The following is a 72,089-nucleotide window of genomic DNA, read 5'->3' as shown; positions in this document are numbered from 1 at the left end:
AGCAAGTTTCTCTCTGTACCTGGCTGAGGACAATCTGCATTTACTGAGGAACAGGCCATCTGCCTTATATCTTATTTTTGACATCTTGATCAGCTAGATTGCCTCATCATCTGTACTGTATTCTTATGCTCATGGTAGATTGTTTATTCTTTATTCATAACCTTCTATTATATGCTACACACAGAAAGCTTATTACCATCTCCCTTGATCGCAAGATGAAGGAACTCAGACCAAACTGAGAGAAAAAATTTTTTTAGATCACTACCTTGTCCATAGCCTATTTTTCTTGCTGCTACAAATTCATGTTTGAGATGAATGAATGCTTTTTTGTTCTCCTTTCTCTAACGTATGCAGCTTTTGCCATTCTCTGAGGAAAGGGCACATTCTATTCTTGATTCTAACTTTAACATTTCTGTCAACCATCCTAAGTTCCCCAAATCATTTATATCAGGATAACTTTCTAAAACTACTTAAATCAATCAGGAATTCCATAAAATCATAAATTCATCCAAACAGCATTATCTCAAGAACTTTAATCTTTATGTTGATCTGCAGGAAAGTTGCCCAACACAGTGGGAAGTAATCACACCAGGTTATAAGCAGTGAGGGTCTTCTGGTATCTACTCACACCAAGCCAAACAAATAAAGAATGAGACAATGACACACATGAGAAAGTACAGTCACAAGAAGCAATCCTGGAAGGAAGTTCCTGGGGCCATGCGTTCCAGAATACACTCACCATAGCTGAGCAAGACAGTTGGCTGTCTTTAGGTGATTCACTTGCCTCCTGTAGGGCTTCCTGAATGGAGCCCGAAATACAGTCTTGAGGGTAACCATCTTAGGTTTTGAATACTGTGATAAAAACCACTATGACCAAATCAACTTTGGAAGGAAAGAGTTTATTTCATTTAAAATTTTCAGTTCACAGTCCTTCACACAGATCTGTCAGGGCAAAAACCTGGAGACAGGAATTAAAACAGAAGACATGGAATAATACGACTCAGGACCTTGCTTGCTCCCCATGACTTTCTCAGTCTGCTCTTCCATATATCCCAGGACCATATGCCCAGGGTTAGCAACAACCATAATGGGATAGCCCTATTCACAAAATCACTAAGAAAATGTAGTGTAGATTTGCCTAATGTTCATCTTGCTAAGGCATAGTTTTGGTTATATTTCTTCTTCCAAGTGACTCAAGTTTGTGTCAAGTTAACATAAAAACAACCACATAATAACCATGAATTTATGGCAGAAAGAAATAGGGACATAACCTTCCAGAGTTCCAACCCACTGAGATGTATACTTCTGTGGGTTTCAGAATCTGAGATAAAAGGACCCCGGTCACAGAGTCTGTTCCTACCAATTCACTACAGAAGACATAGAGAAGACACCCTTACATAGGACACTATAAATTTTTTAGAATCTGAGAGCTAGAATTTTCACTTGAACAAGGCCATAGTGTGATAAAATTAGCTTATTCATTTCCCAGGGGAAAGTCCATTGCAGATAATTCATTTTGCATAGGTTAGTGGTCAAGTGTATATCACACAGACAAATGTCATTTCAATTGTTCGAAGATCTTGGGATTACAACTTGCTCACTTGATACAAACATTGTATACCTTTGCACAGTCATTTCTTTTCCCTTTACCCTGCAGGAGAAAAGAGCAGATTTCTGGGCCCTTGCTGCATTCATGACTTTATCAGACAACAGTACTAGTGATTCCTCTTCTGATTCTATGTACCCATCAGGCAGCAGTCGCATAGATCTTCTGATCTAGTAGATATAAGGCTCTTCTCATCTCTCTCTAGGGAACTCCAAGGCATGCAAGCTTATCATGCTCACACTTCCAATTCATTCTGCTCTCTCATCCTAAAAAGTTTAACCTCGAGGGGTAGAAAAAGCTGAGGCTGACTGTTGGAAAAAAATACCTAATCCTTCTGCCATATGGGATCAATAGAAATATCAAGCAAGAAATTTCCATCTGCCTACATCTCAAAATATTTTCCTCACATACTTATTCAAATTTGTCTTTTCTGCTGCAGCAAAGATATATTTTTCTTCACGTAGCTATCTATGCCTATGGGAGACAAATATGTCACAGAAATTGGGAACATTGAAATCTCCTTAGAATCCAGGTGCTTTTAAAATTCTGGGTATCTTAGAACACAAGTAAAATGCATGGTACAGTTTCTAAAAGGCAACAAATGTTCATCACCTGAATCTTGTCCTACTTTGTTATTACTATAGAATATTGGGATTACAATTAATTTGAGTAGTATTTTCCTCCTGAGGAATGAAACCTTCAATCCCTACTTGGCCTGGTCTACTTATTTACTAAAGTACTCTATCTCCAAAGTCACCTTCCAATTTTTCCAATTTCCTTGGTTGTATTTTATTCCCTTACTCTTTTATTTATATAATCATTCATGCAAGCATTATTCAGCTAGATAGGAGACACTTTGTTAAAGAAAGGGAGTAAAATAATGAGCTTATTAACTGAGATCTGCCCACACAGAACTACAGTCTAATGATAGACATAGATATTAGCCAAGTAATTACCCAAATGTGAAACTGTTATCATTTCATGATGGAAGGGAAAATTACCAGCAGATACACTGCTCAGAAAGGTGACGAATGGATATATCATTTAATATGAAATATGTAGATGACTCAGCCTCCTAGTTTAGGAAGAAGACAGATGAGAAGGGATAAAATAATGCTGTAGTATACTAATATGTGCAGAGCCCCTGGAATGGAATAAAACATGAGATAATCAATGGCCTGTAAAAACATGCCAAAAAAAAAAAAAAGGCAAGGAAGGAACACGACAGAAGATGAACAGCGACAGGAGGATTTAGGTGAGGCTCCCACAAGTTTACCAGGGAGTTTAGTCTGAGAAGAATAGTACTATTCAGAAATAAGCATGAGGAGTATTGTGGGCAGGATAGAAAAGGGCCTGGCGAGGGCTTTGTGGAATTGTATTGACCTGGTTTGAAATGTTTTGGTTGTAATTTGACATTTTAAAGGTCTGTGATGTGGAATTGTGAATGAAATAGAATGAGGGAGATGGTTCAGTACGGCAATATTTAGAAAGTGAAGTCAAGATCACTGGTAATAGTTTATATGTAAGAGATTCCATGGAAGAAAGATGTTAAGGATGACTAATCTGAAATCTGATATAGGTGGGGAATAACTATTTTAAAATAAAAGATTAATATAGGATATGCTGTTCCATTTGGTGCATGCCCTGTTCATGTTAGAAAAGTCACTCCCACTCTGATAGATGGTGGGGATGTGGAGGTCAACCTTGAGAAGGAAAAAGGGGGATGGAGAGAGTCTCCTGTATAAGGCATTAGACCTAAGATGGCTCCAAGAATACTACTGATACAGTAAAAAGGAACTGAAGCCATGGTGCTAGCTGACTCTTTCTCCATCCTCATGATAGTCCTAACAGGTGATGATGCTTCCCTCTTCCTCTATCCCTTTCCCCTCTCCCCCAGATCGTTCTAAGTAACCTCACTAGGCTGGGCTTTCATTGGTGCATGAAGATGGTGTGGTGAGATATGATTAATCTAGACTTTAAGGCCTTGGATAGACTCAAAACACTATAAGCTTATGCACCTGTTCATGAACTCAGATCTGCACCCTGATGCTGGTCTCTAAAGCCTGATTTTCAGGATTCATCACAGAACTCTGTCACCTCTCACACCTCCATCCTCAGTTTTATTCACACAATAGATTTCCATGATTCTTTAAATATTTGAATCAAGCCTCTGATAGAAAAAGCACATGCTTGCTTTAATTTGGTGTCTTTTCTCCAATGCACATGATTGTATTACTGTCAAAGTGAAGTACAACATATATTCAGCAAAGACGCATAATGATAGCAGCTTAATGTGTCTGTGGAAATTTGCTATATTTTAGAAGAAAATCAAAATAATTATATATTTAAAACCAATCTTTACTACAACTTAAATGTCGTTTCCTTGGCTAAGTATATTTGTAAGAGACCTATCAGTGCTTCTGTGGAACAGTAGTCAACTATGATGGTGAGAGTAGAAATTCACCATTTACTTCTGAAAACAAAATGTTCATGCATATGCCGCTAATCTTGTCTTTATGGGTTGAATTTATATCAGTATATTATTATAACTCATAAAGGAGCACACCTAATTGTATGCTAGTGGTTCATTCCAAGTCACAGCAGATCCTGAATTAAGGTTGACCATAGCTCATACCCAACATCATAATTTATTTCAGATACATATTTCAAAACCAGAAAGTTGTATTTTCTTAGGAAATGGTGAGCATTAGTAATTCCTTCAAAATATATGAACATAAATAGTTAATGGTGCTTTGAAGATTCATAGATGTGCATTCTGTGCATATGCTCTACAGCAGTAGCTGAGATGTCTACGTACCAGCAAGCATTCTTCCTTCCTTTATGGCCAGTGTCTAAATTATAACACTATCATTTTCATTATGGACATCTGACATTTATAGGTTGTTGTGAAAACAAATTGTGTAATTTTGCTGCTTTAAAAAAGACAAACTCACTATTAGAACCGTATGCTCTCTGCTTTCAAAGCAGGTCAGTTTCTGTTTCAAATGTGAATAAAATGAAAGACCACGCACTTCCTCAAAGTTTTAGAAATAATGTATACGAAGTGTCTGTTCCTTAATTATTTTTTCTTGCTAAGACAGAATACCATGACCAAAGGAATGTATAAAAGAAAGGTTTTATTGGGTTAGTGTTTTATAGGCTTAGAATCTATAATGGCAGAACAGTGAACATCTGATAACTTACATCTTGATTCAGAAAGAAAGAAAGACAAGGGAATCCTGTAAGAATTTTGAACCCTCAAAACCTGTTATCAGTGACATAGTTCCTCCAACACTGGCAAAACATCATCTAATACTTCCTGTTCCCACGACTGGAATGCTAGGCTGTTGTGACATCTCCTCTTCCAAAGAAATTAGTCAATTACTCTTCGATTTAGTCTCAGGCAAATTCTTAGGACAAGACTAGAAAGCAGCCACATTCATACAAATGTACAAAATATTACACGAGTGGTCAATAGACCAATTGATGGTACTAACTCCTCCGAAACCTCTTGAGCCAAGTCTCCATAGTCTAGATTTTTCTCAGTAGTACTGTCTTCTAAACTTCTACTAGAGTGGCTCACTAAATCTTGCTTAGAGCATTCAACCACTCTCCTATTCCAAAGTCCAATAGTCTTCCACATTCCTTCAAAAACATGTGGTCAAATTTGTCACAGTGATACTCCATTCTCTGATATTAACATTTGTCTTAATTATGTTTCTATTACTCCAACAAAACACCATTACCAAAGCAACTTATAAAAGAAAGCACTTAAGTAGGTTTACTATTTGAGAGGGTTAAAGTTCATTATATTGGAACAAAGTAACAGCTGAGAGATCACAGCTTAATACACGACTACAAGGCAGAGAGCAACACTGGGAATTATACTAGTACTTTGAAGTCCCAAAGCTTGATGCTTCCTGCCTCCAATTATATACCTCCCCTAAATGATATAGCTCTCCATCCTTACAAAAAAGTTCTGTCTACTGGGACTCAAATTTTCATATATGTGAGTATATAGTGATCATTCTCATTAACAAAAAAAGCACTAGAAAAACACAAATTAAAACACAACAACAGTGTCTTCCAGACACAACAGGACTCACATACAGATGACCTCAGTGTCTGAGGCAGCTTGCATAAAGCTGGCATCAGGTTGAAGCCAGATGGGGCTCCAAAGCAGAGAAGGAGAAGTGTATGTGATCTTCCATCCCTGACTGAGATGCTATCTCTCATTGACAGATGCTTGCAAAGGAAAATCTGTTTTCTCCAATAAAATTTCACTGGAATTATAAACCACACATTAGGGTAATCCCATGTCCAGCTGTAGATAGCCAATACAAAGAGAAGTTAATGGTGTTTTGTAGAGCTAAACGTATATATGTTTTTAAATCTCATATTACTTTGAGCATTTTTGACTTACTGTCATTTTGTTTATATATTAAATTCTCTGATGTTGTGTTTTTATGGATCGTGTGTGTGTGTGTGTGTGTGTGTGTGTGTGTGTGTGTGTGTGTGCACATAGGCTTGCATGCTTGTCTGTGTATGTGTATATTTCTTGTGGTTTCTTACTTTAACAACAACAACAAAAAACCCTATATTTTGCTTGCCAGTTTGTTTGGTTGTTTGCCTGTTTGCTTTATAAGAAAAGAAACAAGGCATTGTGTTAGATGGGTAGGAAAATCAGGAGGATCTAGGATAAAAAGGGGAAGGGGAACAACGATCAGAATATATTGTATGGATTTACCATAAAAATAAATAAAATAGATAATATAAAAACCTTACACATAAAAGAATTTGGTTTCTAAAATTTCACTGAAAATATAACAATAGTTAATCGCTTTATAGATAATTTTTCAAAAAACAAGACACTTGGCCACCCAAATGGATTAAAATCCAAACAAATCTTATTTTTTTCAGACTATTGTTACAAAGGGGATTCATTTTCTTCATAAGTGTAACTTATGAAGGCTGGAACTATTTTCTGAATTTTCTAATTTAACCAGAATTTCTTTGTATACTTTCAGGTCTATCACAAAGCTGTTATGTACCAAAACAACTGCCTTAGAATGTCAAGAAGACCTATATTTTGACTGGGAAGGCTAAGTCCAGGAAGCCCGTTTGGCAAATCTCTACTTTCGCTTTAGGGAAGAAAGGGATTGAGATACCCAGGAACCTAGGACCCTCTAGTCATAACACATAAGTTACACTACCAGAACAATTGCTAGAAATGCAATCATTGTGTTGTTAGCATTGTTGATTTTAATGGTTAAAAATTATTCTAGAAATCAATGAAGACCTAAATGATATCCTTTGTTCATCAGATGATGTGACTATATATTAAAACATCCCTATTTAATAGTCTCACTTCTAGGTTCCATTTTATAATGAAGAGTTTTAACTAAGAAAATAGAAACAGAATGCTACTTTGAGAAAAAAAAAAGGATTCTTATTTGTACGACAAGATCATTTTGTATGTACTTCTGAATACCAAAATAAATAAGTACTTAGAGCAATAGAGGTGTCATAACATATTACTTATCTATGAAGTCTTGCATTCTCCCCAAAATAGTTTAACAAATTCTGTAGAAATCGTAGATCTTTATGTGTCATTTCATGTCATTCTTTCCCTGGTAGCAAATAAATTTATTAACTCACTTTATATGTGCAAGAAATTGAAACACTTTAAGGTTAGAAGGGAAATGTTCAAACTGTACACAGCATTTTGATTTCCCAAGTACGACCTGTTATTAAATCATTATAAGATTGTTTTCCATGTTATGGAACAAGATAACAATTCCTAAAGAGCCAAGTATGTTTGAGAACGTGTAACAATGTAAATGCCAGAAAAGAGGAAGATGCTTACCTTATCCACAGTCAAACTTCAGAGTATGAAAAATCTTGCCTTTACACAAAATAAACTACTTAAAATCAAAGTGAGAAAACATAGGAGAGAGGTATAAGTGTGTTAACATGGGAAAGGATAAAAAAATCCAAATAAATATTAAAGAACAATGAAAACAATATATTTGATAAATTATAGAAAACATAAAAAGTCAACTAAGAAATAGAATTCTATTAAAGTTCCCCATAAATTTACAAGGAAAGGGACTAGAATGAATAAAAACCTGCCAGTAACATTAGGAAAGGCAAACATTTCTCACAAACATGAATTATAAGATTATAGAGGACATGGGAGTATAGATTAATTTTTTTTCATTTCTGTTAATAATATTTTAAAGTTGTACATAAAATAGGTTAGCTCACTCAAAGCAGAATAAACATGAATAATGTAAGTTACCACAGGAAAAATGTTCATAAACTTTCAGGAACATCCCTATCTTACACACACACACACACACACACACACACACACACACACACACACACGTGTGCGCGCGCATGTATTCACAAACAAATTTTTACCCACATAACCAAAATGAATCATTGACAAAAATACATTTTTTCTGTTTGAGAGCATTTAAAAAATAAATACAGGTAAAATATAAACTTCTAAATCAATTTCAGTTATTGCAAGTAAATATCTAAACTAGATATAGTATAGAGTAGAAATCAATAATTGGATTCAAGTATAAACCAATGTTTATGAACTCTATTAATATAATTTTCCAATAATATATATAATATTAATGATATATACAATTAATTATAAAATTAGTTGTATGTACAACTGTCATAACTAATGTGAGATTGTTGTTCAGAAACATAATGTCAAATACAGAGGCGAATGCCTGCTGCAAACCACTGAACTGAGAACTGGACTCCTGATGGAGGAATCAGAGAAAGGACTCCCATATAGAAAGGGAGGGGGAGGGGTTAGCGAGCTGATGGCCTGGAAACCTGGAAAGGGAATAACATTGAAATGTAAATAAGAAATACCCAATTTAATAAAAATGGAAGAAAAAAAGAAATATAAATTAATTTTTTAAAAACTTACATAGCATGATCAATTAGAGCAATAAAGAATATTATGCTCATAGAGAAGATATAGGCATTACAAATATAATTACAAATGTCATTAGCCTGCTTATAGATTAAGCATAAATAAATAAAAGTAGTACATTAGATTCATATGATGTAAGTTTAAGTGTTTGATGAGAAATAACATTCAAATAATTTAAGGGCAATTTATTTCTGGTGATAAAGTTTTAGAAAAATGAAAAATTTAAATTTTCCTAAGCAAATGTTTTAAACATGCATATTTTGTTTATTGTACAGAACAATCATGATAAACTGAATAGTTTGGGTACCGAGAGATAGGCAAGTAGATCAATGAAATAGAATTGAAGACCCAAAAATGAGCCCACTAACCTAGGGTCACTTGATTTTGACAAAGAAGCTAAAACCATCCAGTGTAAAAAAGACAGCATATTCAAAAATGGTGCTAGTTCTACTGGCAGTCAGCATGTAGAAGAATGCAAATCAAGTCACTCATATTTCCTGTACAAAGCTCAAGTCCAAGTGAATCTTGGACGTCCATGTAAAACCAGATACACTGAATCTAATAGAAAAGAAAGTGGGAAAGAGTCTCGAACACATGGGCACAGGGGAAAATTTCCTGAACAGAACACTGATGGTTTATGCTCTAAGATCAAGAATGGACAAATGGAACCTCATAAAATTGTAAAGTTTCTGTAAGGCAAAGGACAATGTCAATAGGACAAAATGGCAACCAACAGATTGGGAAAAGATCTTTACCAATCCTACATCTGATAGAGGAAGAATATCCAATATATATAAAGAACACAAGAAGTTAGACTCCTAAGAGCCAAAAATATCCTATTAAAAATGGGATACAGAAGATGGCTCAATGCCCCAGTGTAGGGAAATACCAGAGTGGTGTGGTAGGAGTGGGTAGATGGTTGGGGGAGCACCCTCATAGAAACAGGAGGATGGGGGTATGAGGTAAGGCTTTCCAGAGTGAAAGTGGGAAAGGGAAATAAATAATATAGCTAATAAAAATGTTTTAAGATGTTTCGTTTCTAACATTCATAGCATTATTAATATTATTAATAAAAAATAATATAAGATAAGGATAATGATGAAGGGAAGGAGAGGAGAAGGAATAAAAATAAGTGGTGGGAGAAAGATGAGTTAATTTTTAAAGATTTTACCAATAAGTTAATAGTGTGGATTCCACTGAGAAATCAAAAACAGAGGAATGCAGGCTTCATTTAGACAGTATGGAGGAATAGACCAGTAGATATAGTGAATTGCTCATTAAGTATTGATACAAAAATTGTGCAAAAGCTTGAAAAAATAAATCTACGAACACAGATTTTGTGCTAGAATTAATTTCAGATAAATTTAAACTTCAAATATTATGAATAATCTGCAACAATGAAGTAACAGAATTTCAGATTATAAAGAATCTTACTACATAATTGTACTATATTAAAAGTGATAAAATGGTAATTAGAAACCTTGGTTATCTATACTTTACAAGGTCAAAAGCTAAGATTTAATAAGGAAGAAACAAAGCGAATAACAACAGTCACACAGCTATGGAGTACTGTGCACAAAGTGCAACAGAACATAGTCTGTACTAAAAATAGTAAAAATCAATTTTATAAAGGCTGTAGAAGTCAATAAAAGTCAGTTTGTAGATAATAATATAAAAACAAAACCAAAAAGTAATGTACTTCCAACATGAGTGATTTTTGCTTCCCCAAGCACATATTTACCAAATATAAGTAAAATAAAATATAAATTCTATATCGTAAACTGTTCTTAAATAAATCTAAATTCATTAGAAAATAAGAAAGATCTCAAAGAAATAATTATTTACACAATTAGAGACATTTAGTACTTGTGATGGTTAACTTCTCATTTAGACAAGACTAGAATCACACAGGGTGAAGTCTCTAGGAAGACCTCTGAGGGTTTATTTGAATTAGCATTAGTTTAGGTGGGAAGATACATGTTGAATGTGGATGTCAATGTTTGCTGTCCCTGAATCTTGAACTGCATGAAGAAGGTAGCTAACGTGAGCACTCATGTCTCTCTCTCTGCTCCCTGATGTGGTTATGATATGACCAGCGAGCTCTTGTTTCTACCACCATACACCTTCTCCAACTTGAAAAACAAAGTCACCCAGAATTGTAAACCAAATTAATCTGTCCTTCTTTAAATTTCTTTACTTGGATATTTATCATAACAAGACAAGTAGCTTACACAGTTAGTGAATCTTATAGAGAAAGAAAACTACCCAAGTCAGGAATCTAGAGCACTACAAAAAGAGAAGTGTGATTCCTGAATTCTAATTAAAGGATCAGGTAAGCAAAAGAACATGAAGAAGAAAGAGTACCAAGAGCTTTCTGCCATGCTGTTTTTGTGTGCATGATTTCTACCTGGCATTTTGATAAATATAAAGTTCCTTCCCTGTGTGATTTTGGAGCTCTTCAAAAAGCCTGTTGAAACTCATGTCTTAGAGATACAGTTTTATTTAAATTTTAGATTAAAGTAATGCATGGCTAAGGTCTATACAAGAGAAGGCTACAAAAAAAAAAAAGAAAGAAAGGGAGGAAGGAAGGAAGGAAGGAAGGAAGGAAGGAAGGAAGGAAGGAAGGAAGGAAAAGGAAAAAAGAAAAACCAGAGTAACTTTATGATGTGAATCTGATATAAAGTACTAAATATGTAGAGCATAATACTGAGTAAGAAAAGGAAAAGGAATGTTGGATTAGATACAAATTGGGTACAGTTACAGAAATCTTAAATTACTGCAATAGATTACAAATATATTTGACGTTAAAAACTAAGTTGCTCAATATTTGTGAATATGTACATGTGTGATCAAACTCAAAACATCCTGAGTTTATTTGCATAGTCCGAAGAAGGGCAGATATCAAACAAACCTAAAATAGCAATATTTAATAATGAGAGTTGAATATCAACTATTTACAAAGGATCTAAGTAGAATCCGAATGTTAAGATCTAATAAAACAAACCAAAACAAAAACCCCTAATATCTAATCATTGTGTTAAGGAGAGTATAAGAAGAATACAGTTTTTAAAAAGAAGAAAAAATGTATGAAAAAAGACTGAAGACATGTATTAAATGATATTCAAAGTTATGTCAAATGTTAGTGTATTGATCCAGTTAAAAGTCAGTAATGGTAAGAATCAATTAGCAGTCCATTTCTACTACATGCCTCTGTGATTCATTTTATAACACAAGAATTTGAAACTATTACACAGTTTGGGCAGCAGATGCTTGTAATCCCAGCACTTGTGAGTTAGAGATAGGGATTGGGATACCAAAGATTGTATCAGCTATATTGCAAGTGAGAGTCTACCCTGACCTGTAAAATATTGCCTCAAAGAAAAGTCTAAAACTAAAGATACAGGAGCATATTCAGAAAAGCAGCAATTAGAAATGAGACAGTTTATTGATTTAAAACAACATATTATAAAATTATTTGACATAATTTTGTACTTTATATAAACAGTTACAAGTGAACTATTAAAAATATTCTGAATAATAACAAAATTCAAGAATTCACATTCATACAAACACTAATGTAGAAAGAAACAGAAATTAATAAACTTGTGATAAATAGCTATTTAAAAATAATCATTACAAATTTATAAGAATACAGGCTATTACAATGGACTGTTGGGAATGTTATTCTAAAGATCTCATGGAGAATTGTGTTAGCAAAATTAATAAATATTCTTAGCCATAGACAATGTACATATCAATCTTAAACTCACATACTTTCAATAATAAATATTTAACTTCAGACCATATAACATATGACCATATTACATTTAACATAAAAAATAATGACTGAAACGTGACTTTTTCAAAGACAAAAATCTCTTCTTGATGGATTAGTCTTAAATATGAAACATACAACTTTATTGGTTTGAAAGCAAATATGAAATATAATTTATTCATTAACTAACATATTTCTTTAATTAAACCAAATTTGAAAATAATGGAACTCAATATTGACAAATTTTGCATCAGACTAAAAATTCTGCTTATCAAAAGCACCATATTCTAAAACCAAAGTTAGGGAAATAATTAGTAGCAGAGAATGTTACAAAGCATCTTTGATTTTAAATATATGTGTTTATAAATAACCAAAAAATATATAACACAATAGAAAAAATTATAAATTTTAAATGATGTGTATAAATATAAATGATAAAAAGTTAAACCAGCCCAGGCTACTATACCCAGCAAAACTAGCAATCAACATAGATGAATAAACCACAATATTCCAGAATAAAACCAAATTCTAACAGTATCTATCTACCAATCGAGCCCTACAGAGGATCCTAGAAGGAAAACACCAACACAAGGAAGGTACCTACACGAAAGAAAAGACAAGATATTAAGCATCTCACAACAAAGCCAAAAGGAGAGAACCACAAGATCATAAAGCCACCTCCAAAATCGAATATAACAGCAACCCAATGTCATCTGTCTTTAATATCTCTCAATGTTAATGGACTTGACTCACCTATAAAAAGAGATAAATTAACAGACTGGATATTTAAACAATATCCAGTATTTTGCTGCATACAAGAAACACACCTCAACAAAGACAGACACTATTTCAGGATGGAAAAAAATGGAAAGGTCTTCTAAGCAGATGGTGCCAAGAACCAAGATTGAGTTGCCATTCTAATATCCAATAAAATAGACTTTGAACCAAAAATTAACAAGCATGATAAGGAAGGACACTTATATTCATCAAAGGGAAAATTCATCAAGAGAAATTCTCAATTCTGAACACCTATGCCCCAAATGCAAGGGCACCAACATCCATAAAAGAAATGTTAGCAAAGCTCAAAACAAACATTGAATCTCACACAAAAATATTGGGAGACTGCAACACCCAACTCTCACCTATGGACAGGTCATTGAAACAGAAACTAAACAGAGACACAGTGAAACTTATAGAGATTATGGACCTAATGGATTTAACAGATATCTACAGAACATTTTACCCTAAAACAAAAGAATATACCTTCTCAGCAATTCATGGTATCTTTTCCAACCATATTATTGGCCACAAAACAACCCTCAACTGGTCCTAGATGATTGAAATAATTCCATGCCTCCTATCAGACCACCATGGCCTAAGGCTGGTCTTCAATAACAGCAAAAACAACAGAAAGTCCACATACATTTGGAAACTGAACAATTTTCCACTCAGTGATAACTTGGTCGGGGAATAGATTAAGAAATTAAAGACTTCCTGGAATTTAATGAAAATGTTGATACATCATACCCAAACTTATGTGACACCATGAAAGCAGTGCTAACAGAAAAATTCATAGCAGTGGTAAAGTGCAGTGGTAAAGAAACTGGAGAGATCGTGCACTAGCAACTTAATAACACACCTGAGAGATCTAGAACAAAAGAATCAAACTCACCCAAGAAGAGTAGAAGGCAGGAAATAGTCAAACTCAGGACTGAAATCGATCAAAGAGAAACGAAGAGACCAATACAAAGATAAGCAAAACCAAAAGCTGGTTCTTTGAGAGAATCAACAAGATAGATAAACCCCTACCCAAACTAACTAAAGGACCCAGAGGCAGTATCCAAACTAACAAAATCAGAAATGAAAAGGGAGACATAACAACAGAAATGGAGGAAGTTTAAAAAGATCATCAGATCCTATTAAAAAAGTGGAAGGGGAAGCCCTATAAGACTGAACCCCCAAACTAGACTGTTGGGGAGAGGGCAGCAATGGGGGGAGGGTTGGGAGGGGACACACCATAAGGAAGGGGGAGGGGGAGGGATGTTTGCCCGGGAAAGGGAATAACATGGAAATGTATATAAGAAATACTCAAGTTAATAATAATAAAATAATAAAATAAAAGAAAAAAAAAAAAAAAAGTCTATAATCAACAAAACTGGAAAATCTGGATGAAATGGAAAATTTTATAGACAGATACCAGGTACCAAAGTTAAAACAGGATCAGATAAATTATCTAAACAGTCCCATAGCTACTAAAAAAATAGAGCTCAGTGGTAGAGCGCTTGCTTAGCAAGCGCAAGGCCTTGGGTTCGGTCCCCAGCTCCGGAAAAAAAAATAGAGCAGTTAATAAAAGTCCCCCCAAAAAATACTGGGCCAGATGGATTTAGTTCAGAATTCTACCAGACCTTCAAAGAAGACCTGATACCAATATTTCTAAACTATTCCATAAAATAGAAACAAAAGGAACAATACCTAATTCATTCTACGAAGCCACAATTACTCTGAAACCTAAACCACACAAGGACTCAACCAAAAAAAGGAATGGCAGATCAATCTCACTTATGAATAGAAATGTAAAATTACACAATAAAATTCTTGTAAACTGAATCAAAGGACACATCAAAAACGTCGTTCACCATGATCAAGTAGGCTTCATTCCAGGGATGCAAGGTTGATTCAATATATGAAAATCCATTAACGCAATCCACTGAAGAAATGCAGGGACAGAAATGGAAAAGAGCCTGAGGAAAAGAAGGTCCAGGGGCAGGACCAAAGCAGGATCCACTCACCAGGAAGGCCCCAACACCTGACACCATTAACTGAGGCTATGGGGCATAAAAATGCAAATGTCATGACTCCTCTCCAAAAGACCCAACAAGTAGCTGAAAGAGTCAGATGCAGATATTTGCACCCCACTGATGAACAAAAACTGCTGACCTCTCTGGGTTAATTGGGGAAAAGATGAAGAACGCTGAGGAGGAGGGCGACCATGTCAGAGGATCAGCAATTTCAAGTAACCTGGACTGCTGAGATCTCTTAGACACTGTGTCACCAACCAGGCAGCATACACCAGCTGATCTGAGGCCCCCAACACAGATACAGCAGAGGACTCCCGGGTCTGGGTTCAGTCAGAGAAGATACACCTAGCCCTCAAGAGACTGGAGGCCCCAGGGAGTTTAGAGATCTGGTGGGGTGGGTGAGGTGGGGACATTCTTGTGAAGACATGTGGGGGAGTGGGGAGGTATGGGATGTGCAACTGTTGGTGGGGTGGACCAGGAGGGGAAAAACATCTGGAGTGTAAAAATAAAAAAGAAGAAGAAGAGGAGGAGGAGGAGGAGGAGCGGGAGCGGGAGCGGGAGCCGGAGAGAAGGAAATTAACGTTCAAACACTTTTATAATTTCCTAACTTAACAAAAAACAACTGACTTTTGTCGCATTCTTTTCTATTGAAGAAAACAATGTTCATTTTACGGCATTAAAAATTTCAAACATTATTTTACACAAATAAATGTATTTTTAAACAGAAAAAGAAAATCAACAATAGTTGGTTCTTTAAGAGAATGAACAAGATAGATAAACCCCTGTCCAAACTAACTAAAGGGCCCAAGGCAGTATCCAAATCATCAAAATCAGAAATGAAAAGGGAGACATAACAACAGAGACGGAGGAAATTAAAAAAAAAAATCATCAAATCCTACTACAAAAGCGTATACTCAACAAAACTGGAAAATCTAGATGAAATGGATGACTTTCTAGACAGATACCACAAACCAAAGTTAAATCAAGAGCAGGTGAACTATCTAAACGCGCCCATATCCCTTAAGGAAATAGATGAAGTCATTAAAAACCTCCCAACCAAAAAAAAAGCCCAGAGCCATATGGATTTAGTTCAGAATTCCACCAAACCTTCAAAGAAGACCTAATACCAATATTCCTCAAATTATTTCATAAAATATAAACAGAAGGAACACTACTTAATTCATTATGAAGCCATAATTATTCTGAACCTAAACCACACATGGACCCAACCAAAAGAAGAGAACATCAGACCAATCTAGCTTATGAATATCTATGTAAAAATATGCAATAAAATTCTTGTAAACTGAATTCAAGAACACATCAAAACCATCATTCACCACGATCAAGTAGGCTTCATTCCAGGGATGCAAAGTTGGATCAATATATAACAAACTCACTATATAAACAAACTCAAAGTTCATGATCATCTCTTTGGATGCAGAAAAAGCATTTGACAAAATACAATACTCATGTTAAAAGCTTTGGAGAGATCAGGAATTGAAGGCCCATATTTAAACATAATAAGAGCAATTTACTGCAAACCAACAGCCAATACAAAATTAAATGGAGAGAAAATTGAGGCAATCCCACTAAAATCAGATGCCCACTCTCCCTATATCTGTTCAATATAGAACTCAAAGTGATAGCTAGAAAAATAAGTCTGGTGGGGTGAGTGTTGTAGGATAATCTTCGTGAAGATGGGGTCAGAGAGGAGGTATGGGATATGGAATAGTCAAAGGGTGGACCGGGAGGGGAATAAAATCTGGAGTGTAAAAAAAAAGAAATAAAAATAAAAATATAATAATGATAATAATAATAACAATAACAGTATAACAGTAGTAGTAGTAGTAGTAGTAGTAGTAGTAGTAGTAGTAATAATAGTAGTAAATAATCACCCAGAAAAAGAATGTACAATTACTAAAAAAAATGAAAAACTAGGAACTCAGTTTAGAAAAAGAGACAGAGATTGGCCAATGTCACAAGTGAGGCCTAGGAAGTTTTGGAGGACACACAGGAGAGGAGAGAGGGAGGGAGGGAGGAGAGGAGGAGGAGGAGAGAGGGAGGAGGGAGAGACTGGTTTGGAGACTTGGCATTTTCTAATTATATGCAAACATACTGAAAAGATTGAATAAAAAATGATTACAAAAACAAGAGATACCCTTATCATATCCATAACTGAGTTCTATAATGTTGAGAGTAAATTAGACATAATTCAAGAGCAAAGGTCACTGAAGAAAATGATATTATTAACAAATAAAAAAAAAGTGCATGTGGAATTTGATTAAAGGTCAACTATAATTGTTGAAGTTTTACCATTGGTGAGAAATGATCTGTGCATCAATTATGTGAGGCATATTTAATTAAATTACTAAGAAATTCATTCTCATTTGTTTAAAAACCAACTATACTATGACAAACAGGAAAATTAATCCTTCATGATGTACTTAGAACAAGACAAACAATTTTCCTTGTACCATGAAAATTTGTTCTTTTGAGTTCAGTTATTATTAAAAGTGGCATTACAATGATTTTGTTTTATAAAAAAGACTTGCCAGACTCTGTAAAGTAATGATAATTAAAAAATAACAAATTTGCAAGTATTAAAAGTTGTGTGTTTGAACAATATACAACAAAAAATTCAGATTATGGGGATGCCTTAATGGAGAATCTATATTTATACATATACAGTTTTAAGTCTATAAATTCTTTCCAAATTATACAGAGCCTGTCCAAATAAATATTTCTATACAATTAGCAGTGTGTTACTTAGAACACCTAATGCTATCAGAGAGATTAAAGTTCTGTCAAATTTCAAAGATGCTACAGTCTAAATATTCTAGCATAGAAAATAAGCTATATATCTTTAAAAGCATGTGATTTAATTCATTTAAGGAATGTTTTAGGTGGATTTTGCCTTTTATCTAAATATATCTTCATCTTAGGAATTTCAATAGCATTTTTCTGATACGTACCTTCTAGCTGCATTTAATTTATTCCAATTATATACTGCATATGTAGGAAACAGGTGTTGAATCACCTGACACTTATCTCCCCTTCACTTGCTATCTTTATTTGCAAATGACCACTGCTCAGTTTCCTCATTTTGATTTATATTTAGGGAAGAATATCTTATTGACTAAAAGTTAGAACTATGAAATTTAACGGGCAAAGCTGTAACTAAAGACTTAAGACAACTTATTTTCTTTTCATGTGGCAGAAACGTTAATTTCCTGTTTAATGCTGTTTTTCTGTGTTCCATAGTAATAGACTCCTTGCCTGTATACTATTACCACTTTGATGTTTAATAAACAACTCATTTCATACTGGCTATTTCTAGAAGGGAAATCGGTTTCAATATTTAGGTGGTATGCAAATAAAATGTGCATTTATTCCTTAGTTTCTGACCTGCCAAGGAAAGCACACACGCATAAGGTTACTTGTGCATTATTTGAAGTTACAACTACTGGACCTGGACATGGTATTATCTTTCTTCCTTTTTTTCTTCCTTATTTTTTGTCTTAGTATCATTTCTTATTGCACAATAAAACTACTAGTGTTGGAATATAGAGGAGAGGGATTTTATTTTAGATCACACTCCATTACTGAAGGAAAGTTACAATTAGTAATACTCATTGTCAGGAGCAAAGAGACAGTTAATGCATACTCCCCTGCCTAGGGAATGGTTCCACCATTAGTGGGAAAGTCTTTCCAATTCAATAAATATGATCAAGATAATCCCCTACCGACAAATATAAAGGCTAACTTGATCTAAATAACCCACTCCTCAATGAGAGTTCCTTCACAGGTGATTCTAGATGCTTGTCAAGTTAATAAAAAGGAAATATGATACTCATAGGTAGGAGAAGATTTGAATATCTAGACAAGTCATGCAATGGAGCACTGTGATGATACCAGAAAAATAAAGAACTTCAACAACTGATATAGATTTTTAAATAACATTACTAAGTGAAAATGGTTACTCATAAAGCCTGTACACTTGAGGAATATAGAAGGAGAGAGTATTATTCTAGGAAACCAAATGAGTAAGTGGAATTATAAGGAAGAAGCTAAAGAGATAGGATTCTTGCAGATGGGACTAGAGTAACATAATTTAATGATCACTGCCACGCAAGCTCTCACCTATACAACTGTTGTTTTCTGATATCTCATCCCTTTTATTTTCACTTCCATACAGTCTTCACATACTTAAAATAGAAACAAATAAAACCATCCAGGAAATTTTGGTAATGATTTTCTGGGATCATAAGAAATGAGAAAGAATTTCAGGATTTGCTTGTCCCATAGAGCACAAATTTAGTAGGATTTGAATTTGAACACTTTACTGGTACCTAGTTTTGTGGCTTTTCAATGTACTATGCATTATGTCTTACAAAATCGCATTGTTGTTTCGTCTTAGTAAGATACAGTTAATATTGTTAACCTGGCTAGCTAATAATGTTTCCTATATTTTGTTGTACTTGATAGTCAAACAAAAATGAAGGAAAATAATACATATTTCTTTTTTTTAAAAAATGAACTGTAATTCTTATAATAAGATAAAGTATAGATATTTAGGAGAGAATGTGTTTATACCAATCTAAAATAATTCATTAGGGAAGCCATTTCAGATTTGCATTTGATTAAATATTACAAAACATAAATTTCAATGACAAGGTATCTTGCATTTACATTTATTACACTCATGTGTTGATATTCATTTATATATTCTACTCATATAATTCATAATTATTCATATATTCTAACTCATGGTGAAAATAAACATCAATTAAACAAATATAATAATAAGGAATAAACAGAAGGAAGAAATAGTGCTTTGCTGTAAAGTTACCTTTGGTATTAAGAAAACAGAGATACTGTGTCCTTTCTCTAACCTTTGATTCAGTGTTTTGAAGATGGTCACTGAATATCTGTATCTATTATTTCACAATATATCTTTTTTACATTATCAAAATCTGCTCAGTATGTTGATTAGACCAAGACATTTTGCACAAAGGAGAGTGTATCCTTGATTTCTGACCTTGTGATATCCTTAACTGCCAGAAACTTTACAAATGACCTTTCATGATGGAATTGATTTGCAATTTTGTGGCAAATTCATATTATCTTAGCTTATGAAGGTCATATGTCTGATATAAATTTCTTAGAGAATAAGTGATTCATTTAAATAATTATAACTTCTTTTAGGTTAACTGAAGTCTGTTATAAAATATTAAATATCTCCAGAAAGATATGTGGAAAGTTTTCAATGACTAATAAAATTTAACATTTGAGCCTCTACATACATTATATAAATCAAAAGATAATATACCTTTATTTTAGTAAATGCAAATTAAGAATTGTATTAGTCTATTTCATTCAGAGAAACTATATAAAGTAATAAAAATCAGGCTTCATGGTGTTGATGCATTGTGCTAAACAAAACTGGTTTGGGAAACACTGTATACATTAACAACCATTCAGTTCCACTTACAGTGGGAGAGAATGCATTGTTTAAAACTCAAGAAAACATTTTATTTACTTAGGAAAAAACTCACTGAAATCAATAATAATTTTTCTTGTTAAATTATCTTAGAAATCATGATCAGTATCTGATAAGAAAACATATTATCTTAGACTTACCTTTGGAATGAAGCATAAGCAGCAACCATCCCTTGAAATAACGTTAAGGATTTGAGCATAGTAAAAGAAATCATAAAATTAGGAGAATGAGAAGTTAGAAACAGAAATGATGAAGTTTTGTTTTCTTCCAAGTTTTGGTGTCTGGAGAGATGGCTCAGAGGTTAAGAGCACTGACTGCTGTTCTAGAGATCCTGAGTTCAATTCCTAGCAATCACACGGCGGTTCATAACCATCTACAATGAGATCTGGTGCCTTTTTCTGGCATATGTGTAAGCAATAATAAATAAATATTTAAAAATTATTTTATTTATTTGCATTTCAAATGTTATCACCCTTCTCCGTCTCCCCTTTATGAACCCCCCACCCCATTCCGCTCCCCTTTGCCTCTAAGAGGGTGCTCCTCCACATACCCACCCACTCCCGCCTCACCCCTCTAGAATGTGCCTTCTCTGGGGCATCAGGCCTCCACAGGACCAAGTGCCTCCCCTCCCACTGATGCCAGATGAGGCAGTCAGTCCTCTGCTACATTTGTAGCAGAAGCCGTAGACCAGCCCATGTTTGCTCTTTCTTTGGTGGTTTAGTTCCTGGGAACTCAGTGGGTTCTTGTTTTGTTTAATACTGTTATTTCTTCCTACAGGTTTTTAATTCCTTCAGTTCTTTCAGTCCCCCCAACAACAACAACAACTCCTCCTCCTCCTCCTCCTCCTCCTCCTCCTCCTCCTCCTCCTCCTCCTCCTCCTTCTCCTCCTCCTCCTCCTCCTTTTTTCCTCCTCCCTTTTTTAGCTGTAGAACTATCTTTTATTGGGGAGTGTTCATTAATCCTTCTTGGCCGCCTCCTTCCTCCTGGCTGCCAGCACCTTGCTCAGCCCCTTCCACTGTCTTGGCCGGGATATGTGTGCCCACTCTCTTCTTGATGAACTTGAATTAAAGCTTGTCCTTGGACACTTTGAACAACTCCATCGTGCACCACTCATAGGGCACGAAGCAGCACACCTCTTGGATCACTTCCAGTAAGAACTTGGTGTGCTTGTCAGAGGTGATAAGACAGCAACTGGGGACTGCACTCCCGAAATGCCCTGCGGGGCGGGAGGCCAGATGGCAGTAGATCCCCCTAACTTTTCAAATGGGGTCCTTGGGCTCAGTCCAATGGTAGGCTGTGGGTATCTGCATTTGTCCTAGTCAGATGCTAGTAGAATCGCTCAGAGGATAGTTATACCCAGCTCCTGTTTGCAAGCACATCTTGGCATCAGTAGTAGTGTATGGTTTTGGTATTTGCAGATGGAGTGGATCACAAAGTGGGGCAGTCATTGGATCGCCTTTCCTTCAGTATCTACTCCATTTTTGTCCCTGCATTTCCTTTAGTTTTTTTCTTTCTTTATTTCTTCCTTGACCAGGTTATCATTGAGTAGAGCATTGTTCAGTTTCCGTATATGTGGGCATTCTTCCATTATTGTTATTGAAGACCAGCTTTAGGCCGTGGTGGTCCGATAGCACGCATGGGATCATTTCTATCTTTCTGTATCTGTTGAGTCCCGTTTTTTGACCAATTATATGGTCAATTTTGGAGAAAGTACCATGAGGAGCTGAGAGGAAGGTATATCCTTTTGCTTTAGGGTAGAATGTTCTATAAATATCCGTTAAGTCCATTTGGCTCATGACTTCTCTTAGTCTGTCTCGTCTCTGTTTAATTTCTGTTTCCATGATCTGTCCATTGATGAAGAGGGGTGTTGAAATCCCACTATTATTGTGTGAGGTGCAATGTGTGTTTTGAGCTTTAGTAAGGTTTCTTTTTTATGTAGGTGCCCTTATATTTGGGGCATAGATATTTAGGATTGAGAGTTCATCTTGGTGGATTTTTCCTTTGATGAATATAAAGTGTCCTTCCTTATCTTTTTTTTGATGACTTTTAGTTGGAAATTGATTTTATTTGATATTAGAATGGCTACTCCAGCTTGCTTCTTCTGACCATTTGCTTGGAAAGTTGTTTTCCAGCCTTTCACTCTGAGGTAGTGTCTGCTTTGTCTCTGAGGTGTGTTTCCTGTAGGCAGCAGAATGCAGAGTCCTCCTTGCGTATCCAGTTTGTTAATCTATGTCTTTTTATTGGGGAGTTGAGGCCATTGATGTTGAGAGATATTAAGGAATAGTGATTATTGCTTCCTGTTATATTCATATTTGGATGTGAGGTTGTGTTTGTGTGCTTTTCTTCTCTTTGTTTTGTTGCCAAGACGATTAGTTTCTTGCCTCTTCTTGGGTATAGCTTGCCTCCTTATGTTGGGCTTTACCATTTATTATCCTTTGTAGTGCTGGATTTGTAGAAAGATATTGTGTAAATTTGGTTTTGTCATGGAATATCTTGGTTTCTCCATCTATGTTAATTGAGAGTTTTGCAGGATACAGTAGCCTGGGCTGGCATTTGTGTTCTCTTAGCGTCTGTATGACATCAGTCCAGGATCTTCTGGCCTTCATAGTTTCTGTGTGAGAAGTCTGGTGTGATTCTGATAGGTCTGCCTTTATATGTTACTTGATCCTTTTTCCCTTACTGCTTTTATTATTCTTTCTTTATTTTGAGCGTTTAGTGTTTTGACTATTATGTGGGGGAGGTGTTTCTTTTTCTGGTCCAATCTATTTGGAGTTCTGTAGGCTTCTTGTATGCCTATGGGTATCTCTTTTTTAGGTTAGGGAAGTTTCTTCTATGATTTTGTTGAAGATATTTACTGGTCCTTTGAGCTGGGAGTCTTCACTCTCTTCTATACCTATTATCCTTAGGGTTTGATCTTCTCATTGAGTCCTGGATTTCCTGTATGTTTTGGACCAGTAGCTTTTTCCGCTTTTTACATTATCTTTGACAGTTGAGTCAATGATTTCTATGGAATCTTCTGCTCCTGAGATTCTCTCTTCCATCTCTTGTATTCTGTTGGTGAAGCTTGTATCTACAGCTCCTTGTCTCTTCTTTTGGTTTTTCTATATCCAGGGTTATTTCCGTGTGTTCTTTCTTGATTGCTTCTATTTCCATTTTTAATTCCTTCAACTGTTTGATTGTGTTTTCCTGGAATTCTTTCAGGGATTTTTGCGATTCCTCTCTGTAGGCTTCTACTTGTTTATTAATGTTTTCCTGTGTTCTAAGGGAGTTCTTCACGTCTTTCTTGAAGTCCTCCAGCATCATGAGCAAATCTGATTTTGAAACTAGATCTTGCTTTTCTGGTGTGTTTGGATATTCCATGTTTGTTTTGGTGGGAGGTGGGTTCCGATGATGTCATGTAGTCTTGGTTTCTGTTGCTTGGTTCCCCTTTCTCGCCATCAGATTATCTCTAGTGTTACTTTGTTCTGCTATTTCTGACAGTGGCTAGACTGTCCTATAAGCCTGTGTGTCAGGAGTGCTGTAGACCTGTTTTACTGTTTCTGCCAGTATTGGGGACAGAGTGTTCTGCTTTGCTTAGTTTTTTCCCCTCTACAGGTCTTCAGCTGTTCCTGTGGGCCTGTGTCTTGAGTTCACCAGGCAGGTCACTTGCAGCAGAAAAGTTGGTCTTACCTGTGGTCCCGAGGCTCAAGTTGCTCTGCCCCAGGCTCTCCGAGGTGGCCTTCCCCCTTCCGGGAGCCTCCGTGCACCAGGGTTCCAGATGGCCTCCGGTTTTTCCTCTGGAATCAGCAATGTGTGTAGAGAGCAGACTCTTCTGGTTTCGCAGGCGTGTCTGCCTCTCTGAAGGTTTAGCTCTCCCTCCCACGGGATTTGGGTGCAGAGAACTGTTTATCCTGTTTCCTTCAGGTTCATCTCAGGCAGGGCTCTCGTCACCTGGGCCCTCTCCCACGGGAGCCCAGAGGCCTTATACAGTTTCCTCTTGGGCCAGGGATGTGGGCAGGGGTGGGCAGTGTTGGTGGTCTCTTCTGCTCTGCAGCCTCAGGAGTGCCCACCTGACCAGGCCCGGTGAGTATCTCCCACGGGTTCTGGGAGCAGAGCTGCTGGGGCCGGGATCCTTGGGGTGTGGGACTCCGTAAACACAGGCGTGCCTGGTCCTAGACCATCTGTTGTCCTGATTCCACCAGGCAAGTCACTTGCAGCAGATAAGTTAGTCTTACCTGTGAGTCCCGAGGCTCAAGTTCATCCCTGGGCTCTCCATTTGAAGATCTGCGCCGCATCTTCCGGGGGCTTCAGTGCACCAGGGTTCCAGATGGCCTCCGGTGTTTTCCTCTGGAATCAGCAATGTGTGTGAGAGCAGTCTCTTCTGGTTTTTAATTTAGCTCTCCTTCCCATTTGGGTGCAGAGAACTGTTTATCCGGTCTGTTTCCTTCAGGTTCGGCGGTGTCTCAGGCAGGCTCCTGCCTCACCTGGGCCCTCTCCCACGGGAGCCCAGAGGCCTTATACAGTTTCCTCTTGGGCCAGGGATGTGGGCAGGGGTGGGCAGTGTTGGTGGTCTCTTCTGCTCTGCAGCCTCAGGAGTGCCCACCTGACCAGGCGGTAAGGTATCTCCCTGCATTTCCTTTAGACAGGGACAATTCTGGGTGATATTTTTAAATGGGTTGGACGCCCTATCCATCAACGGGGGCCATTTCTATCTTCTGGAGGTGGTCTCTTCAGGTTCTAACTCTCTGCTGTGGGGTATTTCTGCCTCCCCATTGGGTCCTGGAATCCTCTTGCATTTCTGGCATTTGGATCTTTCTGGTGGCTCTCCAAGTTCCCTACCCCCATTGCTACTTATTTCTATTCATTCACCTGGCCCTCTAGACTTCCCTCTTGTCTTTTCCCATACCTTGTTCTGCCCCCATTTTCCTCCCCTTTCCCTCTCCCAGCCAGGACTCCCTCTCCCTCTGCCTTCCTTGCTTATTTTGTTCTCCCTTCTATGTGACTTTGAAGAATCCACACTTTGGCCTTCCTTCTTGCTTCATAAGGTCTTTGAGTTGCATCATGGGTATTCTGAGCTTTGGGGCTAATATCCACTTATCAGTGAATACATATCTTGTATGTCCTTTTGGGTCTGGTATACTTTACTCAGGATAATATCTTATAGTTCCAACCATTTGCCTACAAAGTTTGTGAAGTCATCAATTTTAATAGCTGAATAGTATTCCATTGTGTAAATGTACCCCATTTTCTATTTCCATTCTTCCATTCTGGGACATCTGGGTTGTTTCCAACTACTGGCTATTATAAATATGGCTGCAATGAATTTAGTGGATTATGTGTAATTGTTATATGTTGGAGCATCTTTTGAATATATTCCCAGGAGTGGTATAGCTGGGTCTTCAGGTTAAGCCATTTCCAATTCTCTGAGGAACTGCCAGATTGATTTCCAAAGTGTTAGCATCAGCTTGCAATCCCACTAGCAATAAAGGAGTGTTCCTCTTCCTCCACATCCTCACCAGCATCTGTTTTCCACTGAGGGTTTTTTTTTTTTTATATTAGCCATTCTGAATGGTGTAAGGTGGAAAATCTCAATGTAGTTTTGATTTGCATTTCTCTGATAACTAAGGAAGTTGAACATTTTTCTTTAGGTACTTCTTGAGATTTTAGGTTTAGGTACATTTGAGATTCCTCTTTGTTTAGGTCTGTAGTCCACTTTTTAATTGTGATTTTTGGTTTTCTGGAATCTAACTTCTTGTGTTCATTGTATATATTGGATGTTAGCTCTCTATTGGATGGAGAGTTGGTAGCAATCTTTTCCCAATCTGTAGGTTGCTGCTTTATCCTATTGACAGTGTCCATTGCCTTGCAGAGCTTTCTAATTTGATGAGCTCCCATGTGATGATTCTTGATCTTAGAGCATAATCCATTGGTGTTCTGTTCAGAAAATTTTCCTCTGTGCCCATGTGTTCAAGGTTCTTCCTCACTCTTTCTTCTAATAGTTTCAGTGTATCTGGTCTTATGTGGATGTCATTGATCCACTTTGAATTGAGCTTTGTACAAGGAGATAAAAATGGATTAATTTGCATTCTTCTACATGCAGACTGCTAGTTAGACCAGCAGCACTGGTTGAAATTGCTGTCTTTTTCCCATTGTATGGTTTTGGCTTCTTGGTCAAAGATCAAGTGACTGATTTATATGTCTGTCTCTGTACCAATACCATGTGGTTTTTTATTACTATTGCTCTGTAATACAGCTTGAGGTCAGTGGTGTTGATTCCCCCAGAAGTTCTTTTATTGTATTTAAAATTTATGAGAATATTAAACTACTAAAATGTGTTAATACTATCTTAATGTTCTAATGCTGGGCATCATTTGTCTATTGTGGATCTCTGCTTTCTTTTTCTATTCTCTGGTGTTCAGAGAGTAGTTTTTCTAAGTGTGGAAGGAAGACAGATAGAAACAAAATAAAAGAGAAGTGGAAGACATCAGGAGAGGGTGGAAAAAGAGTCAGAGAGAAGATGATAAAGGAAGGAAATGGAAGAATGAGAGGAAGGAGATCTCTGCATTTCTCTGTTTTAGAGGACAATAAAATCCTCTATTGGTTAAGTCTGGATCTTCGGTGATGGTTGTATATATTCAGCTATATTAGAAGAGAGACTCTATTAGGAAATCTGCATAATGTTCATTTTATGGCCAATTGCAAATCTCAGCAATTGAGCAGAAAGCTTCCTCAATATGAAAAGAACTGAATTATTTTTCCTCTGATCACTCGTTCTGATTATTCTTTAGATATTTTTGGAAATTATATTACCTCTGTATGATGAGTTTAGTTGGGTGATTAACATCAGATTCACCTTTTCTCTAGTTCCCCATCCATCCTTTCCCAGGAGTTTCATTCACATTAAGTGGAAGCTGAATTGGGAATGTTTTCCTCAACTGCAACTTAATATCTCTGTTGTTATGTAGTTATGTACTACTTGTTCAATAATCTTTATGAAATAATAAGTAAGGGTCTTCTATTAACAGACCTGAGCCATCTAACTTGAACTTCTATGGTTATATATGTTCCAGTTTCATCTGTTGGCAGCATCATGCCATTCACCTTCCTAATGTTCTTTGAAAACAGAATGCTTTGTAAATTCCTGACCAAATCCCATGTGGCCGATTTGGTGTAGCCTAGAAGAAGCTGTGAGCCCTGCTTTGTAGCTTCCTTCTATTCCTCCACTCCTTTCTCAAGTTTGCTACTGACCACCTTGTTAGAGTTAACAATCTTCTAGACATAGTTCTTCCTGCTTCTTAAAGTTTTTAAAGTTATCTAGTTGACAATTTAAAAGTAACTGATAAATGTTTTGATTCTTAGAGTGACTTGCTCTTCCTAATTAAATTATTCTCTATGATTGTCAGTAATGCAAAGCATTGCTGTTTTATAGTCATTGATCCTGTTACCTTTAATGTTTAATGGTTTCAGTTCAGCAGCCAAGTCAAGGCAGTGGATAGGTTGATATAATCTGTCAGAAGTAAGCAAAGTATGTGACAGAAGCAGATCCTCCTATAATCATTCTGGGAGTCATTGATTTTTATCACCTTAACAGGTTTCCAACGACATGAAATAAGGTATGTTATTTGCAGCTGTCTGCATACTAAATTTATATTAATAATTTATTGAAAGTTAGGATTCTGATCAGTGGCAAACAACTTTAGTCATTATTCTGTATCTCATGATATTAAGGGGAAATTTTCCTACTTTACTTACTTTTCATTCTCCACTTTAAGGTAAAAGGAAACTTTCCTGGCAGCATGTGGATCTAGAGACTGTGAGCTCCCTTAGATCTATGGCCATGGCCATGTAGTGCTGTGATACAACCCAAAATACAGAGCACAGCTATGTATATGAACTATATAAAGTACATATAGGTTATGATTGAAATGTTAGAATTTACCTCTTTAAATTTTAATTTAATGGCTATTGTACTTTAGATGATGTATTTTTAGGACAAATTAAAACATTTAAATCATGGAATTTATATGAAGGCTCAAAGACAATGTATGCATTTGCAATATCAACATTGTTAAAAGTAGTATTACATAATAGTGAAGAAGGGTTGGATTTAGAAAGAAATTTGCAGACAACTTCTAAGCAGTGCTCCTACTTTTGTCTTTACCATGCCGTTTACATTGAATTTGTTAAACCTGATAACCAAGAGCACAGACACTTAAACCAATCTTTAATGAATGGAACGTCATAAAGTTGAAAACTTCCGTAGAGAAATGGATATCAACATTTGAGTAGAGCAGCAGCATTGAGAAGAGAAAACGATCTTTACATCTGATCGAGGATAAGTTTCTGTGTGTGTGTGTGTGTGTGTGTGTGTGTGTGTATATATATATATATATATATATATATATATACAGAAACTGAATATCAAGGAAATAAATAACCCAATTAAAAATAGGGTACAGCACTAAGCAAAAAGATTAAATAAAAATGGCTATAAAACACTTTTTATTTATTTCTTTTGCTATTTAAAATATTAAACTTTTATCTATTTTTTCTTTTTTCCATCTTTATTAAAGAGGGTATTTCTTTTTTACATTTCAAATGTTATTCCTTTCCCAGTTTCCAGACCAACATCCTTCTAACCCCTCCCCCCCAATTCAATATGGGTGTTCCCCTCCCAATCCTCTCCTCATTACAGTCCCTCCCCCAAGAATCCCGTTCACTGGGGGTACAGCGTTGGCAGGACCAAGGGCTTCCCCTTCCACTGGTGCCCTTACTAGGCTATTCATTGCTACCTATGAAGTTGGAGCCCAGGTTCAGTCCATGTATAGTCTTTGGGTAGTGGCTTAGTCCCTGGAAGCTCTGGTTGGTGGGCATTGTTGTTCATATGGGGTCTCGAACCCCTTCAAGCTCTTCCAGTCCTTTCTCTGATTCCTTCAACGGGGGTCCCGTTCTCAGTTCAGTGGTTTGCTGCTGGCATTCGCCTATGTATTTGCTGTATTCTGGCTGTGTCTCTCAGGAGAGATCTACATCCGGTTTCTGTCGGCCTGCACTTCTTTGCTTCATCCATCTTGTCTAATTGGGTGGCTGTATATGTATGGACCACATGTGGGGCAGGCTCTGAATGGGTGTTCCTTCTGCCTCTGTTTTAATCTTTGCCTCCCTATTCCCTCCCAAGGGTATTCTTGTTCACCTTTTAAAGAAGGAGTGAAGCATTCACATTTTGATCATCCGTCTTGAGTTTCATGTGTTCTAGTGCATCTAGGGTAATTCAAGCATTTGGGCTAATAGCTACTTATCAATGAGAGCATACCATATGTGTTTTTCTGTGATTGGGTTACATCACTCAGGATGATATTTTCCAGTTCCATCCATTTGCCTATGAATTTCATAAAGTCATTCTTTTTGATAGCTAAGTAGTATTCCATTGTGTAGATGCACCACATTTTCTGTATCCATTCCTCTGTTGAAGGGCATCTGGGTTCTTTCCAGTTTCTGGCTATTATAAATAAGGCTGCTATGAACATAGTGGAGCATGTGTCTTAGTTACATGTTTGAGTATCTTTTGGTACATGCCCACGAGAGGTATAGCTGGGTCCTCAGGTAGTGCAATGTCCAATTTTCTGAGGAACCTCCAGAATGATTTCCCGAAAGGTTGTACCAGTCTGCAATTCCACCAACAATGGAGGAGTGCTACTCTTTCTCCACATCCTCGCTAGCACCTGCTGTCGCCAGAGGTTTTGATCTTAGCGGTTCTGACTGGTGTGAGGTGGAATCTCATGTTTGTTTTGATTTGCATTTCCCTTATGACTAAAGATGTTGAACATTTCTTTAGGTGCTTCTCAGCCATTCGATATTCCTCAGCTTTGAATTCTTTGCTTAGCTCTGAATGCCATTTTTAATAGGGTTATTTGTCTCCCTGCGGTCTAACTTCTTGAGTTCTTTGTATATTTTGGATCTAAGCCCTCTATCAGTTGTAGGATTGGTAAAGATCTTTTCCCAATCTGCTGGTTGCCATTTTGTCCTAACAACAGTGTCCTTTGCCTTACAGAAGCTTTGTAATTTTATGAGATCCCAATTTTCAATTCTTGATCTTAGAGCATAAGCCATTGGTGTTTTGTTCAGGAAATTTTCTCTAGTGCCCATGTGTTCGAGATTCTTCCCCACTTTTTCCTCTATTAGTTTGAGTGTATCTGGTTTGATGTGGAGGTCCTTGATCCACTTGGACTTAAGCTTTGCACAGGGTGATAAGAATGGATAGATCTGCATTCTTCTACATGCTGACCTCCCATTGAACCAGCACCATTTGCTGAAAATGCTATCTTTTTTTTTTTCCATTGGATGGATTTGGCTCCTTTGTCAAAATCAAGTGACCATAGGTGTGTGGGTTCATTTCTGGGTCTTCAATTCTATTCCACTGGTCTATCTGCCTGTCTCTGTACCAATCTCATATAGTTTTTTATCACTCTTGCTCCTTAATACTGCTTGAGTTCAGGGATAGTGATTCCCCTGGAAGTCCTTTTATTGTTGAGGATAATAACACCTTTTAAAATACGTATATCATTATCCATCATGGAAAGAGAAATTAAATCCACTTTGAGACTTCAGATTATACCACTGAGAATGGTCAAGATGAATTTTAAAAAAAAATTGTCAACACATTCTGGCAAGGATAAAAGGAAGAGGGAACATTTTTTCATTACTATGAAGAATCATTATGAAAATTAATTACAGTTCTTTAAGAAGCTGAGAATTAGTCCAGTTGTACCTTTCTTGGACATATACCCAAAGGACTCTGTACATTCTAGTGTAGAATTACTTCTTAATTGCTTCTCTATTCATAATAGCTCAAAATTTGGAACAGCCTAGATATTCATCAAATGATGAATGGATAATAAAGATGAGGTACATTTATACAAACGAATATTATTTAGGTGTTAAAAAGTAAAATTTTGAATTCAGTTGGTAAATGGTAAAGCTAGAAAAAAATCATTCTGAGTGAGGTAACTCCAATAAAAATACCAATATGTATGATTTTCCTTATATGCAGTTATTAGTATTTAATATTTTGATATGTATATTCTGCATAAGAGAGACTAGCTACCTAGTAGGAAAATTTAGCAGCAGAAATGGTATACAGAATATAATTTTGTGGGGGATAAAAAGGAAATAAAAATGGGTATCGAATAGGGAGTGAAATGGAAAAAATAGCTGAACAAGAGAATATGGAGAGAGATAACTAACACTAAAGCCCATTTTAAGACCATTTAAAAACTTGCTACTCTGAAACTTAATGGAATATATGCATCCAAATTTATCTAAATTAAGTCAGCAAATAATAGGGGAGAGAATCCCCCAACTTTTATTTCCAAGTAAAACTTCTAGTGCCAGGCATGAGTCCTTGGCAAAAGTGTCTGATTAAATCTCTCTCCCCCAGATAATCACAGGCTATTGCCAGAGCTACTGCTTACTCTCTATATCCTGATGGCAATGCATTTTTGCTTAAGGTAATATTTTCTTATGTCATCATGCATTGACAAGTGGAGCTGGTACCTACCTACCATTTTCACCCTTATGTATAGTGTTCATGACGCCGGAAATTACTCTGCATGCTCCTGGAGAAGAGAGATATACATCAATATCATGCTGCTAGAAATTCTGTGGAGTTACAACAGTGATTTGAATGAAAAGCATGTGGTGAAACAGTGGCATAAAGATTATGAAGGTAACCAACCACTTTTAAAAACGATTAAAGACCCACTAAATGGTTTGTTTTTATCAAAGCCTTCCCCACCAAGATTCAGAGCTCTATGGGGAAGAGAAGGCAGGAAGAGTACAAAAGCCAAAGGCGAAAGATTACTCTAAAAACAGACACCACAGGACTTAGACAAGTATGAACTCATAAGGGCTGTAGCAGGACACACAAAACCTGCACAGGTTTGAGGCACACAGGTTTCCCGCACTGATAGAGGGAAGTACATACAGGATTCCACCCCTCACCAAGGAATTATTTGTGATTAATACTTGTTGTCAAAGGAAAAATCATTTTACTACAATAGGGTTTACTGGGCATAGCAACCACACCCCAGGTCAAGTCTCATACCCAGGAGTAGTTGGTCAAAACAAAACCAGCTTCATGCTTTTTTATGAAAACTTTTTGTCTGATTTTGTCTTGGCATTTTTTTCTTTTCTTTTACTGGTCTTGTACTTGTATATTATCATTTTCATTTTTGTGGTTTTGTGATTTTGACTTACCTTTTTTGTTCTGTTTGTTTTGCTGTTTCTTTTCATTTATTTTTTTAAATTTACTGGCTATTTTATTTTCTTTTATTAATAATTTTATTTATTTACATTTCAATTGTTCCCCTTCCTGGTCCTCCCCACAAGCCCCCCAGCCAAGAGTGTATCTCCTTTTCCTAAAAGAGGGTGCTCCCCCACCTTCCCAGCCACTCCTGCTTCTAGCATCACCCTTCTTCCTGACATCAAGCCTCCAGAGGACCAAGCGTCTCCCCTCTCACTGATAGCAGGTGAGGCACTCCTCTGCTACATATGTAGCAAGTGCCCAGGACCAGCCCATGTATGCTCCTTGGTGGTGGCTCAGTGCCCGGGGGCTGTAAGGGATCTGATTAGTTGATATTATTCTTCCTATGGGGTTGCAATCTCTTCAGCTCCTTCAGTCCTCCCCTAACCCTTTCATAGGGATCTCAGAACTCAGGCTGTAAGTATCTGCAAACGTCTTAGTGGGTGCTAGGAGAAACTCTCAGAGAAAAGCCTTGCCAGGCTCCTGTCTTCAAGCACAGCATAGCATCGGCAATCGTGTCAGGGTTTGGTGTTGGTGCACTAGATGTTTCCCAAGTTGAGCCAGTTTCTGGATGGCCTTTCCTTCAGCCTCTATTCCAATTTTTATCCCTGCATTTGTTTTAGACAAGAAAAATTATGGGTCAAATTTTTTGAAACGGATGGTTGGCTCCAACCCCAAACTGGGAGCCTTGTCTATCTCCTGGAGTTGATCTCTTTGGGTTCCATTCTCCCACTCTTGGGCATTTTGGCTAATGTTATATCCATTGGGTCCTGTGAGCTTCTTTGATCCCTGGTGTTGGCGACTTTCTAGAGGTTCACACCCACCCCCCGCAGCAAACTGCTGCATATTTCTAATGATTCTCCTGGCCCTCTGAGCCTCTCTCTTGTCTCCCCCTATACTTGATCCTGCCCCCCTTCCCCTTCCCTTTCCCACACAGCTCCCTCTCCCTCTCTCTACCTTCTATGACAATTTTGTTTCTCCTTCTAAGTGGGATTGAAGCATCTACACTTGGGCCTTCTTTCTTGTTAATATTCATATTGTCTGTGTATCATGGGTATTCTCAACTTTTTGGCTAATATCAACTTAAGAGTGAGTACATATCATGTGAGGTCTGGGTTACCTATCTCAGTATATTTTTTAGTTCCATTAATTTGCCCGCAAAATTCATGATGTCCTAATATGTAATAGTTGAGTAATATTTCATTGTGTAAATGTACCACATTTTCTGTACCAGTTCTTCGGCGAAAAATATCCTGGTTGTTTCCAGGTTCTGGCTATAATAAATAACACTGCTATGAGCATAGTGAAGCATGTGTCCCTGTGATATGTTGGAGCATCTTTTGTGTATATGCACAGGAGTGGTATATCTGGGTTTTCAGGTAGAGCTATTTACAAATTTCTGAGGAACTAACAGATTGATTTCCAGAGTGGTTGTACCAGTTTGCAATCCCACCAGCAGTGGAGGAATGTTCCTCTTCCTCCAAACCTTGCTAGTATCTGCTATCTCTTGAGTTTTTCATCATAGCTATTCTGTTTGGTATAAGGTGGAATCTCAGAGTCATTTTTATTTGCATTTTCCTGATGACTAAGAATATTGAACACTACTTTTTTAAAAAATTTCTTTTCTTGGATATTTTATGTATTTACATTTCAAATGTCATCCCATCTCACATACCCTCTTCCAACTCCCCCTGCTTCTATGAGGATGCTCCCACTCCCACCCATCCACTTCTACCTCAATGCCCTGGCATTCCCCTACACTGGGGAAATGAGCCTTCACAGGACCAAGGGCTTCTCTTCCTATTAATGCCAGACAATGTCATCCTCTGCTAAACATGCTACTGGACCCATGGGTCCTCCATGGTACTTACTCATTGGTTGTTGGTTTAAGTCCCTGGGAGCTCTGGGGGACAGTTTGGATGGTTGATGTTGTGTTCTTTCTATGGGATTACAAATCTCTTCAGCTCCTTCGGTCCTTTCTCTAATTCCTCCATTGCTGTCCCCGTGCTTATTCTGATGGCCAAGCATCCTCATCTATCAGTAAGGCTCTGGCAGAGCCTCTCAGGAGACCTCCATATCAGGCTCACTGGGTTTGGTGGCTGCATATGGGATGGATCTCCAGATGGGGCAGTCTTTGGATGACCTTTTCATTGTGTCAATGCTTTTGAGGCTATTTCTCATTTCTCTTCTATTAGATTAACTATAACTAGTTTGATGTAGAGATTCTTGGTTCACACTTGAGCTTTGTACAAGCTGATAAATATGGATCGATTTGCATCCTTCTGCCTGCAGACTGGCAGTTAGTACCATTTGTTGAAGATGGTTTCTTTATTCTGCTGAATGGTTTTGGCTTTGTTGTTAAAGATCAGGTGTCCAAAGGTGTGTGGGTTTATATCTGGGTCTTCAATTCTAATCCATTACTCAATCTGACTGTCTCTCTACAAATATCATGTGGTTTTTCTCACTGTTGCTCGGAAGCACAGCTTGAGGTCAAGATGGTGATTCCTCCAGATCTTTTATTGTTGGGAATTGTTTTTGCTATCCTAGAGTTTTTGTTATTCCATATAAAATTGAGAATTGTTGTTCCTATCAATGTCAAAAATTGAGTTGGAATTTTTATGAGGATTGCGTTGAATCTATAGATTTCTTTTGGTAAAATGGCCATCTATACTATGTTAACTCTACTGATTCATGATCATGGGAGATCACTCCATCTTCTGATGTCTTCTTTGACTTCTTTCTCTTGGGATGTGAAGTTCTTGAATATTGATTTATGTGGATAGGCAAGTGATGATGCTCTAGGAAATCTTGAGCCAGGGGAAAGTACATAATCAAAATATATAAAATTTTAGTTAAATAAATAATAAAATAAGTTTTAAGGATTTTTAAGATAATTGAAACTTTATTATATTTAATTTCTTACTCAAAAACCAAACCTAAATAGCCTATAATGTTTTAAAACTTTTCATATCTACATATCTTTATATTAAAGAGTATTTCAATATATTTTCCTTCTAATCCCTTTTTCCAAGTAGAATGTAATGTATCCTTATATTTCTCTAAATATTACAGAAAATAACAGACTGAGATGTTTTTTCATAACAAAGAAAATAACTAGTAGAACATAGTCATTATTGAGAATTGGAGAAAGACTTGCAAACCTTGTCTGCCCATGTACTGATTAATAAATATTTAAATATGTATTTGATATACATATATTTATATATTATATATACATAAACACATAACACACATGTGCATATGCCTGTGCCTGTGCACAAACACACACACACGCACACACACACACACACACACATATCACAGATAAACTAATGGTCAACCATTTGGTGAGATATAAAGCACAATTTCAGTAACCATCAATTAAATGCACATAAGAACAGCAATGAGAAATCATTTCATGTTAGTTCTACTGGATACTATCAAATGGTGGGAGATATGTAGATAGGAGATTATTTATGTACTGTTCATGAAAATGTAAGAATTACAACTATTATAAGAATAAAGTATGAGGAGTCTTCAAATTACAAAAGGAAAACTGTTTTATGATCTAATAGTTTCATTATTATGTATACCTCCAAAGGAGATAAACATAATTGCAACAAAAAGATACAGGTATTTCCAGGTTTATTGTAGCAGTATTGAAAATTACCAAAAGATAAAATCAACCTAGACTCTTTAGCAGCAACATGGATATAAATGGAAGCCATCATATTATCTGCAATAAGGCAGACATGGAAAGCTAAATAAATATCCATGTGTATTTACACTTCTTTGTCAACTAGTATATCAGGCTCCTAGAAGAACTGAATAGAATGGTAGGGATCGATGAAAGGTGCCAGAGCACTGAAAATGGTGACATCGGTTCTGTCTTCTTTAGCACAGTAAGCTAGTAATAGATTAAAGCAATGGAATGCATTTCAAAACAATTCAATACTAAACATATAAAGATGAATAATGTTGGAAGAAATGGAGATGCTTATTACTGTGATTAGATTCTTCCACATGGAGTGCATGTCTTGAATCACTGCAGTACACCCTATAAAACTATACAATATTATATCATAATAAAAACTGAAATACTGCCTAATAAAATAAAAACATTGCTTTAAGAACTCTGTACTGGTTCCCAATGCCTGGAAGCTTTTCAAAGAGGAGCCTCCTTCTTAAAATTCCTACTATTTCCAAGGTCAAGGTCATATTTTTATCATAGTTTTCTTTATGTAAGGTATTCTGTACTGCAAACTCTAATTACATCCCTATGTAATTCTTTGTCTGTGCTCTGTAACTATTTTTATCACTTTTGCTCTTTCTTAATGTAAATTTTCCTATTCACTTTTTTTCATTCTATATCCTACCACTAGAGTAACACTAGTGATTTGTTATTTTGTTCTGATCAATTTGTCATATCTCTTACCTATAGCCATAATAAGTACTGGCATAAGAAAATTATTGTAAATATTTATTAAATAAACTAATGTTAATAATTGTACAATGTTTGCTTCAACGGAAATTGTGTATTGACAAGAGGAGACACCAGGACCACAGCAAGTCCTACAAAAATACATTTAATTGGGGCTGTCTTACAGTTCGGAGTTTAGTCCATTATCATGTCAGCAAACATGGCAGCCTGCAGGCAAACATGGTGTTGGAGAAGAAGCTAAGAATTACACCTTGATTGGCAGGAAACAGAAGATTCTTGTGTGCCACACTGAGCATAGCTTGAACATTTATGACCTCAAAGCGCATCCTCCCAGTGCCACACTTCTTCCAGCAGTGCCACAGGTACTCACTCCAAGAAGGCCATAGCTCCTGATATTGTCATTTCTTATGGGCCAAACATTGAAACTTGTGAGTCCATGGGGGCCATACCATAGGTTTCTCTATATATATTCTCAGAAATGTGTCTAGACTACTTCCTGGCCTATTATGTAAATAATCTGGTGATCATTTTATAAAATTTAATCACCTTGCAATTTTAAAGGTTCACTTGACACCAATTACATTTTTTGATGCTGATTTGTCCCAATCATCTCTCTCTTTTATCTTCCTTCTATTAAAGAAGGAAATATTAGCTGGAAATGGTAAAGCACACCTGTAATTTCTGCACACAATTGGTTGAAGCAGGTGGCTCAATGCAAATTTAAGACCAGCCTAGTTTACAAATTAAATTTTTTGGCAAATCAGAGCCACACAGTGATATTCTGACTCAAAAAAAAATTATTTAACTCACTTTAAAGTCCTTAATTAGGTGGAAAATATATTAAATGGTTATAAATTCCAAACTATTACAAACTAATATTAAAATTTTTATTTCTTTTTCTGCAGAATAACCCCAGGGTTATTCTGATGCTAGAAAAATACTCTATTGACATACATTCTTAACCCTTTGTTTTTGAAATACATTCTTTATGCAGCCCAGGTTGGCTTTATTCTAGCAACTGCATCAGTTTCCTTACTAGTGGTATTATACATGTATACAGTCACACTCAGAAATTCTTTCTGAGTTAAAGAAGTTTTTAGCTTTAAAAATCTGTTCAGCTCAGCACTGGATACTTTTATATTAGACCTGTGTTCAATTCTCAGCATCCACTTGAAGGTTCACAATGACTTCTAACTCTAACACTAAGGGATTTGACACACACTCTAACCTTTCCAGGCACTGCATGCAAGGTGTAGAGACATACATGTAGGTAATAACATAAATGTCTCTTTTGCTAAATTATGTGCACCAGATATTTTGTTCATTACTTTGTGGTTGTCTTTTATTCTTATACATTCACTTCCATCTTTTTCTATCAGTTAGAAAATTTTTATTGATTCCCTTTTGTGGTGGTTGCATTTGCCATTAGTTTCTATTTCTGTGATCTGATATTGTACATACTTAGGCAAATCTATTATCTTACATATTTCAGTCATTATCTTATTGACATATTTTGGTGTATCTAAGCTTCAATTTTCTTCCACTGAGTTCCCCTCAATGGTGGACTATAACTTAGAATTGTAAGCAGAATAAATACTTCCTTCCTATTATTGTGTCAGGATATTTTATCACAGCAACTGAATTAAACCACAAGAGATATGAAGTGGTAATACAATTATGATGTAAAAGCTATAGAATATTAAGGAATGAGGAAAAATTGTTTAATAATATATAAATCTGTGTTCTAATTTTCTCCGTTTATTTTATTTATTTATTTTCTTCGATTTTGTACCCGTTAAAAATTTACTTTTGTTTAGTTACTTTTTCTGTTTTAGTTTTCTCAGTATTTGGATGGTTATATATGTTACTTATATATTTTAATGATTATTTTCAACCATGAAAAATACTTATTAAATTAATAAACCTAAACTAATGTAACATATTCTTCCTTGGTGATCAGAATTTTAAATTTGAAGTTCAACACAGTCACTGGATTAATATATTATTAAACAAACTTCTTTCATTTCTTAATATTCTATAATATTGGTATCAGAATTATATTAATAATTAACAATTAGAATTAATTCTCCATAGGATTGTTTTCCTTTTTTTATTAGATGAGATAAAAAATTTACTCAGCTTACTGATACTTACATACCTCATTTTAAAAGTTAATTTCCTATGCATAATTAGAAATTATATTTCAGCTTTTGGTTTTTACAATTGCTAGTGATAAATCTTCCTTAGTAGTTTTCTTTATAATAAAGTGTATGCTTTTTATGTTTTTTTCTTATAAGTTTTCTTTGTTTTATAAAGTTTATGCTTTTTTGTTTTTTTCTTATAAGTTTTCTTTTGTTTCAAGTCTGAAATTTGCTCCCCCTCTTTGTCTGGGTGGTGCACACACACACACACATGCATTCTTTTTATTTTCTTGAAACTTTGTTGGATCTTGGTATCTATATGTGAGCAGCTTTAAAACACATGGTTTTTATTTGCATCTGCACTGATACACAAGAATCTAACACTTTCTCCGAAGTTCTTTCTTTGAGATCATTATAGGTTGTTCTCACCATTTCTAGGAACTGCTCTAACAATCTTTGACCCCTGGTTTGTAATGGGGTATTTGCACCACAGATAAACTTGGCTTTCAGTTTAGTTTATTTTTATGTGCTCCTTGCATAGATTTTGGCACAGCTTTGGTATTTGCTTGTCAGGGCTGTTAGAAAGACATTTTCTTTACATATTAAAATTTACTGAAATGTTTTTATACTCCAAGTTAAGTTGTTTTGTTGGAGAAATTATCTTTTGATTTATCTTTAATTCATATGATTTAAAATGTTAATTTCTATTGTCATACAAATTGCATACATATTAAAATTTCTCTAGGTGAGTTAAGAATATATTGCCTCTGGCACTTAAAAACTACATTTACTAAATTATTTCACAGAGGTGTGATTGATAAGGTATTACATTGAACAGGCCATCCTTTAATCACATGTCATCTTTAATTACAAACAGCCTAAAAAATAGCAAGATAAATATAATCTGTCTAATGGTGGCTACCAACACACACCTAATTTACAGAAGGTACAGAGACTAAAGCAAACCTCAGTTGTAGAGTGAAACCATCTCAAAAGAGAAAAGGTGGTGTGGATGTACCTCACTGGTACAATACTTGTCTAGCATAGTTTGTTTTGTGTTCTCAGCATTGAAAACAAACAAACAGGCACACATACAAACACACACACACACACACACAGAGAGAGAGAGAGAGAGAGAGAGAGAGAGAGAGAGAGAGAGAGAGCAATTTTTAATAATTGCCCATGTTTCAGTGAGGAAGCATTCCATTCATTCTTTGCATTCTCTATATTTCAGTATATGGCACTATGAGCAGGAAACCTCATGTTCAAAACCAAGACTTCCTATAACTTATACAGTTTAATATTTGCTTAGCAAATCCTATTCTATTCTATTACACACTTCCTGGATATTAACAGAATTTGCAAACACTAGAGTCTGAGTATCATTATAAATTTACATTAACATAAAACTCTCCTTCAATCTGTTCATAATTATTTCAAGCCTCATAAATCCAACTTGGTCCCTATGTATTAATTTATCCATAACTCTTTGAAGTCTTGTCACCAAAAATTTGGCAAGTATGTTTATAGCACATTTAGTTATTTAAATGGGCCCATAACTTTTAGGATTGTTAGCCCTCCCTTTTCTAAATTAGGAGCAGGTATTTTTCTCATAGCTGAACAAAATTCACCTTGTCCTGTATGCTCTACAAATACCTACAATACAAAAGGTATCAATTTTGCCCTAAAAGTACAAAATGACTGCTTGGACAGCTGCTTTCTCCTTATTTTTGCCCTTAGCAGGTTTTCAAGTGTCATTTAGAGAAAATTAATTTGTCTGCATAGGACATTCTCATCATTGACATTGAGGATATATTTTCAAGCATTTCTTAGAATTTAAAGCATGAAGAAAATAAATCCACTGGAGTTACAGTGCCACTTTACTCCCTTACATAAGACCAAAGGAAATGAGAAAATACTTTCTTCCATCACAGAACTCACAGCTTGCTTTCCCTGGGGCAAAGCACACTCAGATATAGGATGGACAGTGGGTGAAACAGCATGTTTGAGGGCTAAGGAAATTGTTCCTTAGAGGCCTGGGACTGTAATGTGTCTCATTAAATTACTGCCATGGAAGAAAACTGGGTTACATAGAAAGTAGGAACTAGGACAGACTGCTGAATTCATGGAACAATAATATATAGCACATATAATTTATAATAATATATTATATATTTATATTAATAACATAACACAACATATATACACACAAAGCTATGTTATGTATATATATATATATGTATGTTAGATCTGATATGTCTGTGTTTGTGTGTGTGTGTGTGTGTGTGTGTGTGTGTGTGTGTGTGTGTGTGTAAGACTTGGAAATCTATTTAATTGGTAAAAGTCATGCATCTAGATGCTAAACATGAGATTATGAGTTCCTAGCTCATAAACAAGGGTGTTGCTCTGTACACTGTTAAGATGACATTCATTCTCATTGATACTAATTAAACTTGTTAAATGATCTTTCAATTTAAAATACAAAAATACTAACTTATATAATTAAGCTTTTGGAATATATTTTGAATGTGGTACACCGTTCTAGATACTTGGACTTAGGACATACTTTATAAACCCTATTATTAAAATATATAGCACAAAGGCAAAAAAAATAAGCATGTGAGCAGATTCAGGGTATCATTCATGGGGTGGTGGAAGCAGATGGGCATCACCTAGATCTCAGAAAGATGTTCCTGCATGTTTAAGAACTTAATATTATACTAAAGGAAATTTTCCAAGCTGAAACTATTAGAATAAGTTCCATTTATTTGCCTTGTTTTGTTGAAAAATCAGGATAGGACAATATTTGCCTCTCTAAAATAGAAAGAAAGAAAGGAAGAAAGAAAGAAAGAAAGAAAGAAAGAAAGAAAGAAAGAAAGAAAGAAAGAAAGAAAGAAAAAATTGGCAAGGTTTAAATTACACAAGCACACCAAAATCTTAGATCTAGCATGAATAATTTATAATGAGCATACAGACAATGGTATGAAAATGTATCTCCAATTTATTATTATGTAATTAATGAAGAAAATGATCACATAGTGAATGTGTATAACCCAAATTTGTATACATGTTTATTTTGGTACGGTCACTACGATCAAGTTAAATAGGATATCTATTATTTCGCTGCAAAATTTAAAAGCAGTGGAGATTTTTGTCTTTATTATACACATAAAAAAATATTAAATAAGAGGTTTTACAGATTTAGGAAACTAAGGAAATATTGCTGCATGTAAAGGGGCAGAACAAGAATAGAAAAAATGTACTAGAAAGTAATGTTCTAATGAGATTTTTTTTTAAGAGTTCAAGAATGTTGAGGTACCTGTTGTATGTTCAAGGAAATGTTGTATGTTTGATTAATAAAAACAAACTATAGAAAGTTGTACTGTAAGATAAAAACTTAAAAAATAGAAAAAATGGAAATGTAATAGTATGAGTATGAACTTATTCACATAAACACACAAACCTCTTCAAGATTTGATAAAGATTGCTTATGGAATTTTGGAACACTTTCTCCTGTATTTGTGATACTGAAAAAGAACCTGGGGCCTAGTGCTACTGAACTGTACCGCTAGCCCTAAAAAATAAAGAAAATTACTGATAAAAGAATATAATCGTAAAGGAGCAAAGAAAAGAAAAGGAAAGAAAAGTCACTTCATAGGAGGCTCTTACTATAAGAACTTGATAAATGGGTTTTAATTTTGTATTAAAGATTATGTGTGTGCCCCTAAATTCTAGAGTACTCAAAATGAATGAACATTTAAATAAAAGAAAAAAAACAGCAACATGGAAGAAATGATATCTAATGTTTTGTAGAAAATAGGGTAAATACAGACTACAACAATTCAAACTTAAAATTACTAGAAGAATCAAAAGTATTATGAAATGCATAAATAATAAATGTTTGATGAGAGGAAAATAAAATTATCCCAATGTAGTCATCATATCTGTACTAACCAGAACCCTCAGAGCTCTCAAGGACTACACCAATGTAAAGGTACACATTGGTTGGTCTATGGCTCCTGCTACATATGTATCAGAGGGCTGCTTCATCTGGCATCAGTGGGAGGGGTGGCTTTTGTTCCAGTGGAAGCTTGATGCCCCGGAGAAGGGGGTGCTAAAGCGGTGAGGCAGTGTGGGTGGGTGGGTGGGAAGAACACCCTCTTAAAAGGCAAAAGGGAGGGGGATAAAGTAGGGGTTCATGGAGGGGAGACCAGGAAGGAGGATAACTTTCAAAATATAAACAAATAAGGTAAATAATAAATAAATAAATAAGGACAAGATGAGCAAAAGATTACTATCCATAAAGATGTGACAATATCCTTAATACAAAAGTTATAAAAGAATTTATGTTCATTTGTCTCCTTTCAACTCATGTGGAAGTACAGAGCTCAGGTTATCTGGTTCGGCAGCAAATGCCTTTATTTTCTCAGCCATGTAAGGTTGTAGAATTTAATTGAATTTATCCTACTGACCTGGCTACATACTAACTCCTTAGAATCTTCAAATACAAATTCTAGAGTACCAAAGTTATCTAAAATAAGAAAGGTTAAATTGAGGTATTACGAAGGAAATGTAGATTTCATATTTCAAGTAAAATAAAGCCAAACAAGGAAGCATTTGAGACAGACATACAGCAAAGCAGGAAATCAGTCATTTCTGTGATGGCATAAATAGGATTGCATTGTGCTCATTGGGGATTTAAGTTTATAATGAATAACATTTCTGTGTAATAATAGTTTTTAAATAATTGAATTATAAAATAGTTCCACTAAATTGGCAACAAGAATTGAATTCTTATTACAAAGTGGATATTATGGGCTGCAGATAATGGTGTAACCTAGCACATTCTGACAAAAAAAAAAAAAACAAAACAAAACAAAAAAAAAAACCAAAAACATAGGTAGGTCATGATGAAAAATAGCAGGGACTCAAAGTTAAAAATGTTGCTCAGTGGCAAATGTACCATTATATATGGACAGTAAAGGCAGAAAGATCAAGAGCTCACAGTCATTCGTGTCTGCATGACAAGTATGAGGTTAGTTTCAAAGATCTAAGATTTCTCTCTCTCTCTCTCTCTCTCTCTATATATATATATATATATATATATATACATATATATATATGAATCTCTCTATATAAGAATATATATATTTTCTATTTTCTGTATATATAAGAATATATATATATATATCTGTGAGTATACATATATATTCTCTTTTTTAACAGAGTATATTTCAATATCCTTATCATTTACCAATTAAGTGTTTTATACTGCTGGAGTTATTAATACAACAATAAAACTCAGCTTTCATACAGTTTATTAACAACGTATCATGACTGTTCATTCATACTCACTAATTATGAAGTAAATATAACCAACTGCCTGATAGCATTGGTCCATAGCCAGTGCTTTTTTTCCTATTTACTCTCTTTCCCGTCCATCATAAAGGCACTGTCAGCAAGTTATACAAATATAGAAATTTAATTCCATCTATGCTTTTCTCTCATTTTACAATGCTTTGCCATATTTTAATATGGATAATAAACGTGTGCTAAAAATAGCTGACTATTACTTTTTGAATATGCTAAGTAATTATTTTTAGCTATTTTTCACAATGGTTACCCAATACTTACACCTAAGTTAGAAAGCTTTTCCCAACAAATATTATTTCAAAATCATGGTACATCCTTGAATGAAAACTGTGTTTCATGGTCAAAGCCATATGTTTCCTAGGGCTGTTTCTTTTTCAGGAACAAGTGAATTTAGTTCATTTCCCCAGTTATCATGGAGTAAGAATGCAGCTTTGCCAATTATTTATGTTGATTATGATTCAAAATCTGAAATCTGAACCATTAACATACATTTTAAAAGAGGAATGGAAATGAATAAGCTCAAAATACAGGATCTTTAAAAAGAGTTGTGGTAAAGGTTCTTTTGACTATGGAAATAGAAGCTAAATTAGAAATTCATTAGAAGTGTGTATTATCTTAAAATATTTTTGTATTATGTGTGTATGGGGGGGTCACATATGGTAAGTTACTATAAATTGTTCTGTCTTTTACTAGCTCACAAAGCCATATAATAGAGTGTACAACACCACAATACACTTGAAAAATGAGTCATTTTCTTTCATCTTTTATTCCTCATGAACCTATGTATTAATAAAGAATTCATTCCCGTTTCCACAAACCTCCCTTTCATTTAAATTCAGCAGCTTCATAAAAACAAATGCTATAATCACAGCACCATTGCTAATGATTTATAACAGGCTCTGCATTAAATTATACTAAGAAATAATCTTTGAAAATGTTTATTCCATCATATACTGCTCATTAAAGAGAGTCAAATACATCCAAGTGTGACTTTTGGCAAAGATGTTAACAAACAGGCAGTTTAATTTAAACTCATAATAGCTGTGATGGCTTTTTACAAATAATAATAACTTTAGAATTCCATCATCATTAAAATGTAAACAGTTTTATGATGGTTTGAATAATAATTACATCATGATGATTAACTCCATTTGTAGCAGATCATAAACACTTCTGTGATGTTAAGGAAACAGAGTTTCTCTCAGCTACCTTTCAGCACTACACCCATTTCACATACAGGTAAATAATCCAGGTAGAACCGAAGTCAAATCATCTCTAGGAAAAAGGGCTGACTGAGACATTGCATTACCCTTTCTATGAACCATCTGAAAAAACAAAGAAGAGGAACATTTTATCACTTCATATTTCAGTCCCCAGACCTCACAGTAAACTAAGGTTTGTAACATCAGAATTACCACAGCACTGTGCTGAATCGGTTTACCCCAGAGGACAATTTCCCAGGCTGCCTTTTATGTCTAAAGTAACAAAGAAAGAACGCCTACTGAAAGCTTGCATGGATGACACAATACCAGGCTGCTGAAGAAGCACACTATTCTGATCATGATGTTATTTCTAGACAGGAATGTAGAGAGGGTGTCTCAAACGGTATAGTTGTGGCACACATACCTTGGCACTAACCAACAATTTTCTAATTGAATTTAAGACCTACTCAACAAGAGGGGAATTATGTGTGGCACTGGAAATTTACCCAACTACTTAGAGTCTGTGAGGTCATGGAAACAGAAGAACTAAACAATGATTACTTTAGTAAAGCAGTATAATCCCTACCTATGAGTTATCTATAAACATTAATCCCTACACCAACAGATAAGCATAGTCTTCACCCTCAAGGAGACTTCTATTTATAACAGATAGAGACAAATATAGAAAACCACAACCAATCAAGATGCAGAATTATATGGTATAACTGCTGCACAAAGACCCAGGGATCATCGTGGAAGTGGGAGAAGAGAGACTGTGAGAGCCATACATACAGAGAGTTTGCCGTGGCATTATATGTCCTAGAAATGTCAGAAGCTACTCTCATGAAATCTCATCAACAAAGCTGCCAAGCATGACCGGAAGAACTATGGTAGTAATAGGCATGCTAATGTTGATGGGGAAAGCCTGGAGAACATCAATCCTACATAAAGTTCCTACAGAAAACAGGAACTCTGAGAAAGAGAGCAATAGTCTTCCCAGGGGAAAACACACCAATTGTTTACCTAATACCAAATATCACTGAAATCACATACATACAAGTTGCATCATAAAGATAGAGCATGCCACCATATTTGTATTTTTTTAGGAACACAGGAATGCACCCAAATGCATACATGACGCTCACACAGAGAGAGAGAGAGAGAGAGAGAGAGAGAGAGAGAGAGAGAGAGAGAGAGAGAGAGGAGAGACATAGAGACAGGATGGACAGGGTGGGGTGGGGGGGAAGGGCATACATTTGAAAGTAAAGGAGGATTTCATGGCTAGGTGTGGAGGGATAAAATGTCAGGGGAACTGATATGATTATATCAGAATATCAAAAAATCTAAAAACATGTTTCAAAATATTCCAAGACAAAACCAAATTCAAACAGTATCTGTCTACCAATCCAGCCCACAGAGGATCCTAGAAAGAAAACTCCAATACAAGAAAGATACCTCTACAAACAAAATACTTTAGATGAGGGAACACTTAGCTTATTCAACTTTCAGGCAGAACAAGGTTTAAGAGGTTGAAAATTTTCAAAGAAGTAGTAATTGGATCATTGAAAATCTATAGGATTTTGAGAGCCCCCTCTCTCTCTTCAGCATGATCAAAAGCAGGGAAGAGTTCTAAGCCGCTGAGTGATAGGATGTGACTCAAAGCTGTTGAGATGGAAGGAAATACTGTCCTTTAGGGCATCATGGAACAGCAGAGAGAAAAATAATCTTCCAGAGCTGGGGGAAAGGAATTTGTCATATGGGGAGTGAAGAAAAATTCACAAATCGTATTTCAAAACATGTCACATGCACTTTTCTGTAGGAAAGAGAGTTTTTATTAGGAAAGGTAGAAATCCTGCATTTGTGTTGACATTAACTTGTGGCAGTGTTTGCATCCCTAGATGTGTGTGATGCTACCTCTCAGCTGACTCACCCCAGTCCTGTCTGCTCCTGTCTGCTCCAGTGTCCTCTTCTCTCTTTATTTTCATGCAATATCTTTAGTTAGATATAATCTCTGGGGAAATAATGGCCATGAGGAAGTGACAGACAATTACAGAAGCCTTATTATTTACACCAAGCCTCTCCAATTGCACCAGCAATTGGGTAGCTTTTCTACCTAATTTTTAAATGTAAACATCATAAACATGAGTTGAATAACTATATCATTTTAATACAATATATCTGGGAAGTAGTATTACTAAATGAATAAACAGGAAATAATCTTCAAGTCGCACCATGAAGGTTGCAATTGCATATTTTCACTATGGATTGTTTTTTGCATGAAATATCTTTTCTGTCTGGCTGTTGAAAGACCTCACAGGGTGGGGTTAATGGAGGTAATTTCCTATTGTCTTATTTATGTTTTGGTTTATTATATATTTTTATTCACTGAATACACATTGGAAAGGATATAGTACAGCAACCATGCAAAGATGCTGTCCTAATTAACAGGGACCTTGAAATCTATCTTAAATTACCTACTTTTTGACAAAGCCTAAATTTTTTCATGAATTCCCTCTTCTATCCACACGAAACAAAAACATTAGTATTCTTTACTGTTTTTTCATAAATCATTGGGTAAAACTTTAGATCATTATTTTAATAAAATCTGCAAATACAGAATACACCAATGAAGTACTAACAAAGGATGCTACAGCATTTGTGTGATTCTGTCATTAAAAACTACAATTTAGTGTTTCTAGGCAGCACGGGAGACTGGAGGCCAGAGAGCGGGCCTTACCACCGGGGACATGGATACTCTACTGAGTACCATTTTTAATGCTTGAATGCCTCAACCTGAAGCTGAAGAAACTGCCCTGGGGGCACATGCTGTCAGCTATGATGGTGTATGCCCTGATGGTGGTATCTTACTTCTTATTACCAGAAGGATAATCTATAATGTTATCGTTGAACCTCCAAGTATTGGATCAATGAGTGATGAACATGGTCATCAGAGACTAGTAGCTTTCTTGGCTTACAGAGTAAACGGACAGTATAATATGGAAGAACTTGCATCTAGTTTTATGTTTACAATGGGAGGTTTAGGTTTCGTAATCCTGGACTGATCAATGCACCAAGTATACCAAAACTCAATAGGTTTATTCTTCTTTTCATTGGCTTTGTATGCATTCTACTGAGTTTCTTCATGGCTAGGTATTCATGAGAATGAAATTGCTAAGCTACTTGATGGGCTAGTACCTTTTGAAAATAAATCAGGGGATCACAGCTTTGCTCCCCTTAATAAAGTTGTAAAGGCTGAACCACTCCCTTCTGTAATGTGGAAAAGAATGGAGAGTGGCTTAACCATTGCATGGAGTGGGTGACACCCTAGCAAGCACAACAAAGCTAGGCTGGGAAGTCATGGTGTCGGAGACAAGTACACTACAGTATTTTCCTGATGACATATCCCAGGGTACCAGCTGTATTAAATGGCATTTTTTTCTTAGTTTTTTATTTCTTAAAGAAAATATACTCCTCCTAAAACTTTGGTATTGAATAAAATGATTATTTTTTACAAACCCATCATCAGTTTTTGGCCATGACATTTCTGATTTTCAGAAATTAATGCAAATTGAGAAGTGTATCCTGAGAGCTGAGATATTTGGATGACTGGCCAGTTCTGCAGAGGTGCTTTGCCTTGAAAGGGCATGTGTGATACTCCGCCACTTCAGATTCACATGGGGGACTTGTTTCCTGGACAACATGGTGTATGAAAGAAGCAGAAATGAATGATTCTTCTAGTTTACAGAAAAACCTATAATTTATACAAATTTTCACATATAAGTTTTATTGGAAGTTATAAAATCCCAATTGGTCCAAATTGAAGCTCATTGTGTATGGTCCTGCAGCATTAGTTTATTTTTTATGGGACAGTCCATAAGATGTTAACGTTTATACAGCAAGGGCAATACTATGTGGGCACACTAAAAGAATGTTTGGATTACCCAAGATACCATCCACAAACAGTTCAAGAAGAAGGATGCTTCAGTCCTTCTTAGAAGCAGGAACAAAAATATTCATAGGAGGAGACAAAATTTGGAGCAGAGACTGAAGGAATGGCCATTCAGAGCCTGTCCTACCTGGGAATCCAACCCATATACATCCATCCACCAAACCCAGACAATATTGCTGATGCCAGGAAGTGCATCCAAACAGGAGCCTGATATAGTTGTCTCCTGAGAGGCTCTGCAAGAGCATGACAAATACAGCGGTGAATGCTAGCAGCAAACCATTGAGCTGAGAACAGGGTCCCCATTGGAGGAGTCAGAGAAAGGATTGAAGGAGCTAAAGGGGTTTGCAACCCCGTCAGAACAACAGTATCAACCAACCCGAGCTTCAGGGATTAAACCACCATCCAAAGAGTACACATGGACAGACCCATGGCTCCAGTTGCATATGTAGCAGAGGATGGCCTTGTTGGGCACCAATGGGAGAAGCTCTTGGTCCTGCAAAGGATGGACACCCCCCGCCCTCAGTGTAGGGAAGGGATAAATGGTTGAGTGGTTAGAAGAGTGGTATAGGTTTGTGAACAGAAAACTGGGAAAGGGGATAACATTTGAAATGTAAATTTTAAAAATCCAATAATAATAATAATAATAATAATAATAATAATAATAATATAATAATGTTTGACAGCTTGGTAATAAAACTTTTCAGAGTAAAACACAAGACATGTTTATGTTCATAAATATACAGACCTTTACATATAAACAATTTTAAATTGAGATATTTTTCAAAATTCTTGTAAAGGTACTGATCAAAAGATTAATACCATTGCAGCAGTGAAAGTTCAATATTTTTCTTCTTGTCAGGAACACAATAGTTGTAACTATGTTTTGGGGTCAAACACTAACTGAATAAATCAATGAAACTCAGGCTGGGCCCTAATAATATCCTGAATTAAATTCTATGAGTTCTTCTACCAGACTGAAGAGAAAATGGAACCTAATTTTATCAGAGTCACTTAACAGATTCATCCAGATAATTCATTTAAAATCTAAACCTTTACTACTTCAACAATTTTGACAATGGAAAAGTGCAAACTTTGGGATAACTAAAGAAATGAAGCTGTTTGCAAATAATAGGTGTTGACTTGCTGCTGGGGAGCAATTCCAGAAGCAGCTGACGAACACTGTCGGAAGAGTCCGCAGAAGCTCGAACCCGCTCTGCTGGCATGATCAGGTGGCAACCACTTAAAAACATGTCTTCACTTGGGAAAGAAATCCTCATTTATCCAACACTTATTCTCCCAAAGTACTAATTACACAAAATGTAGTCTTGTACACCACTAGATCCTTGATTGGCATTCATTAAGGGTCCACCCTGGATAAATTATTTAATACATCCCTTTGTTTCCTCAACTATGAATGACAGCTACTAGAGCATCTTTCCCTAGCCTGGATGAGTAATAAGTAAATAACTATAAGAGTCTGACTGCGGTGATTGACAAGCAGGGAAGAGTTCTGCTGCACATTGCCTCATATGGAAAGGTCTATACTGTTTGGAAGTAGCACAGCTTCGTGTGCAGCTATTTTATAAGAAGTATAATCAATACTTCTTATAAGAAGAGAGGGGAGGGCAACAGTATTAGCTAGAATTCACATGAGAAACTCCTTTGCGGGTTACAGCAAGTCACAAGGCTTCCTAAACAGGGGGTTTGTAAGAGAAGGATTATATGACTCCTCCTCTTCTCTGTACTTCATTGCTACACCACTGGGCTCCAAAGTAATGACAGTGGATTTTAATTGAATATCTGTATCAGTCAAGTGATGCATGAGGAATAAAACTCAGCAATCCTGAAAGACAAAAGCAAAGACTCTAGAGGTACTTAAAAAGTCTAACATGCACAAAAATAAAGTAATCACAAATGCGATGGTTTGAATAAGAATGGTCGCTATCAGATCATATATTTGAATGCTTAGTTATCAGGAAGCGGCACTGCCTGAGAAGGATTAGATTAGGGGATATGGACTTGTTGGAGTAGGGGATATGGACTTGTAAGTATGGCCTTGTTGGAGAATGTGTCTCTGGAGTGGGCTCTGAGGTTTCAAAAGCCCACATCAGGCCTAGTGTCTCTCTCTTCCTCCTGCCTTCAGATCTGGATATGGAAAAGTCAGCAACGTCTCCAGCCCCATGCCTCCTGCATGCTGCCATGCTTCCTGCCATTATGATAACAGGCTAACCCTATAAACTATGAGCAAGCTAAGTGTTTTCTTTTAAAGGGGTTCCCGTGGTCACGGTGTCTCTTCCCGGTGATAGAACACTGACTAAGCAAACAATGAAACACATAGTTACATTAATATGGATCCTAACACTGGAAGACTGCTTACTGTAATTCCTGCTACTCCAAACAATATGTGAACCTTTCAACAACAAATAAAAGTTAAAGATATGCCAACATAATAACAGTATCAAGAAGGAAATATAAGATGATTATAATGAAAAGATTAGAGCTTCCTGGTAGAAAAAAAAAACAGAAAAATAAAATTTTCAAGAAAACCAAAAAAGGTATGCAGATACATAAAAACATGGAGGAACAAAAGGAAATATTGCAAACAAAATACAGCCTGATATGAAAACTACTGTAATTATTTCAACAGTGGATTTGAAGTGGCCAGGGAAATAGCAGCCTTACAATTCAACAATTAAGATCAGTACCATAAGACACAGGATGTTTATTTGCATAATGTTTGTGTGATTCAATCTCAGTAGCACAAAAATAAAATCAAATCACCAGAAACATCCAACAGTGAAAGAATAATAAAGGAAAAAAATTAAAAAGATATCAACTTTGAGCAAAACTCAGAAGATTGACTAAGTCAAGTACATAAAATGCAGCAGTGTATTGGGAACCAGGGACCATAAAACTGATCCATGCCTGTGATAACATGTAGACATGTTTATATAGGACAGTAGAGCAACAAACCTCAAGAGACCACATTCGAGGGGAAATACTTCCCAGAAAAGAGACAGGGAAAGAAAAAGAAATATACATATGTATATGTATGTGTGTGTGTGTGTGTGTGTGTGTGTGTGTGTGTGTATATATATAGAGAGAGAGAGACAGACAGACAGACAGAGAGAGAGAGACAGAGACAGAGACAGAGACAGAGAGACAGAGAGAACACACACAGATAGACAGACAGAGAGACAGAAAGACAGAGAGAGACAGAGAGACAAAGAAAGTCAATGTATTTAAGAAAGAATGTAATCAGATCAGAAACTTAAATTAAAATAAAAAGGAAAGTGGAAGGTAGGAAAGGAGTAACACAGAGGAATAACTGAAATTAAGATGTTTTAATTTTCTTTTCCTAAGTTTCGAGTCTCAAATTACCTTTATTTAAAACAGTGGCAAGAAAAATGTTGGAAGCTTATTACATGTGGATGAACAAAATAACCAAAAGCAACTAATTATTTATCAATTATCTACACTAAAACTGCAACTTGTAAAGTCTAAAGCAAGCAATATAGTATTTATAATAGATATTATCAGTAAGTCCAATGTAATTGCTAAAATTATCAAAATGAGAGAAGTTAGCAAAAGAAGTTCATCACGAGAAAAAAAAATAAAAGAGTATAAAACATTGTAGATCATAATTATACTTTGCCAATCCTGACTTTAAATGAGACTATTACAAACATATCAACTACAATACAGTTTCATAATAGATAAAAACAAAAGGCAATCATTACCATCTGAAATAAGCTCATTTTAATTATAAAGATTCTTGTGAGAACAATGAAAAACGAGGAGACTATGGGATCTACAGAAAACTGAAAGACAAATATTAATCTCTTACAAAACAGATTTCAGAGTAGATAAAATTAAGTCATAAAAAGGGACACAACATAATGCTAAAGGAATGGATTCAAGGAAGCATAGCAATATTGTGGAGTATTGTAACCCCCAACAGGGCATGAAAATGCATGACCTAATATTCATAGGACTGAAGGGCGAGATAGGCAAGTACACAATCATAGCTGTAGGTTTAAACGTCCTCGTTTCTAACTGATAAGTGAACTGGGCAGAAAGTCAATAAAGACAGGGTGGACTAGACCAGCATTGCTGTTCCTCTCCATGTAACTGACACTATAGAATCAGTTCTTCAAAATCCTATGAATATTAACTCTTCTAAAGTTTACATGAAACTGTCAAGAGGAAAAACTATGTTGTAGGATATAAGATTCACTCTGCTGATGTTAAAAAAAAGTAAAAATTATGCAAATCTTGTTCTGTGACTGTTGTGGAATTAAATTAGAAATCAATATAAATTATATCTGGAATATTACCAAATGTTAGGAACTAAATACCATTCTAGTCAGTTATATGAGTAACATATGACACATCAAAAGATTTAAATGTATTTTGGACTAAATGACAAAGTATTTTCAGGAATCACTTATGCTATAAAACAGTACAGTATCTAAAAAAAAGGTATATAGAACATTATATGAAGCAGACAGCAAAGGCCTTCTCCTAAAGACAATGGTGTGACAGGTGAACAAAGAACAGAGAAATTTCAACAATCTGGGCTTAAGACAGGTGAACTGGGGTAAGCATTGATTTTTATAATTTATATAGACCAGATTCATCTTTGACATAATGACAGTGACATTTTGCCTCTTTTGTCATTTCCTGTCACTTTCCACCCCCAAAATGCTTTACTTTACTCCTGAGAAAATATCCAATAAACTCTAACTTAAAAATTTATGCAAAATACCAATTGCAATGAGAGAATAAACAGTGTATGGAAATATTGTCTGTTTCCTCTATTAGTTCTATTTGTGTTTTATTTTCAGAGCTCTTGATCTCTGAATTCACATTTAAGAACATATGTCAGCCTGACATATATATCCTTACCTTATTTCTAACTCTGCCAATACTTTGTCTTAGTTAAGATGACTATTGCCATGATGAACCACCACGGTCAAAGTAACTTACTTCACTCACAGTTTCATATACTATGTCATCATCAAAAGCAGTGCGGGTAGGAACTCACTGGCAGGAACCAGGAGGCAGAAGTTGATGCAGAGTCCACAGAGGGTGCTCCTTACTGCCTTGCCCCTCATGGCTTGCTCAGCCTGCTGTCTTATATAGCCCAGAACCACCATCCAAAGGATAGCACCATTCATATGGGCTGCTCCCTCCTTTTGGAAACTAATTAAGAAAATGCCCTACAGGTTTGTGGATGGGGCAATATTCTGGAGGCATTGACTTAATAGGGGCTCCTTCCTCTCTGATGATTCCAGGTGGTAGAAAGTTGATATTAAACTCCCCAGCACGCACTTCTTATTCTAATTTGTATATTTCAATTTCTAGACTAGATGTCACTATGACACTATAAGGCTATGCCTGAGCTAGCCTTAAAGTCACATTCTCTTGCTTAGCCTCTCGAGTGACAGGAACTACAGGCACATTCTACCACTTTCAGCCTTATGCTAAACTGTGTTTTTCCATGCTATTACAATAACTTTAGTTTTCTTAGACTAAGGTCTGTTGATACACATTGCTCCATTTCTGAAATTTCAAAGTATCTGTTTCTTTGTTTAGTAACTGCTTTCTTATGCTTACTGTTTACTTTCTTTCTAGTTTTTCTGTAAATGTCCTTTATTTGGAAAATATAGTGCTTTTACATTTAAGTCAACTGATATAAATGAAATCTGTACTATCTTAGAATGTATTTTGCTTATATTTTATACTTTTTTTCTTTATTCTCTCTTAATACTCTGTAGATCTTATAATTCAAATTATTCAGTTTCCTTGATGGAATTTCCCTAGCTTATATAATATGTTTTCTTAACTTATCATTCTCCCTTCAGGTAATATTGCACTTCTGCAAGTATAATGAAAATATAAAACTTACCCTATTTCAATGTTTACATCCCTTACCTCACTGTATATTACATTAACTTGATAATACATTAATTCTCTTCAATAAACCACCAATAATTGTTAAAGGTATTGCAACATCAAGTAAAATAATCTAGTTTAAATCCTTTTCAGGTTTTCTCAGTTCATTTATAAGGACTAAATTTCTCACACAATTTCAGTTTATCTTAAAAATCCACCTGTAACAACTCACAGTGGAAATCTGGTGGCAAAGGGTAATATTTCTTTTTTGTTTGTTTGTACATTAAAATGTTCCTTAGAAGTATTATCTATATCATATTTAAATGTGATATTATTAATAATGAAATGTGGAGACATAAATGTTTAAGAATATATATACATATATATATAATCAACAATAGTGAAAATGGTAATTTCACAGAACAACATTATTTAGAAATTATTATTTAGAAATCATAATTTTACACAGGCCTGCAACATAAATATCAGGAATTTTTCCAAGATAAAATCATGCATGAAATACAAAATCTTAGATAACTTAGCTTAGTTGGAGTTTAATCCTGTTCCTTCCATATTCAATAGGCCAAAGAGTTGAAGAAAAGAGTAAGAAACATTCAATAATACACTGAAAGAATGTAGTGAGAAAGTTTTGACCTTCCTGTACTTCTCTAATTTTGCCTTTCAGGCTCTTTAGTTCTGAAGGGAGCATTAAGTCTTGTCACAGACTTGTCTCTTCTTTTCCAACTATCTTTCTGCTTACATGTCACCTGTGGATGGACACAGCATGAACTAACTACCTAAAGCTCGACAGAACCTTCTCATCAAGCATAAATAGGGGTAACCCTCTTTTTTCTCCTGCAGTTAAACATCAAATCCCAGTCACATTATACAGCTCAATCACTACTCTCTTCCATCTGTCCATCTTAGAAACATACACAGATTCTCAAATAACTTCTTTGTCCCATGTGCTTTTAAAGCTAACATGAGTTTTTATGAAGAAATTATGATGCCTATATGTATTTTCTTTCTACTTCCCCACCCTTGGATTGCTGCACATGGTAGCATTAACTTCTGCCAGTCCCTAATCTTATTACAAATGAGTAATTCAAAAAATTTAAAAAGGAAAGAAAAATAAAACTAAGATTATAGGCTTTCTATTTTCAAACACAAAGCCCATTGGAGTACAATTATTCAGAGATATGATTATTTTGTTGTTTTGTTTCTTTAATAACTCTATTTCTTCATCCCTCTATGAACAGTCACATTTCTTGTCAAAGCAAGTATTAAACTGATGTAATCAATCTATTTGATCCTATGTTTGTCTGTTTATCCAATGATATCTGTAGTTATTTTTGGACAAACTATAGCTCCTTACACACATCTTGATTTTTAAAATCAGCTATGTTATATACTGAATTAGTTATTCTACTAACCATGTTATTGAGTCGAATTAACTTTCAACACAGTAAAAGAACCTTCAAAGGCTTAAGATTTCTTTTTAGACTTAGCATGTCACTGTTGTTTTGCTTTTGCTTATAAAGTAATGAATACAAAGTGTCCTGGAATTGCACTAGTTCAGGTCAGGATGACACTAAAATTAGTTAGCTGTCCTCCTTGAATCAAAGGTAAACACCAACTAAAATTATCTTGAATAATCTCAGTGGTAATGCCACATTAGTGGAATCATTTTCACAATTAGCCACTAAAGGATGCAAGGACAAGTAAAACTCAGTAGACACATAAGCAGCTTTTAATTATGGAAAGTGAGATAATTAAATAATAACCACACATAATATTGAAAAGTGTGTTCATAGGAATTGCCAGTATGAAGAATTATGATGAGACAGGAGAAAATACTTCTTTAAAATCATCCAATATATATGGATGATGATAGGCAATTTACCAGAAATCTGTTCTAAATTTTTCCATTATTTGAGTATTAACCTTTTTAAATTATTTATACTATGACCATCACGTAAGTGAAAGTCAAATGGGAAAGTATCTGGTCTCTGAACAAACTCTTGCTTCATTTACTAAATAAGTGTACATCTATTAAAATCAATCACAGCAATTATCACTGTAACAAGCAGGGCCCTATTCAAAGGGGAAAAGCTTTTGTTGCAAGCATAGCATGTGTCATTCACACCAAAGTCTTTTTAGTGTTATCCACGTAATCCTTTCATCATCCCCCTGTGGTAGTTATTAATAACTCCACTGAGGAGAGAAAATTGCCTGACTCGCCCAAAGTCAAACATCTAGTGTCAGCAGCTCAGAATTCAAATGAGACCGTTGTAACTTTAGAGTCAATAGGTATACAATATATTCATTTGCTCAAGAAATGAGAAATCCAGGGGTTACATTGTGTGACAAGAATATAAAGAGCATACACTTCTATTTCTCCATTAAGGACAATCCTGGCTATTCACTCAATCTGTCTCTTCATTGTTTAGACCTGAGGTGATGATTGACTGGGAAAATTAAGAGGCACAGAAGTAAATTTATATTGTAGATTTCAGATGAAATGTCACTACCAAAGTTTGTATCTAATAGGAGACTAGCAGAAAAGAGTAAAAAAAAAGCTTGGCTCGTGTTCAATAAATGAAGACATTTGATTCCCCTTTGTTTCTGCCCACAAGACCCATCTGAACACCATGTTCTACTAACACTCATTGTAATTATTGTTTATATGCTACTGAAATAGCCTCCCATCTATTCTCTTAAATTTACTCTTCTCTGTAGCCCAATGTATATGGTAGAGAGATATTCTTTAAGGCCAGATCTATGCATAACACACATGGCATAGAGGTCACAACAGTGGCTATTTGACTAAGACAGAATATAAAGTCTTCCTTATGAGCATGTAGAACTTAAAAGAATGAGCTTTGTTCAGTCAGTTTCCACATTCTATTTACATGCTTTCTATAGCCTAATTCATTTTTCATGGTCAACTTCCTAAGGCTGCCACCTATTTGCAAAAAGAAACTGCTCCTTCTAATTGTATTACATATATACTTTCCAACATATTTTCTAGGAACAACTATATACTTGTGTAATTTCTTTTAAAATACATTTTTAAATACTTCAAACTTTCTGTGCTCTCCTGACATTTCAAATCAGCTTTTCAACTTATTCTCATACGGTAAAATAAACTGTGTAATTAAGTTTTTTATAATGTGTCTCTCTAGTTAATCTATGAGCTTCACAAAATAAAGAGTCACATTTATATCAGGGTGACTGTATCTTGGGTGCCTTACTGCACTGTTTAGTTTGTGTTTCATAAGCCTTTCTTCTTTTCCTCCCTCCCTCCTTCCTTCCTTCCTTCCTTCCTTCCTTCCTTCCTTCCTTTCTTCCTACCTTCCTTTCTTTTTATTCTTTCTTGTTTGTTGTCAAATTGATAGAAACTAGCACTATTTAGTCTGAAAAAGAGGTGTGTGTATGGGGTTAGGGATGTTTCAATAGGAAAAACACTGCTATCAGATTTGCCTGTAGAAAGTTTCTGGGACATTCTCCTGATTAATAGTTGATGTGGTGGGGGCAGCACACTGTAGGTAGTGCCACCTGTGGGCAGGTGGTCCAGGATTGAAAAGAAAGAAAGCTGAGGAAGCCAGTAAGCTGTGTTCCTTCCAGGCCTCTGCTCAAGTTCCTGCCTCCAAGTCCCTGTCCTGCCTTAAGTTCTTGCTTAGCTTCTCTTAATTAATAATGATCCCAATAAGTCAAATGAACCCTTTTATGCCCAAGTTGTTTAGGTCATAGTCTTTCTATAACCAGTGACAGAAGAAAGCTTAGATAATTACAGAAGGGCAAGTAACCACACCAGTTTGTCAAATGAATGGTAAACTATTGGTAACTCCGACACGCAAGACACTTTTACTGTATTCCACAACATCCACTTATATTGGTTTGTGGCCATCCTTCATCAAGAATATCTGATATTATGGTTGCAGTCCCCCACCCACAAGTTGCTAGCTGATGAATCCAACAATTGTGTGGTAGTTGAACTATGAGCATGCTGATCTAATTAAAGCTTTGATTCCTTGATAAATTGATAATGTGATGACACTATTGGGAGGTCAAAGAAAATAGCTGATAGGTATTTAAGAAAGTAGGTACCATGAACATGGCTTAGAAGTGATTATCTTATCTGTGATATATTCCTGTGAGACTCTGTTTGCCTTCTAACTACCATGATGTAAGAGGCTCTTCTCCACCATGACCTTTGACAAAGATGCTCTATCCAATAATAGACCTAATGGAAAGGAACAAGATAATCACAGCCTGAAACATCTGAAACCATGAACCAAAGTACATACTTCCTTTGGCCTTGCTAAGATACATGATAATGTAAAAAAATAAAGAGTGAGATGCAGTCTTTTCATAGGTTTCACTGTGATAAACACAATTAATCCAACATCACACATTTTATTAGTTAAGTTGCTGTCCTTAATAACAAAGTAACAAATGATCAGGGAGAAGAGCAACAGATGCTTGTGCTGTTAGCTTCCTAACTGATATAATCCAGGACAAAACTTAGGTCTCTCATCCTTACCTAGTCCAGGGAAGGCCTCACAGCCATGCTCAGAGGTTAAATAATACCTGAGAATTCCTCCTAGAGGTTTCCCTTCTACAGAATTCCAAATCCTGTCACCTTGACAATCAATAACAACTATCACACACATTCATAAGAGAGCAGAACCTTATCAGTATGGTTTGCAAGGATTAGAATATGATAGGGATTCTGTCATTTATAAAATACATTCTTTCAGAATGTGGAAAATAAAGTCTAAATTCTATTGATAGCTATTAGGGTTTATTTTCTTAAAAATAAAAAAGAAATTCATTAATGCTATGACTAAATGCGCTGTTCCTCAGTAGTAAGGGGAGAACATGGAAAGAAAACTGTATTAGAGGCTAGAAATGCGTGTGCCTGGTGAAGGTGTGAAAGTTAGGGTGATATAAAGTGTGTGGTACTCTTGCAATTAACTCAGCTTATTTTGTTATTTTTATATCCTCTAGGAGCAACTGTCACTATTACTTCAGATTATACATGCCTTACAGCCAAGAGGAATGCTGGCACAAATAAAATAAAATGTTTCAACTAAATTTTAAAGAGGCTAGAGTCAATAACTTATTTATCACAATAGATCCTAAACTGGTTTCTTAAAGCCCAGTAAAATAATAAATTATACCAGTTGACAAGTTTATTGCTTTCAGTGGCCTGCTCAACACTATCCATCCATTACCTCTTTGCCACATATTGTTTTCCTTATAATTAGATTGGTTAGCGATAAAACTGATTAAAAATCATTATAAACTCACCTATCTACTGTGCAGGACTTGATCTTAGCCACACAATCAGGTTATATTGGGACTTATTTTATTTTGAAGACTGATTTGAAAAATTAAGTGTGAGAGAACTGACAGGGAACTAAAGATTTCACACTTCTGAGGTCCCACTTCTGGGATTGTTCTGTGTGCATGTATGTGTACGTGTACATGCATCTACATAAAGCTGGACATAAGAAAAGATGAAATAAGGCAAAAACTAAACAACAATATTTAAATATTCATTACTTTAACCTTTAGTTTATTTATGGATATAATCAAGATTATGTTTAGAGGAATCTAACTGCTTGATGCAAGAGCAAAGAGATGCTCAGACACATCTAATATTTCACATTATGAAGAGGTTTCAATGTTTATGAGTCATTAAATTGAGAAATCATGATTCTCTGATTCTAACTTCTTTATAAATATCTCATAGCTAATATGTGTACATTATTCCCTGACCAAAACTTGTACAACCTACATACCTGGATTGTTTTTTAGTGTGGGACTAGTAAACTGTCTTGGAGCATACATGGGATGATCAGTCTTGAGAGTGTAATAGGAATCAGAATCATATAAGATACACACCTCTTAGGTTGAATATGACAGTTACTGCAGAGAGGTCTAAAGAACAAGGAGAAACAACCCTGAGGAAGAAAGCACCATTCAAGAAGCTGGAGTCCCACACTGAAGACAAATGTGGAAATGAGTCAAGCAGAAACACTCATCACTGGTGCTCCCTGACTATGTATAAACTCTGACCAGTAGGCTCACATTTCCATGGTCATGTATTCTTTGTGATCATGGGCTGTTTCCCACCACTAAAATCAAGATAAACCCTGGTCTTTGCACTGCATTTCATCAATAATTTGCTCAAGCGAAAGTAGCTAATATAGAATATTTGTTCTTACACATAGAATCACTTCAGTGTGAAGCCTGGTGATATGAGTTTTAGTCATAATAAATTTGACAGTTCTTTCTTGTTGATTATATTGAAACCTAAATCCTGGATCTGGAAGTGTCTCAGAGATTTGGGCAGCTACACATAATTAAATAAAACTTTTTAAAATTTTTGTTTCTGCTTTTATTAGCCATATAATTCATTCTCTAAGATCCATTCCTAATAATAATGTGTGGTTGAATAAAACATAGGGAAACACACACACACACACACACACACACACACACACACACACACACATATATATATACTTAAAATTTATTGCTAGAGGAAACCTGCTTTTCTGTTAGAAACAACTTTATCAAAGTTCACTGTGCTCAATGGAATTTGTGGCAAGAAAATTATATTTGGTAATGACGGTTTGAGAGGATAACCCTATATGCCTTTGTAATATTTCTGATAACTTTTACAGGACACACGTTTTTGTAATTTTATACTTTTATTTTTACATATTGAATTATGAAAAACAAATCTAAAAATACATGTAATTAAATGAACTTTAAATTTAGACTATAAAATATAAAAATTAAATTTAGACTGCATTTTGCACACATTTGAAAAAAACTATAAAGAATATCTGGGTCAGAGCTCAACACGGAAACACACATACACATGCACATACACACACACACACGTGCGCATGCGTACATGTACACATACACAAACACAGGGAGGCCCTTTTATTGATATTTATGTAAGTAAAGAGATTAACACTAAGCAGTCCTTTATGACCTTAAACTACTCAAAACTACAATGAAGTTTATGGTTCTAAGAGTTCACAGAATCCTTGATTCAGTTCAAATAACTTAAATCAATAGAGTTTCACTAAGGGAATGTAAAAATCTTTAAAATCTGGGAAGTTGTCCAGGTTGGAACTAACATCTGACTTTTAACTACTACCACTTAGCATATAGTATTGTCAGCTAACATAAAAATGAAAAGGAGTCTACATAGTAGACTTCCTTGAAATGCTTGACTAGTACATTCTCAAAATATATACCCTGAAAACATTTACTCTTAGATTGTTTTTGTCACAGGAAAAACAACAAAAATATTATTGAGGGGGAGAACAGAACTGCTAAAAGTAACTCAGGCACACTGGTGCATGCCTATAATCTTAGCTCTAGGGACAATAAAGCTGGAAGGAAAATCAAGACTTAAAGGGCATCCTAGGCTACACAGTGAGACTAAGTCTCAAAACAACAATAGAAACAATATTTGGAAAGATTAAATCAGGGAAAAAATGGGTGCTTGATAAATAATAATTATGTGTCATCACTGAGTACATGCATGATTATACATAATTATAAGTTGATTATAATTAAATATCTATTCAAGATGCTTGGGAACTAGATGTCTATATAAAAAATAAGGTGGGTACTGACTTACACACACACACACACACACACACACACACACACACACACACCTAACCACCTATATACATATGGGTAAATAAGTGTAAAATGAAAGAAAGAAAGAGAGAGAGGGGAGAGAGAGGGAGAGAGAGAGAGAGAGAGAGAGAGAGAGAGAGAGAGAGAGAGAGAGAGAGAGAGATTAGGCTAAGTAGAACTTTCCAGACATAAGTACTTCTATGCCTTTCTGTTAGATTGTTAAGTTTCTCTTGAAGAGTAACAGACATGAAGGGAATTTATTAGATTTGTTCATAAAATATGGTCTGTGCAATCCAACAATGCTGCCTTACATTGGAGAGTCCGAGAATCTGCTAGTTTATCAGTTGAGAAAGATAGGTATCTCTGAATTACCAGAAAGACTATGTGAGCCTAGAGACTTTTCGAAGAGCTGTTGATATTCAGTCCACAATAGAAGCTCACAGAAACATGGCTCTGACATTAGTTGAGAATGCAAGAGAAATTGAAAAATGAACTTGTCAGTGAAACTAAAAGCAAGCAGGCAAAAGCAAAGTTTCCTTCTTCTGTATCTTTTTGTCCAGGGTGCTACTTGGTGGCAATACATACATTTAAGGTGGATTTCCATGCTTCAAACAATCTAAGAAAAATCTCTCACAGGAGTGCCTCAGTGTTTATGCTTTTTAGGTGATTCCAGATCCAATGAGGTTGACTATCAGAACTAGCCATCACAACAGGCATCCTTAATATAGGGCAAGGGCAACCTCTAGAACCAGAGCATATTTGAAAAGTATGTGCCAAAGCACTTTTATTCAGAATTGATAAATCATTTTTATTTCTCAATAAATAAAAATACCACAGAACATGGAAATGAGAAAGAATTTGAAGTATTCTTGAAAAAGAATTTTGTCTTCAAAATATACAGAAGCAATAAAACTAGAAAACAGTTTAATATTACTTACTGGAAAATATGAAGCAAAACCACAGTGAAATCTTCAGACATTTACTAGGACATATAAAATAAAAAGCTCCTAACACACATTGGTGAGAATGTCGGAGAATCAGAACCCTCATAATAGCGATTTAAAGTGAGTGGTTCACACTGTGTCAGTTAGGCAACACAAGAAAGGGTAACAAATACAACAGCAGGTACGTGAAACAGCAAAATTTTATTATTCCCATGACATATGCAGAGGCCTTGATCCAGGAGGGCCAATAGTCAAGGACTCAGGAGTCTTGTTTCTTCTGGCAGGCCTAGAGAAGGGACTGAAGCAGAGATTATGGCCTAAGCCTGACAAGCATCTGAGCCCAGGTAAAGTTACCATTGTGACCAATCGGAATTCAGGGATTAGGGACTTTCCCAAGTTCTCTATCATTATTTTCTTCTTCCTTTCTTTTGTTTTTTATTCTTTTACCTTTTTATATAGTCCAAACTTTATTCTTTATCCCCTTCCCGATTCACCCTCTGACCGTTGTACATCCCAGACCTCTTCCCCTTGTCTCCAAGAGGATGTCTCCACCTGACTTCCACACCACCAGGCCTCCCCACTAGCTGGAGCCAAAGTCTCTCAAGGGTTGGGTGCATCTTCTCTCACTGAGGCCAGCCCAAGCAGTCCTCTGTTGTATATGTGTTGATGGCCTCAAATCAGCTGGTGTACCTGCCTAGGTGGTGGCTCAATGTCTGAGAGATTCCAGGTTAGTTGAGACTGTTGCTCTACCTCTAGGGTTGCCCTCCTCCTCAGCTTCTTCCAGCTTTTCCCTAATGCAACCAGAGGGGTCAGCAGCTTCTGTTTGGTTGGGTGTAAATATCTACATCTGACTCTTTTAGTTGCTTGCTTGTTCTTTTGGAGGGCAGTCATGATGTTTGTAAGCAAAGCATCAGTAATAAGGTCAGGTCTTGGGGCCTCCCCCTGAGCTGGATCCCAGTTTAAGTCTATCACTGGATCTCCTTTTTCTCAGGCTCTTCTCTGGATTTGATTTTGCAGGTTTTTCAGACAGGAACAACTCTGGGTCAGAGTGTTCGACTATGGGATGGCAACCCCATCCATCCACTTGAAGCCCTGTCTTTCTACTGGCGGTGGACTCTCCAAGTTTCCTCTCCCCACTATAGGGCATTTCATCTAAGGTCCCTCCCTTTGAGTCCTAAGAGTCTCTCGTCTCCCAGGTCTCTGCTACATTATAGAGGGTTCCCTCACCCACCACCTACCTCCAGAAGTTGCCTGTTTTGATTCTTTCTGCTGGCCCTTAGGGCTTCAGTCCTGGTCTCCCTCCCTCAGCTAAACAGTGTCCCATCAGTGTTAACTGATATTGAAGTGCTTTTGTTCAACAAATGAAATTCGTTTATTCTTTCGGTTCTTAGAAACAGACATTATGTTTTGTGTAACTATTGTTACTTCGACAGGGGGTTGGGAAAAGTTATGGTTTGGGAAACTATTGTTGCTTAGAGAGGGAATTGGTCAGTTCAGGCAAAATGGAGTCTGAAGTAAAAATGGCAGTACTTAAGACAAGTTGCTTTTATCTGCTCCCAACAAATAAAGACTTTGGAAAATGATGTAGCAGTTCTTGACACATTGAATCTAAAGCTACTCTACAACCTGGTACAAGTGCTCAAGAAAATAAAACCACAAAAAAACATGAATAGAAATGTTAATAAGACTGTTTGCAGTAACAAAAAGTAAAAAGAATTCAATGTCTCCCTATATAATAAAATATATCATATGCATATGATTCTACAATAAAAAGAAATGAAACATAAATATATACTATTGCATGGATACATCTTGAAAACATTATACTAAGTGAAAAGTGTCAGGAAAATTATACCTTGCATAATTCTATTTATAGAAAATGACCAGAATATAAGAATTTAAAAGAGTATAGAAGTCTAGTATAATTTGTGTTTTCCATCATATGCAGTTAAGGGAATATAAAAAGACACCATTTTTAGGGGCAGGGAATGAGATATCATTTAAATAAGGTATTATCATAATTGCATACATGAATAACAATTCAAAAGAAAAGAGTGATCAGTATATTTTGAAGTGATAAATGTTATTGATGGCATCTATAGAACAGTTCAAAATAATCAAAATATTTGCACTGGGAATATGGAACAGCCAGTGAAGACCTTGCCATGTGGACTTGATAAGTAGAATTGCAAACAGCCTTACTTAGAATTGGAATTGTTTGGTACATCAGAAAAATATGATGTTCAGGCCTGCACCTGGAGCTGACCCTGCCATAGCTCTTCATACCCAGATCCTGTATGAAGATAGCTGGAAAAATCCTTAGAGCTCAGGGAGACCACCACTTCTGCTAACATTCCATACCCAAGAGTAGCTCCCCTGGAGCCCTCTGAACACAGGAACCAATGAGAAGTCTGGGACAATATCCTTCTGGTTTTAGCCTGCTCCCTGAGCTGACCCTGTGCCACAGCTCTCTGTACCCAGATACCATTGAGAGAAAGCTGGTCTCTAGGAATCCTGACACACAGGGTTACAGGAGGGTCAAGCCACTGTCAGAGACAGCAAGACCAGCTAACACCAGAGATAAGCAGATGGTAAGGGGCAAGGGCAAGAACCAAAGCAAGAGAAACCAAAGCCAAATGGCATCATCAGAATCAAGTTCTCCCACCAAAGCAAGCCATGGATACCACAACACACCAAAAAAGCAAGATTTTGATTTAAAAATCACAATTCATTATGAAGTTACAGGACTTTACGAACAACATAAATAACTCCCCTAAAGAAATACAGGACAATAATGATAAACAGATAGAAGCCCTTAAAGAGAAAAACAAAAATCCCTTTAAAAATTACAGGAAAACATAACCAAACAGGTGAAGGAATCGAACAAAAGCTACCAGAATCTAAAAATGGAAATAGAAACAATAAAAAAAATCACAAAGGGAGACAAATCCAGAGGTAGAAAGCATAGGAAAGAGATCTGGTGTCATAAACACAAGTATTACCAACAGAATACAGAGATAGAGGAGAGAATCACAGAGGCGGAAGATAACACAAAAACATTGACACAAGGGCAGAAGATACCATAGAAAACATTGACACAACCATCATAAAAACAAAACAAAACAAAACAAACAAACAAAAAAAGCAAAATGCAAAAAGCTCCTAGCCCAAAATATCCAGGAAATCCAGGATACAATGAGAAGATCAAACCTAAGGATAATGGGTATAGAATGAGCAAAGATTGGCAACTTAAAGGGCCAGAAAATATGAACAAAATTATGAAAGAAAATGTCCCTAAATTAAAGAGATGCCTATAAACATACAAGAAGCCTACAAGACTCCAAATAGATTGGACCACAAAAGAAACTCCTCCAGTCACATAATAGTCAAAACTCAAATGTACAAAACAAAGAAAAAATATTATAAGCAGTAAGGGGAAAATGTTAAATAACATATGAAGACATACCTATCTGAATTACATGAGACATCTCAACAGATACTATGAAAGTCAGAAATCCTGGGCAGATGTCTTATAGACCCTAAAAGAACTCAAATACCAGCCCAGGCTCCTATTTCCAGCAAAACTCTCAATAGATGGAGAAATCAAGATATCCCACGGCAAAACCAAATTTATACAATATCTTTCTATAAATCCAGCCCTACAAAGGATAATTGAAAAATTCCAACGGAAGGAGGAAAACTACACCCTGGAAAAGGCAAGAAAGTACTCTAATTTCAACTAATTCAAAAGAAGATAGCCACACATAATTATACCTATAAAAACAAAAAAATAGGAAAGAGTAATCATTGGTCCCTAATATCTCTCAACATCAATGGACTCAATTTCACAATAAAAAGACTAACAGACTAGATACGCAAAGAGGACCCAGCATTTTGCTTTATACAGGAAATACAACTCAGTGACAAAGAAAGACACAACCTCAGATTAAAAGGTTGGAAAACAATTTTCCAAGCAATTGGTCCCAAGAAAATGGCTGGGGTAGCCATTCTAATATCAAATAAAATCGACTTTCAACCAAAAGTTATCGAACATAAGGAAGAACGCTTCATATTAATCAAAGGAAAAATCCACCAAGATGAAGGCTCAATCCTGAATGTCTATGTTCCAAATGCAAGAGCAACTACATTCATAAAAGAAATCTTACTAAAACTCAAAACACATATTGCACCTCACACAGTAGTAGTGAGAGACTTCAACACCCAACTTTTAGCAATGGACAGATCATGGAAACAGAAATTAAAGAGAGACATAGAGAAACTAACAGAAGTTATGAACCAAATGGATTTAACAGATATCTATAGAAAACATCATCCTAAAACAAAAAATTATAACTTCTCAGCACCTCATGGTACCTTCTCCAAAACTGACGATATAATCAGTCACAAAATAGGCCTCGACAGATACAAGAAAATTGAAATAATCCTACGCATCCTATCAGATCACTACATACAAAGGCTGGTCTTCAATAACAACAAAAACGACAGAAAGTCCACATACATATAGAAGGTGAACAAAGCTCTACTTGATAACTTGGTCAAGGAAGAAATAAAGAAATTAAAGACTTCTTAGAATTTAATAAAAATGGAGGCATAACATACCCAAATTTATGGGAAAAAATGAAAGCAGTGATAAGAGGAAAACTCATAGTTCTGAGTGCCTCAAAAAAAGAGAAAGAAGTTGGAGAAAAGAGGCGTTGACCGTGGAAAATAATCAAACTCAGAGCAGAAGTAAACAAAGTAGAAACAAAGAGAACTACACAAAGAATCAACAAAACCAGGAGCTGGTTCTTTGAGAAAATCAACGAGATAGATAAACCCTTAGCCAGACTAATGAGAGGGCACAGAGAAAGTATCCAAATTTAAAAAAAAAAAATCAGAAATGAAAAGGTGGACATAAGAACTGAAACTAAGGAAATTCAAAAAATCATCAGATCCTACTACAAAAGGACATACTCAACAAAACTGGAAAATCTGGGTGAAAAGGACTATTTTTCTAGATAGATACTAGGTACCAAAGATAAATTAGGGTCAGGTAAACCATTTAAATTTTCTCATAACCCCTAAAGAATAGAAACAGTCATAAAAAAAAAAGCCCAGGACCAGATAGGTTTAGTGGGGCAATCTATTAGAACTTGATAGAAGACCAAATACCAATACTGTGAGAACTATTCCACACACTAGAAACAGAAGGAACACTACCTAATTCCATCTTTGAAGCCACAGCTACACTTATACCTAAACCACACAAAGACACAACAAAGAAAGGGAAATTCAGGTTTCTGTGATGAAAGTGATTCCAAAACACTCAATAAAATTCTGTCAAACTGAATCCAAGAACACATCAAAATGATCATCCATCATGATCAAGTAGGCTTCATACCAGGGAGGCAGGGATGGTTCAATATACGAGAATCAATCAAAGTAATCCAATATAAAAACAAACTAAATAAACAAAAACAAAAATCAAAAATCACATGATCATCTGATTAGATACTGAGAAAGCATTTGACAAAATTCAACACCCCTTCACGATAAAAGTCTTAGAAAGATCAGGAATTCAAGGCCAATACCTAAAAATAGTAAAACCAATATACAGAAAACCAGTAGCTAACATTGACCTAAATGGAGAAAACTTGAAGCAATCCCACTAAAATCAGGGACTAGACAAGGCTGCCCACTCTCTCCCTACTTATTCAACATAGTACTCAAAGTCCTAGCTAGAGCAATCAGACAATGAAAGGAGGTTAAATGGATACAAATTGGAAATGAAGAAGTCAAAATATTACTATTTGCAAGTGATATGATTGTATACTTCAGTGACCTCAAAAGTTCCACCAGAGAACTACTAAGTCTGATAAACACCTTCAGCAAAGTGGCTGGGTATAAAATTAAACAAATCAGTAGCCTTCCTCTACTCTTTTGAGAAACAGGCTGAGAAAGAAATTATGGAAAAGCACCCTTTACAATAGTCCCAAATGACATAAAATACCTCGGTGTAACTCTAACCAAGCAAGTGAAAGATCTGTATGAAAGAACTTCAAATCTCTGAAGAAAGAAATTGAAGATCTCAGAATATGGAAAGACCTCCTATGCTCATGGACTGGCGGGCTTAAAATAATGAAAATGGCCATTTTGCCAAAAGCAATCTACAGACTCAATGCAATCTTCATCAAAATTCAACTCTATTCTTCATTGTGTTAAAAAGAGCAATTTGCAAATTCATTTGTAATAACAAAAATCCCAGGATAGCAAAAACTATCCTCAACAAAAAGAACTTCTAGGGGAATCACCATCTCTGACCTCAAGCAGTATTACAGAGCAATAGTGAAAAAACTGTATGGTGTTGGTACAGAGAGAGGTAGGTCAAACAGTAGAATTGAATTGAGAACCCAGACACACCTATGGTCACTTGGTCTTTGATAAAGGAGCTGAAATTATCCATTAGGAAAAAAGGCACCATTTTCAACATATGGTGTTGGTTCGACTGGAAATCAGCATGTAGAAGAATGCAAATCGATCTACACATGGTATACACTCACTGATAAGTGGATATTAGCCCAAAAACTCAAATTACCCAAAAATACAAACCACAGACTACATGAAGCTCAAAAAGTATGACCATAAGTGCGGATACTTCACTCCTTCTTAAAAGGGAGAACAAAAATATTCATAGATGGGAATATGTAGGCAAAGTTTGGAGCAGAGACTGAAGGAATGGCCATTCAGAGCCTGCCCTACATGTTTATACAGCATATATATATATACAGCCACCAAAACTAGATAAGATTGATGAATCTAAAAAGTGCATGCTGACAGAAGCCTGATATAGCTTTCTCCTGAGAGGGACAGCCAGAGCATGTCAAATACAGAGGTGAATGCGCTAACAGTAAACTCTTGAACTGAGAATGGGTCCTGGTTGGAGGAATTAGAGAAAGGATTGAAAGATCTGAAGGGGCTTGCAACCCCATAAGAACAAAAATGCCAACCAACCAGAGCCTCCAGGGACTAAACCACTACCCAAAGACTATATACATGGACTGACCCATGGCTCCAGCTACATATGTGGCAGAGAATGATCTTGTTGGACACCAATGGAAGGAGAAGCCCTTGGTCCTGCCAAGGCTGGACCATCCAGAGTAGGGAAATATAGGGGAGTAGGAAGGGGGCTGATGGGGAGGTACACACCCTTATAGAAGAAGCAGAAGGGGATAAGATAGGGGGATTATCTCTGGGAAACCAAGAAAAGGAATAATATTTGAAATGTAAATTAAAAAATCCAATAAAAGAAAAAAGAAATTAAATATTGAAATGAGAAAAAAAGAAAAGAAAATGTAATTTTGAGTAAGGTGATTCAGGCCCAAATAACATGCACTGTGTGTTCTCACTAATAAGTGGATATTAGACAAAAAAATATAGAATATCCAAGATACAGCCCACAGAACTCATAAAGGTCAACAAGCTGAAGGATCCAGGTAGGAATACCTCAGTTCCACTTGTGAGAGAGAAGAAACCAATCATAG

The 72,089-nt window shown here is 35.9% G+C and overlaps 1 pseudogene; it reads left to right on the top strand.

Annotated features, from left to right (window-relative positions):
- The first annotated feature begins 21,674 nt into the window (after positions 1-21,674).
- On the top strand, positions 21,675-49,269 carry LOC116906068 (annotated as a pseudogene).
- The last annotated feature ends 22,820 nt before the right edge of the window (positions 49,270-72,089 follow it).

The sequence above is a fragment of the Rattus rattus genome, chromosome 7 (assembly GCF_011064425.1).
Source record: "Rattus rattus isolate New Zealand chromosome 7, Rrattus_CSIRO_v1, whole genome shotgun sequence".
In the NCBI taxonomy this organism is placed as follows: domain Eukaryota; kingdom Metazoa; phylum Chordata; class Mammalia; order Rodentia; family Muridae; genus Rattus; species Rattus rattus.
The sequence above is the reverse complement of the archived record's forward strand: the minus strand, read 5'-3'. Positions and strand labels throughout refer to the sequence as shown.